General features: G+C 32.0%; 3 protein-coding genes across 3 annotated transcripts; 1 reads left to right on the top strand and 2 right to left on the bottom strand.

Moving 5' to 3' along the window:
- Positions 1-25,472: 25,472 nt before the first annotated feature.
- LOC132726251 (WSCD family member GA21586-like) lies at positions 25,473-27,576 on the bottom strand. Its single transcript, XM_060711531.1, has 3 exons — positions 27,028-27,576; positions 26,159-26,449; positions 25,473-25,863 (listed from the first exon to the last, which is right to left on the bottom strand). The coding sequence occupies exons 1-3, from the start codon at positions 27,326-27,328 to the stop codon at positions 25,493-25,495; spliced, it is 963 nt and encodes a 320-aa protein (XP_060567514.1). The 5' UTR covers positions 27,329-27,576; the 3' UTR covers positions 25,473-25,492.
- A 13,636-nt stretch (positions 27,577-41,212) lies between these two features.
- Positions 41,213-58,766, bottom strand: LOC132726252 (uncharacterized). The gene is made up of 3 exons (XM_060711532.1): positions 58,697-58,766; positions 58,175-58,313; positions 41,213-41,736 (listed from the first exon to the last, which is right to left on the bottom strand). The coding sequence occupies exons 2-3, from the start codon at positions 58,217-58,219 to the stop codon at positions 41,383-41,385; spliced, it is 399 nt and encodes a 132-aa protein (XP_060567515.1). The 5' UTR covers positions 58,220-58,313; positions 58,697-58,766; the 3' UTR covers positions 41,213-41,382.
- LOC132726254 (uncharacterized) lies at positions 47,812-55,325 on the top strand. The gene is made up of 4 exons (XM_060711533.1): positions 47,812-48,061; positions 53,241-53,408; positions 54,472-54,657; positions 54,936-55,325. Exons 1-4 carry the CDS (start codon positions 47,812-47,814, stop codon positions 55,196-55,198), a joined length of 867 nt encoding a protein of 288 aa, XP_060567516.1. The 3' UTR covers positions 55,199-55,325.
- Positions 58,767-72,089: the final 13,323 nt, after the last annotated feature.

Here is a 72,089-nt window from a genome sequence, read left to right as displayed (position 1 = left end):
ATATCAGTGCTGCTTTTTATAAATATGAATGATGAAGAAAAAAGTATGTGTGTGCTCTCAAATCTCGAAATTGCCAAATCAACTGCCAAAATCTGCTATAATACTTCTTACACGGTTTGATACTTTGTATCATTAATACGGTTACTTTTTATGGAGGCTATTCGTTGCCAAAAATCCAGCCTTGTTGATCTGAGTTGAACAGTTTGTTAATGGTAAAAATACAATTGTATTTCTTTGTATGTAAACTCCAATGTTGCATACTTGGATTGAGTTTGCCGATTTAACATTGTAAACATGCATTTCAACAAAATACATTTTGTTAAACGACATAACATTAACTGATAGTAGCAATACCAAGTGTTCGAATACTCAAAACAGAAGTTACATTCTTAGCTTTACATTGTCGAACCATCATGATTCAGATCAGCATAATCCAGCTTTACGCGTTTTTCAATAGGAGATAAAATAAGCTCCGCCCATTTTCCCCGCCCACTAAATCATCGTAAATAAACGTATTTTCCGCTCATTTTCGGTATTTACCGTCGGCGACAAGAAGCGGCGTAGTTTCCGTTTATCATACTTTTAGGTGTTTAGTTACTAAAACATATTCACTTGCATGATTGCCTACAATCAACATCAGCGGACTTTAAAGGAATATAGGCATATAAGTTTTAAAACGTTGTAGACACCACATTTCCTGGAAAAAAAAACACTTAAAAAAACCCCAAAAAAACCAGGTTACATACTGTCTGAGGTTAAATATTTTTTAAGGAAGTGAAAGCTATTGAAAAGACTATATTCAACTACAAAAAATTTTACTGATGGTATTCCAATTTGAATAGGAATGAGTAACATTTACAGTTAAGCTGCTACCTTACCACTTTCAAATTTTCAAGTCAACATCTGATAGAGATTTTGATACGACTAATTACTAATACAGACCAAATTCTGGCTGTTGTCTTTCCTAGTAGTACTATTATATTAGTAACCTTAATTCTAGCGTATGACTTGACAAGAAAAAAAACCCTTTAACAATAGTAAAATTATAACCAAAGTTGTATGTAATCTTTCGTACATAACTTTTTATTTTTACCATATATTTTCCCATTTTTCCCATTTTGTTTTTCAATAAGTAAAATTTAAATGAGTCCAAATGTATGTATGTTCATTATCAATTTATGTATCAATGGTAGGATACTACGTCATCGCGCACCTGCTGAATGCTCCCACTTGGACTATTTTTTCGTCGACTCGAAGGTAAAATACAATTTTATTATAAGAAAACGTAAGAGTATTAAAAAATCATGTAGCGCACCAAAGAATGGCTATAGTACTTGAGGTAATTGTAAAAAAAGTTTATAGATTCACTGCCTGGTTTAGGCCTGAAAACGGGATAAGTGTTTTTCTCTGAATGCTCCCACTCGGACCTCTCCCGAAACATATAAGAAATAAGGTTGAAAACCTTCTTTAAAGTTATTTTTAACGTACCGGATTATAAACCGAGTCATGTTTACACATTTTTCTATATTAGTTTCAAATATTTCTATTCAAAAGTCAGTTTTTTAAAGTTTTTTTAAAAAAAAATGGAAAATGCTCCCACTCGGACTCGATTTTAGAGATGCTCCCACTCGGACCCAAATATATACATTTTGAAATCACATTGCTGTGTTAAGCTTTTATGGATTATTCTCACAATTTTAACACCATTTTGTCTATAACTACTGTGTTTGGCAACATTAACGTTTCCTTCTTTTTACAGAGATCACTTCTTTGATTCTGTAGAATGACGTTGTTGGGCAGGAACAAGGTGCCATGGCAAAGTTTCAACTGACAGGATCACTATACAAAAAGGTGCACTTGGCTTGTGTTGGATCCGAAGGGATAATTCAAAATTATTGCCAACAACAAAGCTAGGACTATAAGACTTTAAATGGACAGTTTGGATCTCAAGAATAAAGTTTTGTTTAGATGTTAAAAAATTGTGGTGTATTATAAAGAAGTCATTATACATTGTTTAGTAGACATTTTCGGGAGTTTTCATATAGCCATATAGGCAAAACTGTTCTAAACTTGGCATAATGTTAGAATATTATAACAGAAACATTTTAAGCGAAAAAAATTTTGGGGTCACCGTTCTCGTTTTAGAGTTATCTGCCCCTGAATCAGAATTTTCTACTTACTTGAGATCAATTAGAGGGCAGATAACTTATACATACTTAAATGAATTCTTGTTTTTACTTCTGAATTATATTTTTCTTTTTACTGTTGAGTACGATACATAATAACATACAATTCCTTATATCATTTCTGTTATTTTTTTCAATGAAAATAGGGATACTTTAAATTCTTTAAAAAAGGCCATTTTTAAGAAAAATATGCACAGGTTTAAAGAAGAAGTGGAAAAAAAAATATCCACTCTAAATTCCTTCTTGAATTTTGCATATCGACTAAAACGAAGGTAAGCTTCATGAAAATAAGAAAAAATGTATTGTTATTTTTTTCATTGCAAATTATCTGCCCTTGAATTTAACGAAAAAGTCCAATTCAAGGGCAGATAACTCGAAAATAAGAACGGTGACCCCAATTTTTTTTTCGCTTAAAATGTTTCTGTTATCATATTCTAACAACATGCCAATTTTTAAGAAATTCTATTGAACAGTTTTAATTTTGTTTATGAACATAAAGAAGTCAATATCTATCGGTTGACTTGAATAGTTTATTAAAGAACAACATGTAAATCATTTTTGTCATGAACTGGTTACAAAGTCAATATACTGCCATACTATGGCACATAAAGCATGCGTCACAATTATTGACAACTTTTAAGTATGAAAGTTATCATGTGTACGTATTTTTACCTAAATTACAAAATTAAAGAAATAAAAAAACAAAGATCATAGTTATTTCTTTATCACAGTCTTTACCATATCTTGGTAATTAAAGATCATGTAAGTTATATTTTAGGTTGTTACCAATTGAAATTGTATATATATATATATATATATATATATATATATATATATATATATATATTTTATATGTATTAATAATTATGGTACTAAAACAATTTTCAAACATAAAGGAATATGTTAAATACGTACTGCAAATGCTTGTCCTTGTTATATGTAATCATTCAAATATACATGAATGCATAATGCATTCATTTCTTATTGAAGAATTCAACTTACTCTTAATAGAAAATATATTTCTAATTACCTCCCTTTATGAAATGTAAATATGGTATTATCTTTACAAATAATGCTTTTCGGAACATACACTATTGAAAAATCTTCATTTGAGCATTACGTTTATGATATAAAACCATAAAAATGATTTCAGGATATTTAAATGACGTTAAAATAATATTCTAACACTATCGGAAATTTTTCTATAGAAACAAAGAAGGCCCGAAGCGTGCATTTTTCTACAACAATGCACTCGCCGTTCTTATTATCTCCCTGTGTATTTTCACATTGAGGGCGCCATTTTGTTTGAAAAATCTGATAAATAAAAACAATTTTTTGTCGAATTTTGTTGTGAAAACTATCTAGAATGATAGAAAATGGTCTAACTAAGAAAATAAATCCGAACACCAATATCTTTAATTCGGTCATTAACGCTGTACAGACGTTTAAAGTGTTGTTTACGTGACGTCACAATGTAGCGCCAAACAGCACGTGCAAAACAATCAAAATCAAGTACGCTATTTTAACGTCGCAGACGAGTTAAACTTTACATTTATTTCACTTTTAATAATTTGTATTTCGCTTGGAAAATTATAGACTGAAATAAAATAAACAAACAAAGTTTTATCAACGTTTTCAAAATTCGTTTTTCTCAAAATGTTTCTAAACACGGTAGATTTAACGACAGTTTTTTTCAACCCACTGGAACGGCCTTTAAAGAACGTTTCTATTGGAAACTCTGAGGCGAAAACAAATTTAACCGCCAAACATAAAGTCCAACTTTATAATAATAATTATATTTTTTCTTGACGTGTTAGAATGGGATAAGATATCAATTCTGAGTGCATTGTTGTATAATAATGCACGTTTTTCGTTCAAATGCTTTGTAATTAATCACTCAGGCCTATCGGCCTTCGTGATTATATTACTACGCATTTGAACTCAAACCGTGCATTATTCTACAATGCACTCAGAATTGATATCTATTTCCTAAACAATTATACAAGAAGGAATCACAGAGCCGAAAAGGAGGAAGTACATTTCATAGGGGAAGTAACCCTTACATACGTGTAAAAATTCCAAAGAATGACACTTGTGAAAATTAATGAAAAGTTATAGCCTATACATAATAAATCATGACAAAAATAACACTCCCATGAAGAAGAAAAACAAAGAAAAAACAACAAAGAAGCATTAAGGTGAACACTTCTGGTCCTTCATGCTCTGCTATTCCTTCTATTAAACATGTTCAATATAAAAGCTTTCAAGTTTATTATCTCAAATACTTTAGAGGTCATGGTCCTTGCAAACTAACTGATAGTGAATACAAAAGAGCAAAAACTTTAAAAACTGGAGAGTTTGTCATTCTTTGTTTGCGGTATTTTACTTTATTGAAATCTATCCTGCCAGTGAAGTTTTCAGATGACATTGATCCTTTTAAGTCGACACATTGTCCAAAAATTAACGCAAAAAAAACTGAACCAAAGACAATTACTTCAAAAGAAACTATTATTCTTGTGTTTTCTAGAAAGTTTAATTCCTTCTCAATGAGATATTCCACAGTTGGTATTAAAATATTTGCTGCATCGTGGCTTCCTTACGTCGCATGTGGTTTATCCTTTTCCCAGTACTGGTCACAAAACACAAATACTTTCTGCAAAACAAAACGTTATTATTATTTTAAAATGTATAATCATTTGTTATCTTATGTAGCGACTCTTTTAAACGAGGAATTGTTTTTAACACAAACTTTTTTTCTTATTCTCAGGCCGATAACTAAGAAAGACATATTTACGCAGACTGTTTAGTGATTTAATTAAATATTAGTATCGTATTTTTAAAAATGCTGTTTTTATTTAATTCTTACTGTATATGAATATACTGAAACGTGAATATAAAGATATTTTGAAAAAATAATAATATCTTAACACAGCAATGTGTGCTTTCAAAATTTGTATATATTTTAGGTCCGAGTGGGAGCATCTCTGAGTTGAGTCCCGAGTGGGAGGCATTTTCCATTTTTATAAAAAAAACTTTAAAAAAACTGACTTTTGAATAGACTTTTGAAACTAATATAAGAATAATGGGTATACATGACTCGGTTTATATTCCGGTACGTTAAAAATTAACTTTAAAGAAGGTTTTCAACCTTATTTCAATATATGTTTCGGGAGAGGTTCGAGTGGGAGCATTCAGAGAAAAACAACTTATCCGTTTCAGGCCTAAACCAAGCAATAAATCTATAAAATTTTTTTACAATTTTCTAAGTACTATAGTCCATTCTTTGGTGCGCTACATGATTTTTTAATACTCTTACGTTTTCTTATAATAAAATTGTATTTTACCTTCGAGTCGACGAAAAAATGGTCCAAGTGGGAGCATTTAGCAGGTGCGCGATGACGTAGTATCCTACCATTGTGTATACCTTGTTTATTTTATCTCTCAGAAAGCCATCACTTACAAAACTTAATAAATATTCTGTGTAGTATTTCATGTACATAAAAGTAGTTCTCTGTTTTTGATCATATAGACAGCAAAATCTAGACAGCAAAGTCTAGGGTAACAGCTTAATGACAGCATGTATACAACATATTTTAGAGGTGCTATTGATTCTGCACAATGCATAAAAAGACCTTAACCTTCGCCAGCTTACATATATTTAACAATAAAAGGCTAAATCACATTCCTATGACTCAAAATACCTCCCCGAATGGAGGTAAACAGAGTTGCCAGGATACACTGAATATTTATTTCAACATTAAAAATGGACAAAATTCACAAGTTTTTGGTTATACAAACGGAAAATTATCGATAGTAAACTTTGCATTGTTTCGTGGTTATACACTTGGTCAAAAATATGAGTTTTTTCTACAGCAACCCAACATAGTCCTTTAAAGAAAGAAGGCACAGGCTTATTGTTCAGTTCTCTTTATTCGTGTTGCCAAAAGTGCCTTCCATGTAATTCCGCTTCTACTACTATTTGATGAAGGTAAAAAAAAAAAAGAGATGTGCTTAAGAGTATTGCCGTGGCTCACAAAACCCTATCATTGATAACAATGTTATAGTGGTGTGTTGTCATTATATATGGGAAACATTTCCTTATGTTATTTCACCAACTTTAGTTTTTGCATATTATTATGCTCATTATCAGTATATACGTTGTTACATTTTTACATTATAATCTTAACCAATTTTGCATTACTTGAACATCCTGTACTAGATACGTTTTAACAAATCCAGAGGATGTTCAAAGTCAAAGATTGATGCAACAGTTTCTATACCATTTGAAATATTTTTGTTACCAGCAAGAGTTACCTCTCTTTATATTCTGCTTTCGTGAAATTGGCTCCCGCCTATTAATTTTCGTCTATTTCGTGATAATTCCATATATGGAAGTTGCAAAATCGTTTACAAATGTCAATCGCGTTAGAATGTAAAGGAAAGTGTGGTGTTGTAAACCTGAGTGTGTCAAGTTGAAGCAGTACATTCTCAACGTCCATGATGCACAGCATTAAACGTATTGTGTTACGTTCTATCGTTTTACATTTCTACATGTCGCAAATTTGAAGTTATACATTTATAAATACAGTTTGCAATTTATCTAAGTTGCATGTTAACAGCTTTCATTTTATCAAATCGAGATAATCAAAATGCTTAATACCAGTGCAGTATGTAACTCTCGGATCGACAATTAGATTTTTACTAATCTGTTTAGTAGAACCGAAGTATGCATTGTCAAGTTTCAAAGGCTGGATTTTTGGCAACGAATAGCCTCTATAACTTTTAACTGTTTTATATTTAATAGCAATAGTATCACAGTAGCAAACACACCACGCTGACTTTCTGTTATGCATCGTTAAAAGATCCAGGTGTTAGTAAACAATTAAATAACGCCATAATTGAACTTTCGGCACTTTCAAAAGTCAACAGTCTTAATGAATATAAATCTGATAACGGTAATCCATTAATTTGTCGTTCATTAAATAAAGGAAATTGTAACAGCTAAATTTATAAAACGAGTTGAATGAAATATTATTATGCGAAACTCTAGTTTGATCTATTATCATTGATATGTCGGGTTTTTATACATAAAACGAATTTATTACACATCTGCACTTGAGTTTATGTGGTAAATGAAATTAAAATCACAGCAATATATTGAATTTAATTAGTTTAATCACAGCTCTCCATCCAAATTTGTTTTTATCTAATAACTTGCATTACAAATAAGAAATGTAATACAACTTTCTTTATATTTGCAACTGATTTGAAATCAACCTTAAAAACGTATATGTCAATTAAATGTCATCTGTAACAACAATGCTTATGATTAAGAACAGTGATTAACAAAGCTCGGCGATGTAAACTTACCACGTGCTTTGGTATAATTTCGGCTATGAAGCAGTGTTATATACGGCTCAAGGTATAGTATTTATTCTCTTTGTTGACGGTCAATGAAAGGATCGTATACATTAACGGTGAAAGATATAATTATAGATAGCATAATTGAAATTGTTAAGATATATAGTAAAATTAGTCATGTGTAGTAAAGGATACTTGAACATTGATTTCAGTGCGGTTAGTTCGGTGATACAATAATTGAGGAGGTAACTGATTGTAGGTTATAAAATTAAATTTCATTACAGCTTGTCATTCATTCCAAACATGATATAATATCATCCTGAATTTTAATAGAAATCAGGTAACGCATTGTCGTAATGACCACATTTAAACAAGTCAATAAGCTTTGTCAAGTAGATATAAAAAACTGAATTTAGGATATTAATATGATTAAAGATGTACGCAAAATATGGCAAAAGTTATTTTATAGTCTATTTTTATCTTTAATTCATTTAGGGTGCAATAAGCAAAAATAAATTTCGTTGTTGACATAAAAGTTGTACTTACTTTAGACCAAATCAAAATGGCAACAAAGTTTATAAACTAAATATAAAACAAACGTTCTTTTATTGATCCAATGGATTTAGGGTTAACCCAACCTGGAAATTAAATATCTATAAATTTTGATCTTATCTTTTAATTCCTTGAAAGCGACACAACTTTGGTAAAGGTTTAGCAGATAAAATTCTTTAAAAGTGTGCAGCTTTCTACACAATCGAATTTGCGTTTGTTTGTTTAATAGATATAGTGTTGAAACTGAATATAGCCGTTCATATTTTCACAAAATCTGTTATCGCATCATCAATTATGACAAATTGTTACAGGAACCATAGTGTTTTAGTGTTTTTTTTGTTGTTGTTTTTTTTTAATTATGGAGAAAAAAGAATGGTGGGTTACACTGATATTTACAGTGTATTTATCTCAAACGTATTTTTATTGACGTATAAATAGTATAAACTTACAATCAAAGTTACTATTTCAAATCACATCTAATAAAATAGTTTTGAAGAAATTGTATCACTATCAGAAACCAACCATTATTTCTTACTCGTTGGCTGTTTTCGTGTGAAACCTAAAAAAATAAAATCATTTAATTCTAGACATTACTGCATAGGGCTTTAAAATAGCAAGACTGATAACAATAATAATAATAATAATAATAATAATAATTTTAATCTGGAGACAAAAGAATGGTGGGTTACACTGATATTTACAGTGTATTTATCTCAAACGTATTTTTATTGACGTATAAATAGTATAAGTATTAAATAAGTATAAAAGTACTAAATATTTATTTATTTATTTATTTATTTTTTGGTTTGCGGTGTCCCTGGTCATGTAATTTCGTTGATTCGTTACGCATATTGAAAATGCAAGCAACGATTGATTTAATAATTATTAGTCTTACATATTTAAACGTCTGCAAGATAATGAAGACAATAGAGGGTGAAACAGTCCAAATCAATACAAAACACACATACGCATGCTTGAAATTGGGAGTACCCGTCCCGTTTTGACTCGCAGTAAATCTGGATACTCGGGGGGTTCAAATCCCGGCTGGTGAAGGTAATTTTCACTGTGATTGATCATGAAATCATTTCTTCAAAAGGGTATTCAATGGTCGGATTCGGGCATTTTTATTTTCGGATGACTCTATCATATTGAGAGAATCTAAGATTGGAAACATCATTTTAAACAATTTAATAAACATGAATCGAGACAGAGAGAGAATATGCTTCAGGTAGAGAAATAACGTTTCTGTTTTTCATGTATTGACTTACTGTTACAACAAAACATTGCTCCAAACAAGTCTAGACTAAAATCCTTTTGGGCTATTTTAATAAAATTTTCTATAGCTCAACTGAAATTTGAAAGCCCAAAAAAATGGTTGTGGTCATAATTCATAATAAACAAACGGATATATGTATTATTAACAAGAACAACATGATCATGAGGAGGCAGTTTCGGGATGCGTCGGGTATTTTTAGACAGAAAGAAGGGCATTTGGGACGCATTAACATTATAATACAAAACATAGAACACTAAATATCATTTTGCATAGTTCAATATTATTTAAAGTTTCTTTAACGAGTTAAATTAAATATACTATATTATGGTGCTTTCTTTAGAGTATGTGAGGTCAAATGGTCGAAATGTCATTCAATTTATCTTATCAATTCTATTACTGTAAGATGGTTAATGCCCCTTTTTGAATGCATTAACAGAGGCCGGAGCCTGCCCAGTGAGGTCTTGAGGGCGACTGCAGATGTTAATGCACGAAAATAGGTGCACTAACTATATATCGTATAAACTATAAGATTGACAGATTCTTTTCAAGAGTCGACTAGTCATATTTCAGATGTCATCTAGTGTGTAAATTTTGACACAAACTATGTATATTATTTAACAATGGTAACATAATTTTTCATTTATTTATTGGTGCTACTTTATGTGCGAGTGGTTTAGGCGACATAAGTATAGGGGTTACCTTTGTTGGGGTCGTTGTCGGCATTGGCAGGACCTGCGTCCCCTTAGGTTTTTCCGGAGCATGACTCAGTCACTATAAATCAGATTGACTCCAATCTTGGTATGCATGCTTGCAGGGTAATATTTTAGGAAAAGGTGAAGATGCTGGTAGGGAGGGGAAAATATATATGGGGAAAGACAATTTGGGGAAATTATGACGTTAAAAGAAACTTTATTTTATTCATACTAAATACTAAACTAGAGAGTCACTTTGTAGAGAGTCACAAAGTTATATCTGTTTTTCCCTTAAAAACTTTATCATCATGTAACACTTCCAATTTTGTATGATTTCAAGTATAGCTGTGGCACACATGCCTATATAAGTCATTTTGAAATAAAATGATCTTATTTCACTTAAAACAATAACCCAGATAATGACAACATTTTGATGGCATTTAATTTCAAGAAATAGAACCGTTCAATACGGGATATAGCCAAAAAAACAAAATGTCAGCCTCCATGTTGAGAAACTACTTGCAGTTTCCTGCAATGTTTTTGGTTATTTTGGACTTCAATTGGTGGGTTTTATTTGCTGAAATGGAAAACAAAAATATTTTAAATCACATTAAAATTTAATCTGATTCAGTTAAACCGGAAAATAATATTTTTGGGGAATAAACCGAGGCGGAGACGCCGACTACAGGTGTCAATTTGTTAGTAAAAAAACCCTGGCTTTTTCAATGACCCGAAGTGCAGTGCACAAGAATCGTTACTGTTACTCTGCACTTCTAGATATTTAAGGTATTATATGCCCTTTGTTAATTTTCATACAAGGCGACATATCCCTTTTGCGGAGTTATAGTTAGGAAATAGATATCAATTCTGAGTGCATTGTTGTAGAATAATGCACGGTTAGGCCTGAGTGATTAATTACAAAGCATTTGAACGAAAAACGTGCATTATTATACAATAATGCACTGAGAATTAATATCTATTTCCATTCTAACACGTCAAGAAAAATTAGAATTATTATTAGAAAGTTTGACTTTATGTTTGGCGGTTAAATTTGTTTTCGCCTGAGAGTTTCCCATAGAAACGTTCTTTAACGGCTGTTCCAGTGGGTTGAAAAAAAATGTCGTTAAATCTACCGTGTGTATACATTTATGTATAACATTTTGAGAATAACGAATTTTAAAAACGTTGGAAAAACTTTGTTGGTTTATTTTATTTCACTTTATAATTTTTCAAGCGAAATACAAATTATTAAAAGTGAAATAAATGTAAAACTTAACTCGTTTGCGACATTAAAATAGCGTACTTGATTTGATTGTTTTGCAAATTCTGTTTGGCGCTACAGTGTGACGTCACGTAAACAACACTTAAAACGTCTGTACAGCGTTAACGACTGAATTAAAGATATTGGTGTTCGGATTCATTTTCTTAGTTAGACCATTTTCTTTCATTCTAGATAGCTTTCACAACAAAATTCGACAAAAAATGTTTTTATTTATCAGACGTTTTAAACAAAACGGCGCCCTCAATGTGAAAATACACAGGGAGAGGTACTAAGAACGGCGAGTGCATTGTTGAATAATAATGCACGCTTCGGGCCTTCTTTGTTTATATAGAAAAAATAATCCGATAGTGTTAGAATGTGTATTTTAGCACTATGGAATTTTAACAATTGGCGATGAATGTTGGTAACTGACAATTACATACTTTAACAATTTTTAAAAAAACAATTGTGCAAATATCCACTGGAGACAAATGATGCATGTGTTATTTTTACAGACGCAGGTAAATATGTGTAATGACTTAAAAAATGGTCACCAGAGAGAGCGAAATGTCCCTGCAATATTTCAGTGATCCACAATGATGATAATTCCCAAAGCGCAAATTTCACCTGATCGGGTGATGAGCATAAAGTTTCAACTCTTGCAGGGATGTCACAGTGACAAACCACCAGTAGAAAAAGTGCGTGGATTGGCAGAATTTGGAAAGTACTGTATACAAAAGTTGTAAATAAACAAAAAACATTTTTTTCATTCCTTTTCAGTTGAAGGCAAGTTTGAAGCTCTCAGGATCTCTGCAGGTAATATTTTTCTGACTGTCAATTATATACATGCGTATTGAGATCCTTTATATTAACCAGACAATCAATTTACTGGATGAAATATATTCCTATCGAATAGGTGCTTGAACAATCTTGTTGAAGTCCACAAGAAAATGTTTCTTGTAAAGATATCTTAGTTCTAACCATTGTTGTTTTGAAGAATATTTTGTTATGCCCCGGGGCATATAGTAATTGAACCGTCTGTCCGTCCGTCGGTCTGTCCGTACGAGGTTAACCTAGAACGGCAAGTTGGATTTTTGTTAAGTTCTACCTTTACCAATGACTTCATAATTTACACACTTACTAATCCATACAAAGTATATGATCTGGGCATAGTTACATAACTATGGCATTCATTTGCACCAAGTTATGACCCTTTTCAGCACTTAGAAAACGAATAATGGTTAACCTAAACCGGGAAGTTTGAAACATCTTATGTTCTATCTGAACTAATGGCTTAATAATTTTCACACTTACTTATCAATACAATGTACATGATATTGTCATTTGCTCATACAACCATTATTTTTAAGTTAATGTCTTTCATGTTTATAATAGTCATACCAAGGGAGGCCCTCTTCGTTTTCCTTTAGTAATGGGTCATTTGGGTCAAGGTCACCAATGTCAAAAATAGATTTTTTACACTTTTACAGGTGTATTAACCTTATTCTATCGACATATGTCTTGTATATTTTATAGATGTACATAAAATTGAGGTATTCTTATTTGGATGGAGGTAGCGGTCAGTTGGGTCATGGTCACCAGTGCTAAAAATAGATTTTTACACCTTTGCTCATACAGCCTTTATTTATTGACAGATTTGTTTTATAATTGTCAGGAAGATAACTTACATGGTATTCTTCCTTCGGATCGAGTTAGGGGTCAATTGGGTCAAGGTCAACAGTGCTAAAAATAGATTTTTACTTTTTTGCCCATACAACTTTTATATATTGACAGATTTATTTCATATTTGGTAGGAAAATAAGTTGCATGAAATTCTTCCTTTGGATGTAGTTAGGGGTCAGTTGGTCAAGGTCAAGGGTGCCAAGTACAGATTTTTACACATGATTGGTTTTCTTCCATACAAATTAGCTACTTTACTCTCTAAAGTTTAATTATTTACAACAGTGAGCGCGGGGGCATTTGTGTTTATTGCAAGTGTATTCCTATGAGACTATGTAGAATAAATGCAGAATAAATGACCACTAGAGCAGGATTAATTTTGACTGGAAAATTTTTTATAACTTTTTTGAATGAAAACACAAAATGTCACATGCAAAACATGTAAGGTGTAGATGTTTGAAGTTTACAGTTTGGGACAACAAATTTTTTATACACTCTATATGGTAACATAACTGTACCTCAAAAGAAAGACAATAGGTCAAACATTGTAAAAAAAGTAGGCCAGTTGATATCAAAATTCAATTCAGCATCAGAAATTACACCACTAGTCCAAATGTCATAAAACACAAGAATGAAGGTCAAATTATATCAAAAATATCAAAAGTAGGTCAGTTGATATCAAAATTCATTTCCGCATCAGAATTTACAAACCTGGTCCAAATTTAAAATCTGAATGTCAAAATACAAGAAAGTAGGTCAAATGGTGTCAATAATACCTAAAGTAGGTTAGCTGGTATCAAAATTGAGTTCCACATCAAAAATTACACAAATTACACTCCTGGTCCAAATTTCAAGTCTGTACATAAAAGACAAAGAAAATAGGTAAAGCGATATCAATTCATGATCAGAAATTAAACCCCTTCAGTATTCAGTTGATATCTTCATTCGTTTCGCATTAGAAATTACATTCCTGGTCCAAATTTCAAGTCTCTATACATCATTCCAAATTGAAAGTCTCTGTACATCAAAAACAAGAAAGTATGTAACAATGGTTTCAAAAATATCAAGAACAGTTCCACTGATACCAAAATTCAATTATGCACATGAAAGTCAGGTTCAAGGGTCTGTCCCAAAATTTATTGAAATGTGTTTTTTCCAAGTTTAAATCCAATTCAACAAAAAAAAAAATAATTTTTTAACAAAATTCAATAAAAAAATGAGCATACAAACTAATCTTTGTTAAAAAGGTACGGGAGAAACAAATTTAAGGTTTCTTTAGGACTACTTTTGTTCCTGGTTAATGACCTACAACTGACCTTACAATGATGTCCTGCTGTGAGTTATTCACACATCATAAACAGGTCATGACATTAAGACTTTCTCCAAGCTATTGAAATTAAATAACATATGTACACATTCCAACATGAGTTGTTTCCCTTTCATTATGAACCCATCTTTGAGTCGTAGAAATTTATTGAAATTTATTAAATTCTTACTGAAAATGTCTAATTTGGATAAAAGATTGAATAAACTATGTATGGGAAGCTGCATATCCTATTATAGGCCAAGTAAAGTTGGTCTTTTCTAAAAAAAAAAAAAAAAAAAAAAATAACAGTTTCTTAATGACACTATCATTATATTGATACTTTGACAACCTATAGTGTGAAGAGTTTAAAACATAACATAACTTCTTTGTGTGAAGTCAAAACACGATTATTTAAAAATCCATTGTCAATATTTTTTAATATTAAATTTGAGCATAGAATATCTATAAACTACAAGTACAAATGTTGCTTCAATGCAGCAATTGAGAAGCTCCGCGCAAAAAAATGTGCTCATTACAGATACCTTACCAAATTATTCCTACACACAGGTCATGCTATATTCAGATTAAGTACTATTGTATATTTTTTCCGAATGTGTTGTAAACCATTGTTTGCATAATTATACTTATCTTATGCACTGTCCATAATTAAAAAGAGGGGTAAAATATTTAATGTAAAAATGCTTTCACTGATGCCTACTTGGTAAGGAAAGTAATTCAATTGAATACAAACAAGACTTAAAAGACTTGTAAATGTTATGTGACATGACTGTACTGTGTTCTGTTTCAGTAACAGAAGATAGATGGTAGAAATATCAAAGTCTGTTATAATTGTAACAAATATACAAAGAGTAACAAAAGTGACTACTATTATAATATAGTAATATTACATGCATATTTGTCATGTCAAATTAATAATGTTCTGTTTGTGTCACTACTGTAGTCAGTAACATAAGATGATGAAAATATCAAAGTCTGTTTTTATTATTATAATTTTAACAAATATACAAATAGTAACAAAAGGGACTAATATTATGATTTAGTGTCCAACTTTATTTGTCATCCAATGAAAACGCTGTATTTCCGTGGGTTAATTTTCATAGAAGAACAAAAACCGATACTATATCGAATTCGTCCATAGTGGACTCCTATATTTCATAGTACTTCATAGACCGCATAGTGACGTTTTAAAGTGAATGATAATGAGGCCAAATAAAGGTTGACACTAAATATGTTAGTATTCATCCGTGCTGTTCTACAGAAATTAGAAACATTCTCCTGTCGCTATCGCTCCCGTCGAAGTAGAACAGCACGGATGAACACTAACATACACATATTTATATTACATGCATTTTTTCATGACAAATTTTAAAAAATGGTTTATTTCAATACTGAAAGTAGAACACACTCTGTAATGAAAAAATTGGATGCATTTCAAAAAGACCAGAATTTTTTTGTTATACACGCGTTACATAGTGATACAGTATTTATCAATATAATAGAAGACTGTTACCTGTTAGGTAGGTATGAGGAAATTCACTAATATCATATTCGTGCGAGACAAAGATATGAAAGCTATTTGACATTGGTAATATATAAAAAAAACTATTGTTAATTAATTTTTAGGGAGATCAATATATTTTTTTTTGTTAAATTGCTTTAAAACCATTCATAAAAAACATTACACTTCATGTTTAAACTGCAGATCAAAGTTTCTGTTGTTGTCATGATTTCTATCTATAGCCTATGCTTAAGGTGATTCCGCTTTGTCAGCCATGTTTGTTTTAACTAAAGTCTGTCAAAAGTGAAAGTAGGCCATCATTCATATAACAACAAAGCTCTTATTGTAAAATGATAAACCATTTGAAAATACACTTCCAGGTTTATATTTTAAGGACAATCATAAACAAAAATAAAATTGATAACAATAAGAATATTTACATTGAATGTGCTACATTTCTGAAGACCAAAAACATTCTGTTGCAAAGTTTTATGCACATTTCATAAATGGCAAAATCCTTTTAAAAGACTGTTTTAGTGCCAACAAAAGCTATGTTTTTGCAGCAAATACAAAAATCTTTCAAAACTTAACTCCAAATAAATCAGTATCTCATGTCCTTCTAAGCACATGGCCTCCATTATTTTTTGTAAAAAAACAGTGCAAGAAAACAATCATCATTTATAGCCTTATGAACTACAATTAAAATGAAAACACAATCAAACTTTAAAATCTAACCTTTTTATGTGTAACAGTGAAGTGTGTATGTTTGTCAAGTACACAAGAAATAGGTAAATGATGTTTATTTCCATGGTATTACTTTTTTTCATATGTCATGGAGGCCATGTTTTTTCAAGGTCAGATAAACTACTTTCCTAAGATTTATGTTTTTTAAAGCGCAATGATGTCATGCCAGTGTTATAATATGTACGATCGTAATATACATATATAATAAATGGCTTTATTACACTCCCGGGCCGCAGATATATGTGATAAAAGTATAAAGTAAAAAAGTTTGTTTTATAAATATAGGATAAATTTTCATCTTGTGGTATAGAAATCATCAATCTCGTGGCTACCACCACAAATGCACTATTATTTTCAAACCACTTTAGGAAAAAAAATCCTATACTGGGACAAATAAAAAAACTCGAATGTCCTCCTGGCCTATATTTATGCAGAAAACCATTGTGTCTCAAACTATATAAAAAGGTATTCAATGTGAAATGTTAGAAATAATTACAGAAAAGAGGTTATTTCTTGCATATCAGACAGGATTGTCTACGTTTGGGTACTGCTAAAATACCCTGACTTACACATAGGACAAATCGCGTGCTTTTATTGACATTATTGTCACGCGCCTTTTATGAATGTAAAGCGTTCAAAGGATGACATCATTTTAACGTTATAAATGAAGTTTGTCAGTTCATACGCATTCATAATGAAATAAACAGAGAACTGAAAATATCAGTTTTTCGTAATTTCTGTTCCGAAATTAAATGGCATTTAATATGCAAGATAAAAGAAACAAAGTTACACTGGTTGTCGGTACTGAAAAGAAAATCTAGCTCTTGGGTAACTGTTTAAGGGAAACTCAACAAAGCATTGTTACAGCCGTAAACAGTTATCATCGAGCTAGATATTCCTGTCTGTACCGGCAGCCGGTGTAAGATTCTTATTATCTCCTATTTAGGGAGGATTTAGAACTTTAATTACAAGGAAAACTTGAAAATAGATTGACGTTGAAAATTTAATCAAATTATTTAGACTTCCTTATTGTTAATTGCAAATAATATGGCTATTGTGTACCCACAGAAAATCTGAAATAAGCATCACTTTCAGAGCTCATGTGTCAAAGTTATGCTGAACAAAATAAAAATATTCATGTATGTCAATACACAAGCATGAAGGAATGAAGTATAAACCAGGGATCATTCTGGTCAGGACTTTTAGTGAGATATTTTCTCTTATTTGAAACATTTTAATAAGAGAAATGAGATTTTCTTGAGAGATTTAATTTTCATATTTCTTAACTATCTTTGCATTATATTTCTGTTTTATGAGCTCGAGATTAAAAATATGGAAATTTCTTACTTTTTAAAATAACTGTACATATAAACATTGTATATTTAATGAGGATATAAGAAGATGTAGTGATTTTTTAACATAATAAAATTCTAATTGTGAAAAATAAATATAACACAACATAAATATTGCAGACAATGTTCCTAATGGACAACTCTGCACTGTACAGAAGTGATTGTTGAGATTTGAAGAATATTTTTATAACCTAACCTAACATATTGTTTTCTTTGTGATTCTCTTGGTATTTATTTTAATCACGACATCGCGAAAATATGTGACAAATGAATATTTGTCTGTTTTCCGCTGAAACATTCAAAATTCTAGCTGTTGCTGATTGCAATTATATAAAATTAAATATTTTTGGTCAATAAAAGAATATTTATTATCGGATATTTCATCAGGAATCGTAAAACAAATTTTTTACATTTGTTCTTTACGGCAAAATTTACCGTGGTTGATGTGACATTTAGAAGACAAATTTTACCGGTATTTATTTTGACATGTCCATTTCTATGTTAGTCTGTGTCTAACAATTTTTATATAAATCAATTAAAACTGTTTTGTGTAAATTCTCGGCTTGCAGATAGATAAAGGCTAGCTATCATTCTGTATTTCTGTACGGTGAATTTGCGGTCTCCGATCGGCAATTATTTAAGGCTAAATAACTCAAGGTTTACACCGATTTCTTTAATAAACAATTTGAAATTAAATTCTTGATGGGAATCGTGATTTTTTCATCATATTCTTGTGAAATCTTAGCATTCTTTAGATTGTAAAAAAAGACATATTCCGCCTCAAATTACCGTGCGAGATTTTCTCTCATTTCACAAATTTCTCTGAGATTTTGGTGATTGTTTTGCGAGAAATCGCCCCCAAGAATGATCCCTGATAAACATTTGATTTTTAAATAGGGGATTTTTTAAACATAAATATACAATAAATTTGTATGTTATTGCATTGAAAAGTAAATTATAATATTCTGTTGTCAACGCAGGTTTAAAATGAAAGTAGCAGGAAGTAAAGAAGGGAGGTTTTTGCCTTAGTTTAAGGAGCCGGTTACGTGTAACGTACGGATTTGGAAAATGGTTTGACTCAAATTTGGAATTTTATATAACATAAAATGCAAAAGAATTCATTGGGAATTTCTTTACATGCAACTTATGCATAATATAAACTTTAAAAAAAAACATGTATAATTAACTTTTATTATTTTTGCTACTTGAGGTTGAAACAATTGATTATCATAATTGTACATAACTAATGTTTAGGTGCAAAACACTAAAAGAACAAAATGAACTGGTTACAATTTCACTCACGTAGTTAAGCTTGGTTTTTATTCTAATATTTGAGGGGTAAAAAGTCATAAGCCAAAACATTACCCGGAGCTCTGTCAGACAAAATAATCTATATACTTTGTATTTATTTAATAAAACTTGAGATGTCTACTGGCATGCCAGCAGTTCCCATAACAAATCAGTACCCGTATTTTTCAGTGCCAGACAAAAAATTTTGTTGACATTTTAGTAAATATTGCCAATTTATTAATATAAAATGCTTTGATTTGAAAAAGCAGGGGTTGTAAAAGGAATAATTTTGCATTGTGTATCAAAATTTTTAAACTAGTTTGTTGACATTTTACCGTAAAAGAAATAATTTTGCATTGTGTATCAAAATTGTGAAACTAGTTTGTTGACATTGATTTTCCATGTGTACAATTAGATAAAATGTGTATCAAGTAAGCAAAAGGCGTTGCATTCATTGTGTTTATTTATAGTATATGGGGTATATTTGCCGTTATTTGCTTATATAAAATATTTTTTAATTATTGATGGAATGTCAATCTCCGGTGGCTTAGGCCAGCTCAGATCAGTAACTGCTACATTCTATTTTTATGAATGTACATTTCTATTTATATATATTATCATGGTCGAGTATGTATCAGATGCGGCTACTGGTGTATGCTCAAGCAGTATACTGAATTCTAGATGTAATATTCTGTGATATTTGCTTGTAGTGTGATATTTGCTTGTAGTGTGATATTTGCTTGCAGGGCTGCATATAACGTGCGTATTTGCTTTATTACGCAATTAAAATGTCAAAAAACGCAATAGAAATAATATCTAAAGGTAAGAAAATGTAAATAAATTCTTACTTATGCAAACTACATTTGAAGCAGAACTAGTGTGTAATGAGGTAAATTATACTTAAAGCCATACATCAGGCAGATCATACTGTTTCAACCTTTAAATTATATCAGGCAGCTTGGAAATCTCCTAAGCAAATAAACAATAAAGCATATTAGGAGGTAGCTTTTTTATTACCTACAACAGTCTACAATGCAAATTGGTCTACAATGAAGGTCAGAAATTTTGGGTAAAATACATGAACTCGTGCTTTATAACCCAAATTGGTTAAAGAAGGTATGGTGAAAAATACAGAAATAACTCTAAGAAAATATAAAAAAATACCAAAGAAATCACAAAACAAAGGGTAATAACCCAATATACACAAAATGTTATCTGCAGCCCAGCTTGTAGTGTGATATTTGCTTTTACTCAATTAATATTATCTCATCCTTACTACTGAATGTGTTATTATAAATAAGGGCTGCCATTGACAGACAATTTTGTATAGATATATCGAGAGACAAGTATCGACCATATATCGATATATCAACTTTAACAGTAGATACAATGAAATATATATATATATATGTTATAAATCGGGATCATGGAGTTATGCATGCTTGTATTAAGACTGCAAATACTACAAACTAACAGAAAGTTTCTTTTTTGTGTTGTTTTGTAAATGACATTTAAAAACAGGGTTTAAAGTTCAAGTTAGCCTATAAAACTGTAAAAAATGACTTCTCTTATTAGGCAAAATTTAGAGTAACATATTTACTAAAAGGAATAAATAAATTTAGCTTGTATCGATATCAGAAAATGTGTACCGATATCATATCGGATGATGAATATTGATGATACAATTTCCAATGGCAGCCCTATTATAAACATCTAATTTGTTTGACAGATTCACTCATAAATGTACATTTACCTTCTTAATCCTTTTATATAATTTTTCTTTTATATAGGTTGTTTGTTTGCATTGTTAAACTTATAAGGAGTCTGTTGTGTCAGAAAATAGCTTATTTAGCTAATGTTTATAATATTATGTTTTTAATAACCAACTATAAACAAAGACTGTCTTATCAAATGAAGTTATAAAGAAATGAATGTAATGTGATGCTAGCTTGCAAAGTAAATTAATCAGTGTTAATGTCTGTTGCATACTGATTATTTGCACTTTTCTTTGTTTATTATCGTTTGATAGTATTGAATTTATTACAGTTGAGTTTGTAACATTTTCTATCATTCTATATATAATTATGAACATTTTTACATCGAAAATTAAGAAAAGTTTGTTTTTATTTATCATCTTTTGGAGCAAATCAGATAGAACAATCTCCATCATGACAACAGCCATATATTCAATTTATCATGATTAACATGTCTAGGATTTCATGATATTTATGGACTGTCCGCAAATTTATAGACAGTGTAGAAACTTTAGGATTTGTCAATCCGTAAATTTACAGATATTCAATGTGGAATTTGCTGCTTTTAGTTTTATACTAAAATCCGCAGCTTATAACAAGATGTTTTATTGATTTATTTATTATATCTACAAAGGTAATGGAGTGAGTTACACCTTTGTTATGATGATTTTGAATTTTTTGTTAAATTTTGAAAATCATCAAATTATTGTTCTGAATCTTACCATACTGATACATTTAATCAAATAATACGCAGACTTATTTATTTTAACCTGCTGTTTTGAATTTTAATGCAACCTGTAATAATGTCTTATCTTATGTCTGTAAATTTACAAAAGTAAAGTTGTAAATGAAAAACTTTCATAATACAAATCAAACAAATTAAAAATCTATGTGAATATTAAACGATATATCATTGTGATCGGACATACACACACTTGATTTTAACAGTAAATAAAAACTACTTGTCAGGTGAGTTAATCATTTAAAGAACACTTATTCATTATCCCTCATGTACAGACTCAATCATACCGAGTCTGCACTTTTCATATTTTTGGGATTAATGCTTCCAAGGATCACCTTTTATGCAGATTTTTGTACAATATTTTCTTACCTGAAAGAAATGACTATTCCAAATTTTAACAAGAAAAGCAGTATTCAATATAAATATTATAAACAATGCCAAAATTAAAAATTTGCACATTTAAAATGAACTGTTTATCAAATTCAGGTACTAGTATCAATGCAAATAATTCCATTTTAAATGAAAATAAAACCTGCGTGAAATATAACCAAACTGCAATTGATATTTTTTGATACGTTTAAATATTTGTATCATTTAATAAGGTGTCAAATGGGGTACATATAAACAGATAACGGGACATGTCATCAGTAATTACTTGAGGTTACCATTGAGACAGCATCTGCAGAAAATAATGTTCCACAAACATTTGCACGGATATTCAGTGAGTCAAATGTAAAATGTAAAATTTGCTAATCTAATGCTATTACAAAATATATCCACTGTTTCACAATGTCAGCTAGTAATTCCACTTTAAAATGTCCATGACGCAAAATGTGTCCACACGCATGTTTGTGTCTATAAAAATGCACTCAGGCGCATGCGCACGGACGCACGCACACAACTTAATCTTATCTTAATCCCCCCACAAAGTTGAGGCATAATAATTTTGAAGAATTTAGTCATTTTTGTGTCTTGTGATGGAACAATTCTTAAATATGTGAGAGCTCAAACAGACATACATAAACTACTTTATCTCTGCATTAGATCATCATTTTCAACTAAATTAAGTTGACATAATATAGTTTAGAAAAGTTTTTGTTTTTAATAAACATTAATAATGAAAACACAAATTTCACAAAATTTGTTCAAGAACAAAAAAAATGTTATTATTTATAACCCACGTCATAATTTCAATGCGCGCGCAATTTCGCAATATTCTATTAAGAAATTACGCTTACGTTTAAACTTACGTTAATCGTAAGTATGTTTCACAAAACGATCGTATTTTTTTTTTTAAACTTACGTTAAATTAGTGTGTAACTCTTCAAAGAAGGTAAACAATTAGTCAATCAGGAAGCGTTTTGATAATATTTGATGACCACAAAACATTTTAAAAAAGGCTTTACTGGTATTTCGTAGAATTCTGCTGGGCATTTTGTGCCAACCGCCATCCATCACAATTGGGTTTCTCTCGATTTTAAATAAATGCATTTATAAAGTAGAAAAGAAAATCTATATGATTCATCATGGAAGATATTAAACTTTTTTTGTTTATTTTGAGAAGTGAAAAAAATCTGTAATGTCCGCAAGTGAAAATGTTGATTTTTTTCTCATTTTTATATGAAATATCTAGCTTATTCACTTAACCTACATTTTTTAAATTATTTTGTTTCTATTTATTTATTTTTACTTTATTTATCTAGTTAATACCTATCAAGTAAATAAAACACCTTGATTTGATTTTTAACCATTTTAAACTTAAACTTGCGAAAAACATGCGTAAAAATGACACAAAAACGCAACATACAAACAAACGATTTTAACCATTTAAGTCATCAATGCAATTCTTTAAGTAATGATATCTGAATATTTGCCTTGTAAAATAGTATTAAGTGAAACAGATAATTTTATGTACATTTGCAAGTCATACAATTTAAAGAACATATAAAGTTCATCATCATTTTGAAATACTCTCCTTTTCCGTCCTCATTTATTTGATACAGTATAAAACAAATGAGATTTACTGAGTTTCAGTTTGTATTATATATCATTTATAAAATTCTCAATAAATCAGCTTCAAAAGCTCGTGAAAGTGAAATAATATAGAACACTTAATAACTGATGTATAATACATTGGGTCGAGGTCAGTCACGACTAAGGCCGGTATGTTATACTAGTACATTTTTAGAGAAGAATTAAAATAATTTCTTCTTTAAGTTGATAGAATGACTTCCATATTCGTATTCGTTTACTAAATTTAACTTTTAACAAGTCTGTAAAGCCACATTATCCTTTTCTTACTTCGACTTTACTTTTCTAGAGCCGCTCTCACCATTAAGATATATTATCGATCTCATCCGTCTAAAAAATTCTAGCTTTCCTGCTCTGCCATTATTCATAAATGATGTCAGTCTTACTTACGTAAGTTTTAAGCAAACAAATTTTGAGCGTAACTTAACGTAAAAACTTACGAAATTCTTACTTACGCAAGTTTTTGGTAAAACGCTTTTTCAAAAGAAAAATCATACGTAAGTTATAACTGACGCAAATTTACGGCGTAAGTACGTTAGTAAAACGCTGCCCTGGTACTGAACAAAATGAATATGTAGCTATAGAAAAAACATAAATGCAGGTTAATGTTAACAGATTATGTTTTTTTCTTCTTAAAGTTTCGATATGTATTGTGTTATAACCATCTTCATATACGTTTATTGAGTTTTACAGATGCTTTGTGTACCTTCAACCTCGTAGTGTGAACTTGATCTTTAAGGTAATGACATCGACCTTAGATTATACACATTGTTTTGATTTGGTAGACATTTCTGACAAGTTAATTTATTTCCTTTAATATGTGACAAAGTAACAGTCAACAAATATGTGTACATTCAAACTCTTCTTGTGATATTAAGCACCTTCAAACTATATATGTTACATTGACCTGACCGCCTTGTAGATAGAAACATAGTTCTTGGGCCCGACAATTTGTCTTAATTAGGTAGATACATCTTAGTTATTTATAGTCCGTTCATGCATGATAACATTACCTTTCAGAACACATATAGCTGTACATGTAAACTTTAATTGTGAGATTATGAAGAAGTGACACACCATAGTAAAGTTCTGCAAAGTTATTCTAAAATCATTCAATGGATGACAAGGTTACAGTTTGACATGATTGTTCTGTCGATCGTGTACCTTCAACCTCTAATTGTGACTTTGACCTTTAAGGTAGCGCCCATAGGACTTAGGTTCGACATGTCCTTTTGATATTATCTCAATCCTAACTTATGTATGTTCAGGGATTAATTAAGTTTTTACTATATACATATGAGGAAAAAATTTCACCCATACCCCTGGTTTGGGCCAATTTAAAATTTGAACAGCTTAAGTAGCGGACTAATATAAGATATTTTATACCAAATGTCAACACTCTAAACCTTGGATCTTAAAACAAGCAAAATATCACACATAGATACACATTACATGTTGAACATTATTCTTGTAAATGGAATTATTTCTTATCGACTTGTATCAACCTATTTTGTTGAATTGTTTTCTTTATAATTATATACGTAATATTATGACTTCAATAACACTCAAGACCTACGTGTAAACCGTTTTGTTCTAAATTGTAGCTTACATGACATTTGCAAATATGTTTCAATAGTTTATGCAAATAATTGCATAACTTCTCAGAAAGTATTAAAATTTAAAGAAAACAAATGTTTTTAAAAACAACACACCCATTTGTCAGTATTCATGCATTTTTAACATTTATTATTTGCTTAATGGTAAAATATAACTATCTAGAGTGTCTGAAATATTATATTTTTTGAGTACCGTTGTCTTCACAATCTGTATCATCGTATTTAATTGTTTTTTCATTTTGTCATTGAACAGCCTTTCCTTTGAAAGCCATTTTGGCTTAATTCGTTTGAATGTTTTAGTAATATTACTTGAGAGGCATTGTGCGTTTGTATATAGTATTTCATAATTTAAAAAGTTGGCCAATTTTATCATTTCAAGAAAAACATTTTCCACTAATTTTTCATACACCAAAATATACACCTGAATGTCTCTTCTTCGCAACCAGTAAATTGTCATATCCTTCCAGCGTACTGCAGATGACCGAACAAACGTTCTCCACACTTAAGCAAAAGAAAACAAAGAAATTAAACAGTTTCAAAGATATGCTTCGAGTTATGCGACCAATTACACTGTTATCCTCATTCCAAAATGCAAAAAAACTTAAGGAATAAAATCACCGTTTCTTTATTTTTTTCTTTTTTCAGTTGCAGCCTGTTTAAAAGAGTATAATGATAATAATAATAATAATTATTATTATTATTAAAATAATAATAATCATAAAAATAATAATAATAATAATAATAATAATAATAACAATAATAATAATAACAATAATAATAAAAAAAGTTTTCTTACCATTAGTATTGAACATTTCTTTGGGCGCCAGATCTATTTGAGGATTTACTACATGTTTCCTCGTCTGAATTACCCGATTGAAATCAGCAAGAAGAGCATTGTATGGATTTCGAATGATATAGATAGCCTTCGAATAGTTAATTCGGGTTATGTTTAACCTCATGCAGTCCGTTTTTCTACCCACATAATCACGTCCGTGAGTTTTTACTACGAATATTTTCCCTCGTGCTGGACACATTTTTGAACCGTCGAAAGCACCTCTATCAGAGTACAAACTTCCAGTAAGAATTCCTGTACATGGTTAATTAAATATAATTAAGATATATAATGTGTATAACAAAGCACATAACGGCCTGGTTTTCATTTAGCTATATTGTTCATCTTTATTGTAAGTAACCCATTACAAAACTCTCTAAGAAGGATAGGTAATGTTTTAAACAGTGCATACGTGCATGAATTTTCTACGAAGAACCGTTGGGGGAATATTTTACTGATTACGCTCCCGAATTCATCTCTATAAGAAAGTGACCGATAGTGAAACATTCGATGATGCACATGAGAGTGGCATATCTGTATGAGAAATTAACATAATCTGATATTGTAGTAAAACCTATCATTAAGTGTATGTAACAATTTCAATTTTATTTTACATTTTTGCAAATACATCTCGAAAAGCTAAATTCAATACCAGCACTATTTATAATAAGTATGACCCGCAATTGTATTATTGTGTAAACTTTTCAATATCAGGCATTTACATTGAATAGGCGGTGCAGGGTTCAAAACAATTAAGATGAAGCTAAAACATGATTATTTGACGACAGTCTTGGGGGAAGCTTAATAGCTTTTTACTTGATTTTAAAAAATACCTGTTGCGGTTTCAAGTAATGTCCGTGTCCACGTGTTTCCTGAGCCTGGAAAACTGGCAAGAGCAACCAGTGGTTTAGCGACACTTAAATATCTAAGCGGTATTTGGCAATTTGATGTGTAAGAACCTTCTTTATTTTCTAAACACACTTCAACAACTTTTCTCAGAGCACTTTCGTCATTCACGTTAAGTTCCGTCCAGTCTTCATTGCAACTCCTCACGGAATCCGTATTGTAGGTAATAAAACAATAAATTATCGCACAAGCTCCAACAAACGGTAGTATTACTATGTTTCCTCTCATAGTTTCTGATATAAATCTCTTGAAATGAAAAAAAAAATACCGATACTTTACGACAGCTGAATGTTTTTAAAATGACAATTTTACACAATTAATATTTAACGCCTAATTAGATTTAAATGCATTTATATGAAATAGGGACAGTTGATCATTTCTAACATGCATCCGTGCTTGTTCGTATTCATGCTACTGTGATTTAAATGTGCTGTCGAAATTGCAATTATTGATATTCCATAAATACTGTTGACTTTCCATACCATTAACTTCCTTTCAAGAAACAAACTGTGGAATAAGATATCAATTGGCAAATTTTACCGTGTTTAAGGTGTCTGGCAACCATTTTATAATTGAAATATTCCCACTGAGGTTCAATAATAAACAAATCCGACTAAATGACAACAGTTTGGCATTTTGTATTTTCGGTTACTACAAAGGGCTCATAAAATATACATAATACATTGTTAACGTTAACATTCTAGAATTAACTTACATAAGGTGGACCTTTTCTTGGTATATTGGAAAAAAATCTTGTCAATAACTCCTTGCATTAAATTATCATGTGTTTACATGTTTTTTTTATCAGCGTACGTTAGACCGAAATACCGAGCCGTTCTGTGTATTCCTACTATTGTGTTCGAGGTCCTTATCCGAAGGCTGACAGAAAGGGCCGAGAAGTTTTGATTGAATAAAATCAAGTAAATAGCTATTAAGTCAAATAATCATGTTTTAGCTTCATCTTAATTGTTTTGAACCCTGCACCGCCTATTCAATGTAAATGCCTGATATTAAAAAGTTTACACAATAATACAATTGCGGGTCACACTAATTATCAATAGTGCTGGCATTGAATTTAGTTTTTCGAGATGTATTTGCAAAAATGTAAATAAAATTGAAATTGTTACATACACTAAATGATAGGTTTTACTACAATATCAGATTATGTTCATTTCTCATACAGATATGCCACTCTCATGTGCATCATCGAATGTTTCACTATCGGTCACTTTCTTATAGAGATGAATTCGGTAACGTAATCAGTAAAATATCCCCTAACGGTTTTTCGTAGAAAATTCATGCACGTATGCACGTATGCACTGTTTAAAACATAACCTATCCTTCTTAGTGACTGTTGTAATGGGTTACTTACAATAAAGATGAAAAATACATCTAAATGAAAACCAAGCCGTTATATGCTTTGTTATACACAAATCTTTATCTTAAATATATTTAATTAACCATGTACAGGAATTCTTACTGGAAGTTTGTACTCTGATAGAGCTTCTTTCGACGGTTGAATGTGTGTCCAGCACGAGGGAAAATATTCGTAGTAAAAACTCACGGACGTGATTATGTGGGTAGAAAAGCGGACTGCTTGAGGTTAAACATAACCCGAATTAACTATTCGAAGGCTATTTATGTAATTTCCAGGAATGTTACTTGGTCCAGACTTGTAAACATGAGTTATAGCCGACGACCTCGAATATTACCAGTTAAAAATATATGATTAAACAATGTTAAAAACATTGGAGCTATATCATCCATAGTAGTCTTAAAAATTTCAGCCGGAATACCATCGATGCCACTACATTTACCAACAGACAAGTTTGCTATAGATCTGAGCACATCATCTAAAGTAAATGGTTCATTAAGAACACTTGCAGAAGGGTCAATATAATTATCAGAAGGTTGATCAACAGCAACAGCATTTTCATCATAAAGAAGTCCTGCAAAGTATTGATACCACTCAGATGGGGAGATACTAATATCTAGAGCTCTTGAAGTTTTACCTCTCTTAAGAATTTTCCAAAAAGAACTTGGATCATTACTACTAGCAAGTAACATACTTCTATTTGAAAATTTGTATTGCAAAAGCATAATGCGACAATAATTCTTAAATTCATTGTGCTTATCTTTAAATATTCTGACATCCAACAGTGAATTAGATTCTCTAAATTTCCTAAGCGCTCGATATTTAATATATTTAAGATTGTCGCAAGTAGAATTCCACCATGGAGGTTGTGAAGAGAAGCGTCCGCACATATTTTTGACTAACATACACTGACCAGCTTCGTGGTATAATGAAGTTATTGCCTTAACACCTCTGTAAACATCATTACAAACCGTATTACTCAAAGAATGAGATGTATTTTGCAAAGTACTTTTAAAATTATCAATAAACTTTAGCATGTGAGACTGATTCCATTTATACCTTTTAATGGGAGTTAAAGTTTCAACGTCATTACCACGCATATTAGGCACAGGCTTTTTAATCAATGTTAATTCACATGATAGGGGGAAATGATCCGAATCATCTAAGACAAATAAATTTCTAATGTAAGGAAATAAATTCGTGGAGGTTATCATGTAGTCTACCAAACTAGCACCATCATTAGAAAAGCAGGTAAAATTGCCATCAATATCACCTTCAAACCTTCCATTCAATATATGAATATCGAATAAACAACATAGATTAACTAAAAACTTGCCATAGTTATTTCCTCGTATACTATCTTGACTGCGACGTGGAGTGTTAAAATAACTACCATCATAATCAACAGTACCAAAAATATGAAACAAATTATCATCAGGTATATAATCTAAAAAGTCTTTGCACCTACTATTTAAATCTCCAGCAATAAATAAAGACGTATTTGGGTGTTCAGTAAATATACATTCTATGTTTGACTGCATACCATTTTTTTGTTCTTTATCATCATAATAACATGAGCCTTCTGGTGATATATATGTTAAATACATAATAATATCTTCACAAGTAAACAATGTAGATAACTCAAAATATAATACTACACAATTGTCATATTCATCATATAAGCGACGAATGATATTTAGTTTTGCAAGATTACTTTAAATAAAAACGCTAACACCTCCACTATTCCTTATGGAGTTAAATTTCATATTACAAACAAAGTCAAAATGTACATAACAATTAATAAAATTGTCAAATTCACCCTTAAATTTACTCCATGTTTAACAAAGGACTATAATGTCATAATTACTTAAAAAAGACTTAACTTCTAAATTGTCAATAAATTTATAAAGACCGCACACATTCCATGTGATAATATTTACATCGGTTTTATTGTTTATTTGGCCTTGGCCGATTCCCTAGAGGTCACGGTCACTGTCGTCCGCTTCATGATCCTTGCCGTCGATTGGTTGAGTATATGCTTCACTAGCTAATAGTCTGTTACTCACACGTCCACGCGAAGATGTGTTACTACTGTTGTAGTTATTTTGACCTTGAGAGGCACGGGTATCTGCGTCATCATTCCCGCAACTAGCGTCCAATCGCTGCAATATGTTGTTCGCGCCAACACGACCACGTGATCTCGAACTACCAATCCGTTCGACTGTATTGTCTATGTCGTTATATTTGTACATGTCACCGTCAACAATGAGCTTATCGAAGCGAAGTGATGCATATTGCCCTGGTTTCTGGCCTCAACTAATGTTTTGGTCAGTTCTCGCCTGTGTAATTGTACACGCTCTGTGTAATCTTCACGCACTGAATACTGCGATTACGAGTTAAGACTTTGACGAGCCGCACGCAATACACATTCTCGGTCCTTGTATTTGCTAAACTTCGCTATAATGGGGCAACTGTCCGATCGTCTACTGCCTACTCTATGGGCCCTTTCAATGTCAACATTTGCCAATTCAGTTAGGTTAAGTGTATTAAAAATAAAGTTTCGTACCTTCCGTTCACTTTCATCCCAGCTCTGAGAAAAACGGCCTTCAATACCAAGAAATCGTAAATTATTTCTACGTGAATGTCCCTCGAGCCTGTCTAACTTCACAGACAGATTAGAAAGTTCCTGCTTCATACATACATTTTCTTGGCGTAACTTTACATTTGCACTTTTAAGCACGTTAACTTTTTATTTATATCATCAATTTTGCTGTTAATGCTCGATAAATCAGTCTTCATCTCAGATTTCATTTCACGTAAGAAAGCCATTACCTCATAATCATTTGCCCTGTTAGCACAGGCTCGTGTTGTACTTCGGGACGGGGGTGGTGGTGGCGTTTCTGCGGCGGAGACCTCTGGAAAAGATAATATCCGTTGTTTCTGTTGTTTGGGCGGTCCAGGGTTCAGCTCAACATCCCCACCCAGTATGGTTAGCACAGAGAGAAAGATAGCAAGTCTCAAACACACACTAACACTTTGCCGACTCACAAATAAAACACGCAGTTTACATCCTTTCTTAATCGGCATAAAAACAATCCAATTCGAATGCGATAAAGTCCTATATCAATTCCCATTTTGAAAATATTAGAGCAGAAAATTACACGTGCGCCATGTTCTAAGGGTGACAACTACCTATTTTGATATTGCAACGATAAAAAATAAATTTTAACTTACCTTGTTTTGCAATATTCTGAATTTTATTCACTATCCATTTCCAATCCCGAGTTTTCTTTTTTCATTTCGCCCGCGCTATTTCTGATTGGTTTATAGGATTCACGTGATACAAAACCAACGCTTTAAACTCATTGGCTGTTTTGAAAACGCGTGATATGCCTAGATACCGTTTGTGTAATAAAGCATTTAGCATTAACAATATTAAGGCTGGGACATAATAATAATAATAATACTTATGATGATGATGATAATAATAGTGATAATAATAATAATATTAGATGATGATGATAATAATAATAATAATAACTAGAACTGCCACTATCTTGGCGTGAATACCCCCGCATACCACTTTGTCAGAATCAACAGTGGCCATTTAGAGCTCAAGGACAACCTCCCTGCCAAATCTGAGGTTACTAAGCCAGTGCATTGCTAAGTTATGTATTCTACAAGCTTCAAATGTGAAAATGTCAAAATCAATACATTGCGGACAGGACATTCTTTAGCAATTGAGAAGAAAAAGCTTTTTTTTGTCAAGGTCCCTGTGACCTTGACCTTCGACCAGTGACCTCAAAGTCAATAGGGGTCACCTTATAGTCATGATCAACATCCATGCCAAATATGAAGACTGTGGGTCAAAGGAATCTTAAGTAAATGGGTGGACAAACTTTTTGAAGTCAAAGTCCCTGTGACCTTGACCTTTGACCTGGTGACCTCAAAATCAATAGGGGTCATCTACTAATCATGACTTACCTCCATGCCAAACATGAAGACTGTGGGTCAAAGGAATGTTAAGTTATAGAGCGGACAAGCTTTTTGAAGTCAAGGCCCCTGTGACCTTGACCTTTGACCTGGTGACCTCAAAGTCAATAGGGGTCATCTACTAATCATGTATAACCTCAATGCCAAATATGAAGACTATGGGTCATAGGAATCTTAAGTTATTGGGCGGACAAGCTTTTTGAAGTCAAGGCCCTTGTGACATTGACCTTTGACCTGGTGACCTCAAAATCAATAGGGGTCATCTACTAATCATGACTAACCTCCATGCCAAATATGAAGACTGTAGGTCAAAGGAATCTTAAGTTATTGGGCGGACAAGGTTTTTGAAGTCAAGGCCCCTGTGACCTTGACCTTTGACCTAGTGACCTCAAAATCAATAGGGGTCATCTACTAATTATGACTAACCTCCATGCCAAATATGAAGACTAAGGGTTAAAGATATCTCAAGTTATTGGGCGGACAAGAAAAAACCGACGGACGGCCGGACGGCCGGACAGCCGGACAGCCGGACGGCCGGACGAACAAGCTGATTCCAGTATACCCCCCTTACAACTTTGTTGTGCGGGGGTATAATAATAAAAGACGTTTGAGAAGCGCTAAGAAATATTTATAAATTACACACATTTTTGTGACAACAACAATAAGCGGGTAAAACAAAAGACCCACTTTAAATTTACACATAGGACAAAAGCCCCCCCCCCCCCCCCGTCCATCAAACAAAAGCCTCCCTAAGGTTTATACATCTGATGGCATTTAACGGAATATTCTACAAATAGGAAGGTTCTATAACATTTGTTCCAATGCATCTGCTATCATTTCCTTGTAAGGACTGTAATGTCCTTTCTTAGCAGTAGTTTATCATGCAGACTGCATTACGCAAGAAGAAACCGAAAACTAAAGAATGTACTTGTACACATATTTGTACATGATAATGATGTTTAAAAGATAGATATAGTTAACAAGTATAGTCTGTTTACTAGTATTATGTCATTATAAAATAGAGAAATATAGAATCCCTAGAGAAGTTTATTGGTATATACCGCTTTTCATGGAATGGCACGGAAGTGTCACATTGAAGGTTCCATGATTACCACCATATGAACACATCTGCAGATGTTTCAAAATTCCAAATCTTACCAGTTTATGTTAAATGTTGAATACTGCTTCAACCGGTGCTATGGGGCTTGGAAGGTAACTTGCACTTACCAGTACCGTCCATGAACAAACAGGTTCAATCAAACCGAGTCTGCAACATTTTCAGTTTCACTGTGTTGAGCTCCGGCCCGCAGGGTATTGGTACGCGTTTAATTTTTGATGCATGGAGGAGCACGTGACCTGTTTTCGGTACATGGAGGAGCATGTGATCTATTAACCGTACATGATTTGACCTTTTCGAAAACCTAGCTAAATACCGTTAGCCGGTACGTTACGGATTTACCTCGAGTTACATCTGATTAAGAACATAGAACCATATAGAGGATATTTGTTTGTTTTGCATGTAAGATTGAAATATAATTTCACTGAGTGAACACCAGATGCAATATTTTCACGAGTGGCGTAGCCACGAGTGAAAATATAATAGCTGGTGTTCACGAATGAAATATATTTCAATCTTATATGTAAAACAAATAAATTTTCTTTTTATTTTATGCTTTTCAGCGATTTTAAGTAATTTTTTACTGATTTTGCCGCGTAACGTCACGCATTCTCCTTTGTGACGTCATATATATCATGACGTCACATCATCAGTTTTGAAATCTAGTTCCGTTGAATTTCTCTAATTTTGTTAAATGTCTAACATGATCTATGATGACATTGACTTTCTTTTCCCAAAGAAGCAAAATTTACGTATGACGGCATTTATTTCTGCCTGTTATTCCATTTAGTTTTGATTTTCTGTTCATCCGCATTCAGATATAGTCCGGCTACAGTGAAAATTATATTTTATAAATTTCACTAGTGGTTTATCAGAATATAATCATCTGATATATTACAATAAAACACTGGAAAGCATGAAATAATACGTGATATTTCCAATTTTCTATAATTATTTTACCGTTTAAGGTGGACAATCTTGCATGATGTGTTTGAAAAAAAATATGATCAATGATCAATGTTTCTTTAATATCTATCTCAAATTTTACAAACAATAAATTGTTTATAGTGAAAATCTACAAAACATTCGTAGTGGCATCTGCCATAATAAATAGAGATATTTTCTGCGTGAATTTGTGTAAATTTTGCACGGAATTATTCATACAATGGAATTTAATCATTTTCTTAAAAAGAAATACCGTAATTGTTTTATGTTCGACATTCTCTCCGGCCTCCGGTCTTCAACGGTCATCAGTCTCCATAGACCTATTTCTATTGATCGATTATTTTCAACTATATTCCTGATACAAACGTTTATTTATTTTTCCCCAAACAATGTTGAAAATAGTTAAATGAAATATCTTAATATCATTAAAAATGTTTCCCGCAGGAAACCATTTTACTTGTTTCTATCTATTTTATTGCTACATCAGCGTTGTATGTGCAAAAGAATAAGATTTCATACTTATTGCTTTGTAGATCTGCTGGAAGGTTTCATTTGCAGATTTGAGAACGTGTCTTTATTTGATTTAATGTTAGTTTCATACTGTACACAATCAAATTAATATAAGTATTGTATAAACTAAACAAATTATCATGCATGTACACTAATGTATGAATCATGATTATCTGAATCAGAGACGTCCGCTCTTTAAATAATGCTGGGTAATCAGTCTTGATATTGAAGCATTAAAATTTTGGGTATGTATGGGCAAGAATATTGCTAAATTTGGTCGTTGCAGCTTTAAACCTCGTCCTGTAAAATAGGGAAAATAAGTATCCCAGGCTAAAGAAAGCCCAACACGACCTAATTGAAAATGTTGCAGGCTCGGTTTAATTGAGCCTTTCATGGACTGTACTGTAAAATATGATGAACAAGATCAACAAGGAATGCCGGCGCTCAATAAACGCAACCCCGTAAGCCATTTTAGTTTTGCTGATCTGTTGACGCACATACGTTATATATTATTAAAGGAACCCGTGTGCATTTGCATATAGAGACAATTATTTTAAATAGCATGAATATAATTCTCGAAAAGATTTAATCACTCAAAAAAAAAACAATATTTTGAATAATAATTACCTTTAATTTAAATTTATAGATACATAGATACCTTTTTATTATGCTCCCCGAAAAAATTTCGGGGGAGCATATAGTCGCCGCCTTGTCCGTCCGTCCGTCCGTCTTTCCGTCCGTCCGTCTGTCCGTCCCCTTTTCTTGTCCGGGACATAACTTTAAAACAACAAGAGGTATCAACATCAAACTTTGTAGGTAGATAGATCTCATTGAGTAGGTGCGCAGTGCACAAGGACCGTAACTCTGCCTTGCCTATTTTTTGAATTATCTCCCTTTGTTTATTTTTACACTTTGAACTTTGTCCGGGACTTTACTCTAAATGTATAAGAGGTATCAACATGAAACTTTGTAGGTAGATATATCTCATTGAGTAAGTTTGCAGTGCTCAAGAACTGTAACACTGTCTTGCCTACTTTTGGAGTTATTGCCCTTTGTTCATTTTGACACTTTGAACTTGGCCGGGACATTACTCTAAAATTATAAGAGATATCAACATGAAACTTTGTAGATAGATAGGTCTCATTGGGTGGAAGTGAAGTGCTTAAGAATCATTACTCTGCCATGCCTTATTTTGAAGTAACTGCCCTTTGTTTATTTTAACTTTTTGACTTTTGTCCGTGACATAACTTTAAAACTATACGAGATATCAACATGAAACTGTGTAGGTACCTAGATATAATTTGATAGAACTGCAATGCTTAAAGAACCTAAACAAAGCCTGGTCTAATTTTGGAGTTATTGCCATTTGTTCATTTTTACACTTTTAACTTTGTCCGGGACTGTTCTCTAAAAGTATAAGAGGTATCAAAATGAAACTTTGTAGGTAGATAGATCTCATTGAGTAAGTTTGCAGTGCTTAAGAACTTTAACACTGTCTTGCCTACTTTTGGAGTTATTGCCCTTTGTTCATTTTGACACTTTGAACTTTGTCCGGGACATTACTCTAAAATTATAAGAGATATCAACATGAAACTTTGTAGATAGATAGGTCTCATTGGGTGGAAGTGCAGTGCTTAAGAATAATTACTCTGCCTTGCCTTATTTTGAAGTAATTGCCCTTTGTTTATTTTAACTTTTTGACTTTTGTCCGTGACATAACTTTAAAAGTATAAGAGATATCAACATGAAACTGTGTAGGTAGCTAGATATAATTTGATAGAACTGCAATGCTTAAAGAACCTAAACAAAGCCTGGTCTAATTTTGGAGTTATTGCCCTTTGTTCATTTTTACACTTTGAATTTTACCCGGGACATAACTCTGATATCATCAGGAAACTTTATAGATAGATATATCTCATTGAATAGAAGTGCAGTGCAAAAAACATAACTCCGCTTTGCCTTATTTTGGAGTTTTTTGCCCTTTGTTCATTATTTTGATACTTTCCTGTGTCCAGAACCTTCTCGGGTAGCATCACCCGGTTTAACCGATTCTTGTTTACATTTTGTATCTATAGATGTCAGCATGCACTTGTAAAACCGACATATGAGAGAAAAGAGCGATATCGCAGCAATGGAAACTGCAACAATGCAAAAACAATAATGCGAAAACACGACAACACGACAACAATTATTATTAAGAACCAAAACGTTTGACGTGGTCGGTTCTTTCTGTTGTTGCGGGAAATTAGGAAATTTATCTCTTTTCAGTTTTTAAGAAAAGTTCACTTTCATTTTTCAAAATTATACCGAAAAAACGTAACATAAGATAAAATATTGTGTTTTAATGTAATAATATTGTCAGTATTTAAAAGATACTCCAAAATCTGAAATTGTCACAAAAATCATGTTATTTCGATGTATTATATGTTGATTTGATATAAATGCCTACCTAATGTCAATTATGCGTTTAAAAAGTTCCAATTGGATTAATTTCCACTTTTTTATAATTGGAATATATTCCGATAGGATTTATTTCCAATAAAATATATTGGAAACAATTCCAGTATGAAAAAATTCCGATTGGAAATAAGTCCAATCGGATTTTTTTCCAATAAAAATACTGGAAAAAAATCCGATTTGATTTTTCAAAAAATGGTTAATTCAACTTTGTTTCAACTGGAAAATACTAAACAATATATATTTAGCATATACTGATGCATTTCTTCCATTTCGAAATTTCAAAAAATCCGATTGGAAAAAAATATTTTGCTGGAATTTTCATTTTTCCGGCCGGACAGCATTTATCCGGTTGGAATAGGCTAAATTCCGCCCGGACAAATTTTTTAAAATGATATTTTCGATACGAAAAAAAGTTGAAATAGTGTAAATTTAATTTAAATTATTCATAATTTACTGCTAAACTAACAAATGAAATGAATTATAAGTGTTTAGCTTATTTATAAATGGTAGTGAAGTTTGCCACAATCCTGGTGGTGCAAAGATTTTCCGATGGCTGTTATCTGTTGATTTAATTACTTTGTCATAATCATTGAAAGTAAGTTCATATTCAAGTCTGTCAATGAGTCCTGCTTGGTAGAATGGCATATGCGTTTTTCTAATAGTTCAAAATCAAGTGGGATGCAAAATATGTTTTTGTATGCATTTGCTATATGCCTCGTCTTCTTTGTCTGAGGAAGCATTACCAGTGCCAACTCTGTGTTTCAACATGTTATCTTTGCCGATACCTTGATAGGCCATATTAGAACGTTCATGTTAAGACTTCCATAAATCAATATAACAATCATAGATGTCACTATTATCGATTGACATAACTTCATTTCCACTTATTTTGATTGTTGTTTTCTTAATTATTGCTCTTCCTATATTTGGAAATATAGTTGCATTTACATCCTTAGAATTTAGTTCAATTTCAAATGCTAATCTGACTGTTCCAGGAACAATGACATCATTACTACTTAGATTAGGAAATCTCACTAACAATTGTTGATTTTGGTCAATAGTTGAAGGATTATTGGTTATTACAACAGTTTGGCGAATTCCTCTCACACCACGTGGTTCTCTTATTCTTCTGTAGGGGTTTATTTTTTAGCCAAAAGCCGACATTTTAAAGGATATTTTTTAACGAATAAAAATGGCTGAAGGTGGAATGGATTTTGATAATTCTGCGTTTGATAAAGATGACTATGATGAGGATAAGGAATTATTGTAGATGAGGATGATGAATTTAATAGAACTATACAAAACCGAAGTGCTCATATTGAGGATATCAGTGATGATGTTGATACAATAACGCAATTAATATTAGAACAGAAACAATATGTAGTTAAAGAATATTACAAGTTGATAAAAGAAAAGTATGGGTTAGACCCAGTATATATTGATTATTCAAACTTTGAACTTGGTCCTGATAATAAAACACTATGTTTAAAGGTTGGTGTTAAAGATATTCAAATTACTGCCAAAAAAGGTGGTAGTTTTATAAACTTGGGTTCTTTGGCGAGTAGAATTGGTAGTGGTGGAGCAAATGCAATTAGAGACTTATTAAACTTACCTACTTATAGATCTACAACTAAAACATTAACAACACAAGCGGTTAAAAATTTGCAAAAGGTGAAAGATAATCTACCTAATGTTGATAATATAGAAATGATTGATTTACCTAATGCAGCTGAAACTGCAGTGAAAGTAATAGAAACATCATTTACTGACGAACAAGAAACACAAACAGATATGACAAAGAGAGAAATGGATGGTGTCCTCAAAGCGATGACTACTGTAAAAGAAGAGATTGCAAATGAATTAGTTAAGCTAACTGAAACAAATAAAGACATAGAAAAAGAAAAACATAAATTAGAACAAGCCAAATCAGACAATGATGAATTCCAATTAGAGAGGATAAGTAGTCGAATAAGAGATTTGGAGTCTGAGAAAAGTGCAAGACTGGAAGTAATTAATGTTAATAGGGATATATTACGTAGTCAAGTAAATAGAATCAAGGAAACAATTAGCAAAATATTAAAAGAAGACACTACATTAGCTGAGAGCATTAGAACATTATTTAAAGAACAAGGAATTACAATTATTAGCGTTTTAACTGCTTTTGGAATGATTATTGGTGTTATTGTTGAGACTTTTATTCCTACTACAGGTGGTGGAACTACAACTCCATTAAAACCTCCTCCAAAAGATGGTGTAGATGATTTGATTAAAAAACATTTAAGTAATCTTGGTAAACTATTAGCCAGTCTTGCAGGAAAAGCAGCAGAAGCATTGCCTGGTATTATCGGGCTATTGTTTCTTGGTTAATGTCTACTAAGGGAAAAGCAGTTAGTTGGTTAGGAAATAATTTATGGGCTTTAATTATTATTGTTTCTGGTTTATTGTATAATGCGGCATTGGGGTTAATTAAACGTTATTGAATTTTCCTTTTATCACCTAGTAATTTTTTTTCATTTTTTCATTTTTTTTTCAAGGGGCCCTTCGAGAAGTTGAGGGTAGAGGTTATTTTTTTTTATTTTTTTTTTTTTTTTGTGGGGGAGAAAAGTAATATATCTTATTACACATGTGTTGTTATTATATCCGATAATGGGACAAAATATGTCGGTTGTGTTAACAAACTAAACGGTCTGTACAATAAACTTGATCACAGTGCTATAGCCAAAGTGATGTAAATAGAAAAGTCGAATGGAAATTCATTCCACAGAATGCACCACAGATTTGTTTGCATAAATGAGTTACTAACAACTATTGCTTGTTTCTTCAACAAGAATTACGCGCAAAATTGGTCATCGAATACACTCCTCCCAACTTGAACATCTACTACACGAACTTAGGCCATGGAACACTTTTGTATATATATATATATATTAGACTAAAACTTAGGAATCACTATGTATAGGTATAAAGTCAAATGTTACTTTATTTTGTGTAATTAAGGTGACTAATGTCCTGAATTGAAAGAACTAGATGGATGGAAATTAAAAAGGTAATGTTTAAAAACAAAACTATTTATGAGATTTATTTAGTCTTATAGGAAATGCATAATATACATGTATTTTTTATTCACATGGCGTTTCAATTATGAGAAATATACAATTGTTTGTGGATAGTTAAGTATTAGTCTAGTGAGAGAAAATAGTCTAGAGAATAACTGATGTTGATCGACCATTGGAGTACATACGAGCGTATGTTTGGTACTCATCGTTATATAATTGCCAGAAAGAATGATAATTGATCTTTTCAATGTTTTCATTTTCGTTATTGATCGGTGAGACCGATCAATGTATCGGGGTATGTTCTGAAGAGTAAACTATAGTTGCACAATCGAAGAAGCCTTTGTTAAAAGAAGTATTGTTTCAGTGGTGTTAGACCTTTTCATGTTTTCTGATTAGATTAAACGTGGTGAAACAAGTACAATAAATAAGGAAATTCGAGGTATTATGTATATATATTTTTAACCATCACAAGTATCGACCCTCACGTCCAATATATCTTTAAAGAGTAAATATATATTGTTTTGTTTTCCTTTAACCTTGTAAATTATTAGGCTCAGTTAAAGTGATATATTATTTTACCATTATAAAAAACAATTATAAGTATCAATATCAATGATGATGTTACAATTTAAACAAAAATAATGATAAAAAATGTTCCACACTGAAGTATGAAGACCTTGCTTTTTAGTTAATGTATTTGTTTAAATATTTCTTTTGTCAGACAATCAAGAAAGTAAACAACGAAAATAAGAAGACATAAACACATGTGAAGCACAGCATTCTAAAAGTTTATATACGTAAAAAATGTTTGATTTTGTTATTTGTTTCAATTTAGTACATTGATATTTTTCAATGATATAATATGCATTGTAAAAACACTGCCTTTACTTGAATGTTGAAGTCGAAGTTTTGATCTTGGATTGATTGCCCATTTGAATATATTAAATCCATGGTGTTTTAACTGTTTTAGAACATTAATTTGTGTAAATGAATCAGTATCACCCCAATTATTCAAGTTGAAGCTCCTATAACCATCGTCCTGAAGCCTATTAGTATGTCTGCCGAAATGAACTTCAAGAACTATTTGCTTGATATATTTATTTGAAATTGTCGATAATATTTGCGGAATAGCTTTCCATTCATCTCCTTCAATATCGAGTTTAAGGATATCCAATGTTGTCTGCAAAGTAATAAAAAAATTATAATAGCACACGTTTAATTTATAACCAAGAAAAAATAATAAAGAACAAAGCTGACATTTGTAGCAAAAAAAAGATAGCTTAAACAATCGTATTTTCACTACGTTTATCTGCAAAGATATAATTTAAAAACCTTTCAGTTAACAATTTCCTGCATTTCAATTGACGCATTTTTACAAAAACTTATCCATTTTGTCATATTGTCAATGCTGGTTTCTACAAAAATCGCTTCCCAACAATTGATAGTTAGATGCAAATTTTTAATATTACAAACCTTGGTGCAACTTCATTGACGTTGCTGAGTGGTAATTTATTTTGACAAAATGAGATATTGTTATATATCCCTGAACGTAAATGATAAAGATAATTTAATGAAATTTAAATCTCATTTACTGTTTATGAAACACAAACGCCTAAGACGTAGCCACGACGCTTTCAAGATGAAGTATTCTATATGTTTCTATACTTCTACTTCTGATAATAAAAACATTAAAAACATTGAAACCTCATACACCCTTATATATAAAATTGATAGAGTAATGAAAATGATCGCTTTATTATTAATAATGTACGAGACATAGAAAAGATAATGTACGAGACCGAAAAACATGTCTGATCTTGATTGCTAATATGAGAGCATTTGACCTCCAAGGTGCGATATATTTTACCCTAGATGCATGATTCTGAAGACAATGATTTATGTAAGATTAAGATATATATTATTTATCCATACAAATATATATGCTGTAAGGGATAGACGAATTCTTACATGATTAATATATTATATATATTATCAGGTTAAGGCAAACCTAAATAATATTTAAAAAGTAGATAAATTAGAGAATCCCTAAAGAAAGCCCAACACGGCAAAATGAAAATGTTGCAGGCTCGGTTTGATTGAGCCTGTTCATGGACGGTACTGTCAAGTGCAAACTACCGTCCACGCCCCCTAGCACCGGCTTGAGCAGAATTCAACATTTAAACATGAAATGGTTTGAATCAGCATTAGGCAGACCATGAAACATAGGCAGACATTTTTAGGTCTGCCTAAGTTTTGGACCTCAACCATGCTCTGAATGTTATTTATTTACGGAATTTGTGTTATTCGACAGATTATTTCGGTACATTTGTTTGATAACAAATGTAATATTATTTTATTTGTTTATAGATAGAAATGTTTGTTTGTTAAAATCATCTCCATATATGTTTTGTCAAGGTACTTGTTTTACAAACAAGATCCAGACAGTATTATAGGGTATTGTACAGTGGTATACAAACTGTGTATAAATATTTGTATATGTCTTTGAGTGGACCCACTGGTAAATAAAGCAGAAATATATGTGAACCAATTCAAGCATTGGTTTTATGTCAACCCCCAATCTGCTAGACTAACAAAAACCCGACTTAGACAAACATTTTGTAATTCTTAAATTTACGAAAAATATAAAGTATGTTTTGTATTTGAAACGATTTTTATGTTTATTTATCATCAAAGATTGCATTATGTTGGTAATTGCCGAAAATATAACATAATCAAATTTCGATTTTTTCATGTTCATCTATGTCACAATTTTATGTTTTAACATATTTGTCTGCCGTATGCTGGTTCTAGTTAAAAGATTTCGTATCCGACCGATCATTATTACTTTAGTTGTTATATGTTAATATTTACAATTTCTACACGTATTTCTGTACTGTTTTGTGTTGAAAGTAAAGACGTACAGCATCTGTCATGTTAAATTCTGCTTAAGCCGGTGCTAGGGGGCGTGGACTGTCGTTTGCAATTGACAGTGCCTTCCATGAACAGGCTCAATTAAACCGAGCCTGCAACATTTTAAATTGTGCTGTGTTAGGCTTTCTTTTCTCTAATTCATATCCCATGAAAAACAGTTGGCACAATCTTGTGCAGAACCGTAGCTTCATGTAGAACTTTCTGCTGGAAAAAACAATATTTGCTTTACCTCATGCAATTTCTATAAATCCTATAGCTTATTTAAGGCTATATACCTCAAAACTTGAACAATAAAGTGCAAATGTCGGACAGGTTGTGTGCAACGGGGTGAAAGGGGGGGGGGGGGATAGATATAAGAAGTTATGCCTCGATTCCCAGAAAAAAATGGGTTAAATGCTGTATTCCTGTTGTGAGAATTATTTTAAGTATTAAAGTAAGGAGGCATTGATATTGTGTCAGGACACTTTAAGTGACTGTTAAGAAATTTTCTATTCTTTAAGCATTATCTTTTGATATATTCTTATTTCAGATTTAAACGCTATTTGTCCACGATGTCTCTAAATATATAACCTGAAGTATATATACTCTTTATTTCCACATTTAAGTGATTTACATAATAATACAATGTTATAAAGTGAAAGCTAACAATAAAACATATATACAATTTTGCATAACTATGAAACATTGGTGTTAATATCATGCATAACATATTGGTTTAGAACAGATCAAATTTTATATTTAAACTAAAAATAATTATCAAATAGATATAGATTATCTGAGTACATAAGTATTAACATTTTCATTATACATTTTTTTCTTATGATATACTTAAGATGCTTATACAGCTATCACTGATGCCAGTATCGTATTTTCTTTCTAGAAAACATAATTATGACAACGCATATTTAACATGGTACTTTTAAAGCAAAATCATCGTCTCTGCGAGATTTGCATACATCGTGCATTTTTAATGCAATAGTAAACATAAGCGATTGCTATTCTTAAAAAAATGTTTATGAACATTCCTGTTTTGTAATGATGATTAAGTAAATGTTTCCTCTCTAAATTCCATACCCGTTGGGACGTATCTTCAAAATTGTGTTAAACGTCAATTAAAACATTTTGTCAAGCACTTATACTTTTTGAATACATTTTCTCATTTATATTATTTATAATAAACGTTGAAGTGTAATTTAAACATCTACATAACTTTGGGTACTAAACAGGAAAGCCATTTTGACCCTTTATCCCTGTTTACTTAATTTTTAAAGTTGACTTAATTTTGAGCCCAGTGCTTTTATTTGAATAAACTTGGAAGACACTTACTAGAAGATGTTTCATGATAAATATCTAAGCTTTGGATATTTGGGCTATTTAAAAGAAGATTTTTTAAAAAATGTCTTTATACAAATAAGGAAAATCAATGATCCCGGGAACGGGACCCACTTTGACCCCACGTCTTTTATTTGAACAGACATGTAAGACACACACAAGAAGATGTTTCATGCTAAATATATAAGCGCTAGCTCTTTTGGCGTTTAAATTTTTTTTCCCTATATACATATTAGGAAAATCAATGATACCCTGGGGCGGGGCCAATTTTGACCCTATGGCTTTTATTTGAACAAACTTGGTAGACACTTTCTACAACATGTTTTATGCTTAATATTTTAGCTCTAGTTATTTGTGTTTTTTTTTAAACACGTTTTTTAAATTCATACTATATAGTGTACAAGACAAATCAATGACCGCTTAGGACGGGGTCATTTTTGACCCAAGAATTTTATTTGAATAATCTTTGTAGACACTGACTAGATGATGTTTCATGCCAAATATTTAAGCTCTAGCTATTTCGATTTTATAAGAAGAATTGTTAAGTTATTTTCTTTCGGTGCCATGGCAACTAGAGTTCTGCATGGAACTTAATTCTTAAAATAATTTTGAAATTGACTACCAAAGAAACTTTCTTGTGAAGTTTGAATCAAATTGGCTAAGGGGTTTATGCGAGGATGTCGTTTACAGAAAAGTTTATGGACGGACCGACAATGGGCGGAAGGTCCGACGGACGCCGGACGAAAAGCGATCACAAATGCTCACCATGCCGCTTTTGTGACAGTTACGCTTAAACAAAAAGCTATATATATATATATAGCACAGCAGCCATTACTTAAAATAATAGTCTGCATCTTTAACTAGGACATTATATATAAACTTCATAGCTGTATAAACAATTATAAAAAAACACAAACTATACAATAAAGGGATATCAGACAAACAACAATTTTGAAAACTTATCCTGTGAAGCAGTAATATTTTATTCTACAACATTTACTGGCCAATTTGTTATGTAATCTTATTATATTATCAGTACGTTGCATGTTAATCATCTGATTGGTGCGAGATAGGTGACAACGTGCGAGTGAGAAATAGTTCATATTTGTTATTCTCTTTTGGTCTCATTAATTAGATTGTTTTCAATTTAATAGAACTTACTATGAAGTGATTTTGTTTAAAAATCGGAAAGTGCGTGTATTTAACACGGCTCAAACTTACAACCCTTCCTCCATATTCTAAGCCTCAAAAGATCTCAAAATACTTTAATTGGATTTTCGAAACATTAAGATTATTTTCCATGTAAAATATATTTTGAAAAAGTTATATCAGCCTGCTTATATACATTTTCAGTTTTCCCTCAAGTATTCAAAATACAGAGCAATAAGCTCACAGGAAATAAGCGTCACAAGCAAAATAAACAGGTCAAATTTTTAACTTGATTTTGTATTCAACAAAGTTATGTTTTCTTAAGCATTTAAAGGAACATTATGATTATCCATTTGCTTTCATGTTGAGCTGCCTTAGTTTTATTATTACTAAAATACATAAAAGCTGCATGCCTCAAGATTAATTCAGATTTTCATGATTTTTTAAGTAAGGTGCCAAGTGAACATAGAAAGTAATTTACATTTTGCAAATAACACAAATAACCCACGTACATTTCTAGGTAACAATGTGAAAAAACGTACTTATATTGCGTTAAACACACAGTATAAATACTGTGATAAATATTGCGAAAAAAATTAATTAGTACCTATACAGTAATATGCAAATTATTACTTGCAATGAGATTATTGTACTTTTCGTAAGCTCTAAGACTATTTTATTCATGGTTGTTTTGATGATACAACTTTGCTCATTTGAAAACTTACAACTTTAAGACAGACAAAAATCTAAACAGATGTCTCCACTTTTTCAATGGACATTATGAATGCATTGTATATATTATATTTTAAGATTGTTTTTTTATATGTTTTGGTTTTTGATTCCTGCAAAAATAATATAAAACTAAAAACAATCATGGCGGAATCAGAGTTGTTTTGACTTGTTACACCACTACTTATTTACTTAGAGATACAAATGAAGTGATTCTAACATCTGATTCATCTTCAGAGCGCCTTGCAAAGAAATTCAGTGACTTCTTTATTAGAAAGATTGAAACAATAAGGAATAACATACGTTCTCAAACACGATCGGTACCTAAACAATGTATATATTGAATCTGAATAAACAGGTGTCAAATATACTGAGTTTGCTTCAACCACAGAAGAAGAAGTGAAAGCATTGATTAAAAAGTCAGCAACCAAATTATGTGAGTTAGATCCCATTTAAACATGGCTTTTGTTTGTTTTGGGTTTTACGTCACATTGACACAGTATAGGTCATATCGCGACGTTCCAGCTTTACTGGTGGATGAAGACCTCAGGTGCTCTTCCATGCATTATTTCAGGCACGAACGGGCACCCGAGTAGAACCACCGACGTTCCGTAAGCTAGCTTGATAGCTTCCTCACATGAAAGAATCCAAAGTCCCTGTCGGGATTCGAACCCAAAGCGTTGAGGGGCAAGTGGTTTGAAGTCAACGACCTTAACCACTCGGCCTCGGGCGCCAAAAATATGGCTTTAAAAGAATGCCTAGATGAACTATTATCAGTGATAACCAGTTTCATAAGCGTGTCCTTGGACGCCGCTTATGTACCAAAAATGTTCAAACACTCACGAATAAGTCCACTTCAAAAGAAACCAAATCTAGACAAATCTAGATCCTCACGAACTGAAAAAACTTTAGGCCTGTGTCTAACTTGCCATTCCTGTCTAAAATCTTCGAAAAGGTCGTTGACGCACGAATTGAGAGCAATCCGAAGACAAACGATCTACACGAGGTCAACCAATCTGCTTATCGCGAGTTCCATTCGCCAGAGTCTGCATTGTTAAAAGTTCAAAATGACATCCTACAGTCTTTGGATAATAACAATTTGACTATTATCATGATGCTTGATTTGTCTGCTGCCTTTGATACAATTGTTAACGAAACGCTCCTTCGCCGCCTTGAACGACATTTTGGAATTACAGGCAAGCCACTCGCGTGGATAACGTCATACATGACCGACCGATACCAGACTGTATGCATAAACAACAAGCTCTCACAGTCAGTCCACATGGAGTACAGTGTACCTAAAGTGTCTGCCCTGGGACCCAAGAGCTATGTGGTGTATACAAAACCTGTTGGAGAAATCTGCCGTAAAAATGAACTATTTCTTCGCAGATGACTCTCAACTCTATTTCCCTTCATACCAGTTACTAGTATTAACGATAATATAAACCGTATTGAAAAACGTCTCGATGTAGTGTAAGATGCATGAATGTCAACATGCTGAAGCTAAACGACGACAAAACAGAGTTGATCATATTCTCATCGGAACATAACGCACAACCTGTTTTAGGTGTTTCAATGACTGCCGACGTTTCGAAAATCAGTCAATCATCTAGTGTACGCAATCTCGGTGCATTTCTTGACTCGAACATGAAGATTGAACAACATGTAAATAATGTCTGTAAGACAAATTGGTCATACCAGACCCTATCTTACTGTTAAAGCAACACAATCGCTAGTAAATTCACTTTTAACTCTAGGTTAAACTACTGTAGTGCACTGCTATATGGAGTCTCTAAGTGTAACCATACTGACTTTAGACGGACTTTAGCTATACCGAAAGTTATATACACGAAGTTGAGAATAATCATTATTTGGATTGTGTGTTCATTACGTTCAGTTGTCTATCCCAGAAGCTTTGCTTTCATTGGTTGAACATAGTTTGTGTATTGTTGTAAATGATTATTTTTTACTGTTGAGATACCTCAGTTTGGTCACGGTTGTTCTGAGGGTGAACATCATTGTTATGGTATAGCAGGTTGTTTCGTTGTATTGTGGATCTCAATGGAACTCTATGATAGTTTGTATTTTTTTTGTTTTATTCTATTTTATATTTACTTAGTTGAACTGTGCATTAATTACTCTTTTTTGCCATTTTGATAAATTATTTGTTTCAATAATTTATTGTAAATTTTGGTATTTACTTATGTGGAGTTTTGTAAAATTAGAATGGCGACAATGGGTAATATTCATTAACTCTTTATTTAATTAACTTGAAACAATATGCACATTATTTCTGTCTTTATTGATATCTTAACTTTGCAGCAATTTAGACTAATATCGCATGTGTGAAAGGAGGTTTATTGTAATGTGAGGGAAACAGTCATACCATATTTTGGTAGGTTTATATTCTATTGTATTGATTTATGTTTGTCATTAGATGGTCATTATTTTAAGATGTCGCTGAATTTGCTGTCATGTGAATTTATTGCATATCTGAATGCTGGAATTAGACTGGAATGATGTATAAAATGCATTGTAATGTAATTCACTTGTTTGAATGTTTTTCTTATTGATATAATATGTTTTAGGTTGTCATTACATTACTACTGATGTATCTAAAGTTTGATTAAATGGAGATGAACCTACACAACCTTGGTTTTCTTTGTCACATGCAAAACAAGGTCCAAGTTTACATTAGCAGTCAATAACCAAGTTACAACATGTTCAAAATACAACAGCAAGAATTGTGAGCAGAAACACTCAAATATCTTACGTGAACTTCACTGGCTTCCGGTAGATTATCGGGTCGAATATAAAATTTTGACTGGTACGTATAAATCCCAGTCAGAAGCTTATATAAAATACATGATAGACGTCTACACTCCAGCAATAAATCTGAGGTCCTAGAATAACTCAGTGACATTAGTTTTGCCTAAATCTCGGACAGTGGGATATGCTGACAGGCGCTTCTAGACAGCCGCAACGACATTATGGAATGCTATACAACCTGGCATTAGAGATTGTAATACCTTGCGAAGTTTTAAGAGAGCTCTCAAAACACATTATAATAATTCTATGACGTTAGTTTCATAAAACAACATACATGAACAACTTTGGCTACATAACCAGTGTTAATTGTGTATTCCATTTTGTGTGTAAGGGTTTGACTTTATAGTTTATTTTTTTTTTTACTTTTGATTGTTCCTTTAAACAATCTTATTTCGTTCAAATATTTTATAGGATTTATTTTTTTGTTAAAATGAGCCTTGATTTTAAACCAAATGTGTCTGTATTCCTAACCATCCTTTACTGGTTTTAGATTATTGTTTAATAGGTTCATTAAATTATTAGTGTACCTTATGTCATATAAATGATTGTGTTTTATCAGATTTATGTAAATCACTCTTGAACATATATTATTTATGAAAACAGTGCAATAGAAATGTGGTTTATAATAATATGAAGTAAAAACAGTAGACCTTAAACGAGTTTTAAAAAAATGGGCATAACCCTGACTAAATGTCATAGAAGAGTTGTAGAACTTTGCCTCATGCGCTTGCTTGCTAGAATCCATATACATTTTAAATTTCAAGCAAACACCTGTTTTGTTTCTTATAACAATCCAAGTATTAGTGGTTTTACAAGTCAAAACGACTTCGATTCTGTCTCTATTGTTTTCAGTTTTATATTATTTTTGCAGGAATCAAAAAACCCACATATATAATAAACAATTTCAGAAATATAATAAATGCAATGCGTTCATGATGTTCATTAAACAAGTGGATACATATTTTAGATTTTAGTCTGTTTTAAAGCTGCAAGCCTTCAGATGAGCAAAAATGTTTTACAAAAAGAACAAGGAAAAAGATGTTCTTAGAGTTTACGAAAAGTAGAATAATCTAAATGCGAGTTCTAATTTGCAAATTACCAGCGGGTCAACGTATAGCGGTGCGATGTTTCTATAAGCGAGGTGTGATCATACGATACGGAATAATAGGTGATTAATTATTGTAAACAAACGTAAGACTGAGCGTATTTTATTGATTATGTCATAAATATTCGATAACAATTGCATATTTTGTATCGAAGATGTGAAGATATGACCGACAAACATGTCATCAAAACTACAGAGGCCTAAATCTGAAATTTGAAAAAAAAAATATATATATGGAAGGTAAACTGACGGCAACTGGTTTTGTGTCGGTGAATAACATCGCTTAAAACAAGCTTATATTAATATAGATAATTTCGTTTCCTTCATAATTCTTCTTAATTCTACAAGGATTATCATTACTGAGTTGCATAGCATGTACCTTTTTGCTTCGATATACATAGACGCTTACAGATCAAAATACGCTGGGTTTTTGGTGCGATTAAATAACTATTTGCAGTAAAGGTTCAATTGTTTTCATTACCACATCTGTTGTACAAATTTACCTATGAGAAGAGAGAGCTGTCGTATACAAAATAAGTGTGTATCTATATTAATGTTCCTATTTGAACTTAATTTTAATAATTATATATTTACAATTAGGAGTTGGACATAGTTATTGTATCTTCATTCCAAAAAGCGATCGTCTTTTCAACAACATCTGTTTTTTGTATCTTGTTTATGATTTGTTTTTTCTATTATTTTTTTTTTAATTTTTCATCTGAAATTTCATACAGCGCACATCTTTCACATAAAAGGCAACATACAAGTTCAACATTTTTAACTCCAACTTGCCACTTCAGTTCATATACAATAAGAAAAGCACTAGCTTTCATAAGAGGTCACTCACAGAAGCATGTTAAAATACTCCTTAGGAACCTTAACAATAGTTGACTTCTCAAGGTATGGAATGAACGTAAAAACGGATAGAAAGCGTTTTTTTTTTCGACCAGTGCATGTAATACAATAGAAGATTCACTTCTCGTATGTTGCTGTTTTAAGGTAAGATCCCTGTAATAGAATCGGGTTTTTCCGTGCCATGTCGGCATTCTACGTAACTTATCGGCACATCCGTTACCTCTCGCCCGTTTCCGTAAACATATTTATTTTTTATTTCTAAATTAATAAATTATCCGTATATTTATATCCAGTACAAATAGAATTTTAGTTTTTGATAAAATGAAAATTAAATTATCAAAAAAAAAAATATTTTGTTTGTAAACGGATAATTCGTAAAGACCCCGTTGCTGTGAAACCAGGTTGGGAAACCCCTATATGACGTCACGATTTCAGAAAATAGAACGCAAAAGTGAAAATGAAAGTAAGAGACAGAAAAGGCCGTTACAAGGCCAAAAACAAACGCAAATTGTGAAAAGAACCTAATATTCTTGTGAATCATAATTACCCTAACGTATTGAGCATTTGTAAGTGCAAAATTGCTAATTTTCCAATTTATAAACACCGACTGAAAGGATCGGCAGGTGGGTGGAAAAAAGGTAGACGGGTGATTGACATTGATTGAGTTCGACGTTTTAGTTAGAAATTTAGCTCACTGCAAGGAATTTCGTCTTGGACCTTTATTCTCACAAGCGACAACATTGTGTTTGAGCTGCAAAAGGGCTTGGATGGCTATCTGTATGTTATGTGTTCGAATTTTGAGTGAGGAGCTGTAAATTTGCTTTCATATGGAACAACACACCATGACAACAATTTGAACAAAACGAAGGGGATGCCCTGCTTTGAAATAAACACAAAGGTTGGATTTGGTAATTATTATTTTTTTATTTGAAACAAATTTAGATATTTTAGAATGTTAGTCAGCCAGGCCCCGAGGCACTAGATAATGACAAAGTATTTTTAATAATTGTAACTTGTAAATATCACAGAATTTACACCGGCTCACAAAAACTGTTTATTATATACTCAACATCACTAATTCCGCGTCATCACTTATTTCACGGTAATGGCATATTTTTATGTGACCAGTGTTAAAATTGTTACATGTTATTCTGCCGATATCTCGCCATAATATAAATTGCCGAACATCATCATTAAAATCAATTAATAGAAATATGTATGTTCATTATTTGTAAAAATGTATCGATAATAAGAAGTGCAATTAAGTAACATGTCATAAGAAATGTGAGTAACTGGCTGAAAATTTAATAAGAAGTGCAAGTAACTGGCTTCATCATTGCATTTATTTTTCATTGAAAAAATGCTGTACGGCTAGCCCATATGCTAGTCATCTGTGACTCACAGCTAGAAACTTTGACTAGCAGTACGAGCCTGTACGACTTGCTACTTCCAATGTAAAAATACAATATACGTAACCTTCTCTCTCAATTTTAATTTTCTCGTCAGCTAAACTTGAGATATGCAGCTTGAATGTCTTAGAATACTCTACTTCACACATCACAGTAGGCTCATGTTAGTGAACTCAGTGATTTTAATCTTTATAAAATCTTATTCATGTGCTAGAAAATAAAAAAATCAAGCATTACTCAACAGTTAAAAGGTTATTAAGTATTTAAAAAATTATCATTTAAGGTTTATGCACAAACACCATCTAATTTGATTGAGACTGCTATTTGTTTCTGTCATATTTACAGCAATGATTGTCAAAGTTTACAATTTCCTTGCCACTCTTGATCTTAAGCTGATAAGCCTAGAAAATCTTAAGGAAATGGAGAGAAGGGCTGGTGAAGTGATAGAAGCTGTCTCAACAGAATCACAGAGACGGTCAGCTGAAGAGGCTTACAAAAAAAGAAATGGAGTATGTAATTAACTTGTTACCACAATAACATTTTTACATCTCTTTATTTGAGAATTCAGTATCTAAAAAAATGTTTATGCCATTTAAATAACAAGCCATTGTAGACTATTGTCAATTGTTTTTTACTGCTTCATACGAAAAATAATTTACCACTTCTCAGTTAAATACATTAAATGTGTAAAATATATTTATAGTTTTTTCAATACATTGTGCCATCATTCATGTTAAACATTTTCCACCACAGGGGCTGCTGAGGTTTAAACTTTTTCTATGTTAATGTTATATACAGTGTCCGCTCTGTAACTTCCATATACATTAAAGTTTCAATTTTTATTTAAAAATATAAAATCACCGTAGATGGACAATGTGTTGTGAACAAGACACAGGTTTTTTTGTCTCACTTAAAGGTCACTGCTTAGGTTCGAACTTTGTCTATTTTTATCACCACACTTAATATGTAATATATGGTTTATAACTAGAATCTTTCGGGGGCATTTGTCACATTCTGTGACAGCTCTTGTTTTTATATGCCCGAAAGAATTTCGGACATATTATGTTATACCCCCTGGCGTCCGTCTGCCCGTCCGTCCGTTAGCAATTTGGTTTCCGGAGCATAAATTAAGTTCCATTTAGCCCACAGTATTCAAACTTCATATGATAATTGTCCATATTGGGTAGAAGACCCCTATTGATTTTGGGGTCACATGGTCATAGATCAAGGTTACTATCACCTTTAAACTGGAAACAGTTTTCGCTCAATAACTCAAGCATTAATCAACCTACAGCTAAAGTAATTTCGGGCATATAATGCCCCGCCTAGCGGTGCTTTTGTTTTATGTTTGAAGGTGTGTTTATCATTTATTTGCATGCAGCACTAGATTCAGAAGCACTTTTCTTCTGCAGAAAAAAATAAAATAACACTGTCATTGTGATCATTACAATAAGCCTAAGTAATACATATGCTATACTTTACTTTGTATGGTAATAACTGTAAGATACAAGGTGCTTGATGTTTAAGTCATGGATAAGGATCTTAAAACCCTTCAGAACCTTATATTATTTGCAAGTTTTTCCTTTCACTTCCAAGCACTGTGTTGAAAGCTATCTATATGATGTGACAATTTTAGGTATTGGTCATACATCAGACCCAGATATACAGACCTTACCAGATGCAGTTCCTAAGGGAACGTTCAAGCCAGTAAAGACAGAAAATCCTACATTTATAACATTTGATTTGGAAACTACAGATCTAAGTGAGTTGACATTTGCTTTCCTAAAACCAGATTTTGAATATAGAAAAGAGATAAAAGTCATATGTCACATTTTTAAACTGTGTAAAGTATTGAAATAATCATTATTCCAATTTCATACTAAATTTCTGGAGAGTAACAGTATGTAATCCTATAATTTATTTTCTAATGCATAAAGTAATTGTACAGACAGGGTAACAGTTTTCACCATTACAATATGCTAGCCTATATGGGTACATCTTTTGTCACTTTACAGTACAATAATAATATATTTATTGCAGTTCGAGGTTCACAGATGCCACATATAACACAGATTGCAGCTAAAGAAATAAAGACTGCTGCTACATTTAATCAATATGTAACTCCTGCAATGCCAATAGCAGCAGAAGCTCAACAAATAACTGGCATAAAAGTCACTGATGATGGTTATATGACTGTCCGTGGTGCACATGTTAATAACTTAAATGTACATGAATCTTTAGATAATTTCTGTAAGTGGCTTGCTAAGTTCCAAAACCCTGTTCTGATTGCTCATAATGGATGACACTTTGATTTCCCAATACTTTTATCAACTTTCCTTTCTGTTGGAAAGTGGCAACAATTTTTCGGTATTGTTCAAGCAGTCATTGATTCTGTTTATTCTGTGACTCTGTGACTGTTTAGTCATTTTATTGCTTTTTACATGATGAGGTCATTTAAAAACATTGTGAAATGGAAATTGTGTCCGTATGAGCAACCAGAACTGGATCGGGAACTTCCTGATGTCATCAATCATGACATCATAATGTTCATGTTGCAATATTCGTGTTAAAAGTAAATCTATAACGGTATCAAGATTGTGTGAATGTCATATATGCAAATTTATAATATACTAGTGCTAATGTTGTGACTTCACAAATGTGGTATTGTACGACTGTGCATATATTTAGATCTGATGTCATTTCCGTTATACAAACATAAAGACGCCATAAATGTTAGAGTTATAATAAAGGCGTATCAATGAAGAATTATTAAATTTTACTTTAAACAGTCTTTACTTTGTGCATGTGAAACATAGAATATTATATTTATGTAGGTTCGTTACTGCATTGATTTAATTCGTTGAATGTAATAATAATTTGCTCGCCAGTACTAAATTCAGTATTGAACATTGAACACTCATTCAATATCCTCTATATATCAGCTTTTGTGTTATTATGTTCTGAAATTTTGGAAGTGAAATTATTTAAATATTATTTCAATATTTTACTGAGAGGGTGCAATGCATTCAAGTAGTTTCTTGTGATGAAATAGTTATTCTTGTAATAAATTTCAATAATTTTCCAGTTAGATTTTGAAAGTTTAGCAATGAAATTTTTGAGAATGTGAACATGACAAATATAATAAAACAATATTTGAATATTTCATTTAAATGACTGTATAGCCTCTGTTTAGACAAACACATATATAATCATATTTTACAAACTATACTGTTTTCCTAGAGATAAGCAAGACAGGTAACAGCTTTGTTGTACATTTTTGTTTCGGGAAATGTTTTATATCATTTTGTAAAACACATTTTTGTCACAAAAGTAATGTGGAAAGAGGTCATGAAAATTCCATATTTTGATTGCTATGGAAGAGTATTAAAAGTAATAGAAGTAATTTGCTTGCCCCAATCCAAATATTAAAAAAATAAAATATGTTATATCTATTTTTATGAGTTTTTTTTGAAGTTTCAGAAATCTTGGATAAGGTTTTAGTCATTTGGCTGAAATTAATACATTATGTCGAACAGTTTATTGTTATTTTGTTATCAGAATATATGTCTTGAAACATTATAAACACTCACATTGTAAGTAAAAGCTGCAAATTGTTTTTTCATATATATTCCTTACCCCTACCCCCACTTTTTTGGGGGCAATTTAGTGGGAGGGGGGTATTCACATAAAAATGCTTATAATTTGAAAACTTGATGGTAAATGTCTTTGAAAAGTTGCAATTGGATAAGTAAAATATAGTACTTTGATAAAATATTAAGCTTGATCAGGTTCCTAAATATACCCATTACAGGTATCTTACCTTAATAAAGTTATTGTTTTCTGTTAACACAAATATGTACTAAATAATAGGAAAAAAAACAACAACATTTTATTAAATGATAAAACCTTTACTTTAGCAGATGAATAATCATAATGTTCCTTTAAATGCTTAATGTGTCAATCAGAGTTAATTAAATGATTAGCATGTAGTTTACTGATTAAACAATAAATTGTCATGTACAAATAAAACCATGTACAACTTAAAAAAGTTGCTACTAGTAATATCTTGAAACAATAAACAACACTGGCAAGCGGCATGATTCGGAAGATGTTGTGTTCAATGCATATCTTTCGAATAAATTTGATATTAGGATAACTTTAATAAATTGTTTTGTATTATATCAGCGTAATTAGAGATATCGTGGATAAAATGCGTTTAAATTTGAAGTAAGAATTAATCAATAAATTATGCATACGGGATAGAAAATTTCTTAACAGTCAATCGAAATGTTTGACACACTATCAGTGCCTCCCTACTTATAATAACTTTCATGTAAATACTACTTGAATTATTACACACAATAAAAAATACAGCTTTAAACCCATTTTTTCTTGGAATTCAGCCATAATACCAATTCAACCCCCAAACCCCTCCCATCTTACCCCGTTGCACACACCCCCTCCGACATATGCAGTTATTCTTTTTCAAGTTTTCACGTATTTAGCCTAAGATATAGAGGTTTTAAACATTACAATAAGTAAAGAAGACTAAAGCTACGTTTCTGCACGATATTGTGTCAGTTGAGTTTCACAGGGCATGGGAGTTGCTCTACTTTTTTACTTTTTATACAAAATAGTACAAAAACACATGTAGCAATTGTGAATTTTAATTTATAACAACATAAGTATTAGCAATAAGTCGGATAGATAACTTTTAACTAGAACCAATCTTAGGCAGACAAATATTTTTAAACGTAAACATGTGACATAGATGGATATGAAAAAAAAAACATCGATTTTTTTATTATATTATTTTTTCGACAATTACCAACATAATATAAATCTAAAGTGATGGATAAACAATTAAAAAATAAATACAAAGAAATACAAACTGAAATCATTCATTAATTATTCCTTTTGGTCGAAACAAAATTGTATTTGAAATAGAAATATAGTTTTTTTTTATATTTATTTATATAATATATGATTATTATCAGTTTCGATATTATATATAGAAAATAATGAATGATTCAATTTTGACAAATCAAATATAACACAGCTAGTAAATCGTAATAAATAATAATTCTTATGTTTTAGAAATGTGGTCATGTCCCTTTCTTGGCTATTGTTTATTTATTTATTTATTTTGATACGATTGTACGTCGATTCTTGATTATTGAATTAGTATATTATCAGTATAATATAAAATGTAAACTGATAAACACTGGAAGTGATGTTAGGGTCAAATTAACAAATACTCCAAAGAAAAAAAAACTTACAAATGAATGGTTAAGATATCTCCTTATGGAAGCAAGTGTTTTCATTTCCCATCCAAATATGGTGTGATGGTCATAGTTAGATAGTCCAATAAGATGGAATTCGACATGTTTTGGAACGAAATGTCCAGCTAAAGGGATACTGAAAACAATAATTTCACAATTATTATTCATGCTTGTCACGAGGTTGACGTAAACCGTTATGATGTTTTCAGTTGCATAGCTTAATTATTACCTTTAGTAAAATCATTTAAAACGGAATCAAACTTTTATTTAAAAGTTCATTGCAAGAAGGAATGCCTTTGTTTCTATTTGTAAATAGTAACGCATCTGTTACTTTTTGTTTAACGAAAGAACTTCCAATGCATTTAAATGGACTGTGCGCCCAAAGTAACATTTGAGTAAGCTGGGTGACATTTTATTTCCAAATGAAAATTATATCCATGAATCATTCTATTCTCATTCTACCGAATAAGTTTCTATAATTTGAAAATCAATATCAGTTTTTTGTCTCTATCAGCGTACCTTGGATCAAATGTGTGAATTTCACAGTTGAACGTCTTGTGAACGCCATCTTCAAATTGAAAATGATAATGTGATCTATGAAAGAAATTATAAAATGGTGAATTTTGTATTACAGAAGGAATCATTTAAGATATTGATTGCTATTTATTATCATGATGGTTTATAGAACAGAAAGATATGCATTTATCCGATTAAGTAAAACACAATAGCCTCATAAATGTTTTAACATAGAATGTATTTGTGATTTAAAACAATATCATATATAGTGTAGATAGTGTGTGTAGAAATAATAAAATATTTTGGAACAAAATGTCATTATGCTATTTTCTGTAGAATATTATCTGTTTAGCATTGGTTTTCTGCATTTTTAAAGATAGTTTATATATATATATATATATATATATATATATATATATATATATATATATATATATATATATATATATATATATATATATATGTGTGTGTTTGTGTGTGTGTGTGTGTGTGTGTGTGTATATACCTACCCAAAAGAATAAACGAGACAGGGTCGTTTTGGTTTATATAAGGGATCAACACAAATATCATAGCCCGTATCACCTTTAGGTCCACATCTTGAAATGTTGTTACAATTCGTTTGCAGCGTAGTTACATACCTAAAGGTTGTGAGTTAACAAATAGTAAAAAGCTGACTTCATATTGAATAAGACACTGCACTGTAAATATCGTTTGAAATATATATATTCTTGATATACTGGAAAATAACAAATTCACCAAAAGTTTGGAATAGTTTTGTTTTTATTAATTTCATAATTTAAATATTTTAATTGCTAATAAATAACTGGTATAAGATAGTTCTATGAACAAAACGATTGATTTACATACCGTTCATACTCTAAGTACAGATTTTCTTCCAAAATGTTGTCATAGGCGGTCTCTTTATTATACTCTTCCTATGAAAAGAATGTTACATAAAAATGATGACAGTTTTAATAATTAAATTACTCACTGATTTCTTTATTTGGTATTTACGGAAATGCTGGAAATTATTTTTTTGTTATTTTAAAATATGTAAAGTAGATACTAATTACACTATAGGGCAATTCAAACATGTCCTTACCTTAATGAATAATAAACAAACTTAAACGTATAAAGAAATACAAAATATTCTTCATTGTTTTATTGCTGAGGTATCTGTGATTACTATTTGTTTGTCCATGGACCCATTTTATATCAATTAATTAAATAACAGACCTACCTTAATCCCATAGCATTAGTAATTAATAAATTTATGTGAAAATGAACATTACCAACTTACAGTAAAGAGTACTTAGTAAGCAATTGCCTTGCACCTAATATTATGTTTATCTATTATAATGTCAGCGAATTCGTTGTCATAAATATTAATATCATTAACTCTCGTTCTAAGTACATAAGCTAAAAAAAAAAGAACACAATATTTTTGGTGTTACTTGCAAAAGATTGTCCCGCCAAACATTTGTGTTTGGTACAAAACTATTTTCACTGAAATAGTATGAGCAGTTTGTGTAAGTGAAAAAGTCTTGTGAATCTATGCTCCATCGGGAGGAAATCTTTGAACATGTCAAAATAATAACTACTGATAAAATGCTACATATAATTCAGAAAAGTAGACACATGGTTTAAAAAGGACGAATTAAGTTTTAGTACTCACTTTATTTAAATAGATATAATGATCCAGTTAAAAATGAAAAAAGTTGTTAAAACCAAAAACTTGATTCCTATTACGAAACAGTGAATTTCAATTTATGTCTGTATGAGTTCGCCTCGTTTTTTTAAAAGTAATTACTATTTTATTATCAAACGAAAATATAATAGTGTGTAAATAGTGCGTTTTATAAACTTACTTTTTTCTCGACAAAAAGCGTGTTCTCTGTGTTCACCTTCATAATTATATATAGCATTGATAATACTAAAATGGTAGATGCAATGAACATATATATATAAACTTTATCCTTCCGCATTTTGTTGTATTCTCCTTACAATATCTAAAGATAAAAAACTATACAGAGCCTTGCAATTGAACGCTTATACTATACAAAGGTGAAAGATAAACAGTCGCAATGAAAAATGGGTAGCGCTTAAAACAGTTAACGCTTGGTTCACATGAAGCTGTTTATGAACCGAAACGCAAAGAGCAGCTAAATTCATAAATGAAATGCAAGTAATGTAAAGATTGTTACAAATATTGCAAGTTATATGAGTAATTTAACAACCGGAATTATTTTCATAAGTTTGCACATAATTCCGTTTCTGATAACCTCAAATATCTCTCTATTATATTGAAACTTGTTTTGGACGTGTTTTGAATTCCTCCAATATCAAATCATGCCATTTACGGTAATTATATCTTGTTTATGGGATTTTTTTCTCGATACAAAATTAAATAGATATGCCAAACTTGTTTTGTAATAGTGTTTTAAATAGCGGCCGGTTTCTTTTTGCCGCGCCAGTTTTTGGCAAATTCAACCCCTATTTTTACGTGCTTTAATCTTCAGAACATATCAAAGGCCCAGTCTACAGAAAATCTAGAGGTCATGCTGAGTACCCAGACTACAGACAATGTAGAGGTCATGCTGAAGACACAAACTACAGACAATATACAGGACATATCAGAGGCCCAGACTTCACACAGTCTATGGAATATGCTTGAGACATTGACTACAGACAATCTACAGGACATATTAGAGGCCCAGACTACAGACAATGTAGAGGTCATGCTGAAGACCCAAACTACAGACAATCTTCAGGACATATCAGAGGCCCAGGCTACAGAAAATCTAGAGGTCATGCTGAGGACCCAAACTACAGACAATCTACAGGACATATCAGAGGCCCAGACTGCAGAAAGTCTAGCGGTCATGCTGAGGACCCAAACTACAGACAATCTACAGGACGTATCATAGGCCCAGTCTACAGAAAATCTAGAGGTCTTGCTGAAGACACAAACTACAGACAATATACAGGACATATCAGAGGCCCAGACTTCACACAGTCTCGGGAATATGCTTGAGACATTGACTACAGACACTCTAGAAAACAGGTAAGAGGCCGAGATTTTATTCAGTCTGGAGGATATGATGGAGGCCAAGACTACAGACAATCTAGAGAAAAGGCTAGTGACAAAGACTAAAGACAGTCTGGAGAAAATGCTAGAGAACCAGGCTACAGACACTCCTGAAAACATGTTAGAGACCATGACTACAGACAATCTAAAGAATATGATGGAGGCTGATACTAAAGATGTAAGTATGCTTCAAATTGCATTACAAAAGTACATTTTGAAATCTATAAACAACATTTATATATGTCTACATACATAAAGTCTACTAAACGCTTTCTTGGAAGAGCTTATGATCTTTTTTTCAACATCATTTGTGTGACAGCGACTTTGGTTTAACCAAAGTGTTCCCTTGGACATTTTCTCTCAAAACAGCATTTACAGTCTACATCTTGGTAACTGTGGTAATGCTGGGTCAGTGAAAACTTGACTAGAAAATCCCCATACTTTTTTAGCTCACCTGAGCACTATGTGCTCAGAGGTGAGCTTTAGTTATGGTACTTTATGGGTTGTGGCTAGTAGTTTACTATTTCTTTGAATAAGATCTCCTTATTAACCACATGATCTGTTTTTACAAAACTTAGCAAGATTGTTCCTCATGTCATATTTTACAAGATTAATATAAAAAGTTCCAGTCTGATGTTTAAGTAGGTCACAAGAGCTAAAATAGGCTAAAAAATGCAATCTTAAAAAAATCCTTTTCTCATAAACAACAACGTCCAGAGCTTAGCTATTTACCATGTAGCATCACCTTGAGGTCCTGTAATAAATTTATATAAATCATGTCCATGGGGGTCAAATTTGTCCCCCCCCCCCTCTGTGTGTCACATAGTTGATGTAGAGTTCTATAGGAAAACACATTTAAATCTTGTGGAAAACTTGAATGTTTTTATCTTAGATATTTGTCATGTAGCATCGCCTAGTAACCTTCTACAAAATTTACATAAATTGTTCCAGTCTGATGTATAAGTAACAAGACCTAAAAATAGTCTGTTCTGTTTATCAACTTAAAATTGCAGTTCAGACATTTTCTGAAAATGAAGTTTAAATTCATGTTTTGTTTGGGTGAAAGCCTGCTGTCCGTGTTGGGGGACTGGATGTCATTTTGAGGTAGGGACTTAATCTGTAAATATGAAACAGAAGGTTAAATTATTCAACAGGCTGGCCCTGATTAGCTTATATGTGACAAGTGTTTCATTATATTTAGGAAGCCTTTGTTGCTTTTGTGCTGTTGTGATGATAAAAGAAAGCACATGTAGTAAAATTGTTATCTTTTTATTGATATATATTGGAATTAAAACTGCATGATATAATCGTATACTCAGCGCACTGAAAAGTGCTTCTGTTCAAGTGAAAATTCATTATTTATCACACCTGTATTCAAATATTTATTAATTCAATTTGTTAAAATTACAATTAAACAAAGGTAAGTACTGAAAAAGCCTGAAGCAACAAAAAAATCCTTTGTACACATCCAGACATTACTCGTTAGAACAACTAGTTGTTCCTTTTCATTGCATAAGGTTCAGTGTGTACGGAAGTTTACATTCAGGATAATTTGTAATAACTTCATCTGATCTGCAAATTCAATTCATACATACTAATTGTAAGCCCAATATTCTCTTGTTATATATATTAATTTTAGTTTTAAATTGGCATAAACTTTTTTTATGACATATACCCACAATGAAATGTTTTGGTCTTTTAAGGAAAATGACAATGATTGTTAATTCGCTGGCAAAATATATATCACTTCAGTTTTCCACATATAAGGGAGAATGAATAAATTACTAAGAAAATGTGACGATTTGCAAATTATGAGTAAAATAATGCTATATTGGTTAACAAAAAAATTTGTCTTGAAACATTTCGTACGTAAACATTTTCCTCCCCTTAAATATATTCCTTGTTGATGATGATTATTTCTATGGAATAAATAAAGTATTTCATTTAGATATTAAAAGTTATAGCTTTGATTTTTGTGTGGGATCACTTCTCCGTCGTCTGTCCGTCTGTCACAAAACTTGTCCGGACTACTCCTCATACACTGCTGGTGCAATTTCATCCAAACTTTACAGGAATGATAAGTACCAAGTCTAGTTGTGCATATTGTCAGCATTTTCCGGTTCAATGATTTTTGTCAGAGTTATGGCCATTTAATAATTTTTATTTTTAAAGTTTGTCCGGACTACTTCTCTTATACCACTAATGCAATTTCAATGAAACTATACAGGATTTATCTGTAGCTCAAGTCCTAGGGCATATTGCACGGGTTTTCCGGTTGAATGATTTTTGGCCGAGTTATGGCCCTTTGATAAAAAGGTGTTTTTGTAGCTCACCTGTCACAAAGTGACAGGGTGAGCTTTTGTGATCGCTTTTCGTCCGGCGTCCGTCCGGCGTCCGCCCGTCCGGCGTCCGTCCGTCCGTCCGTAAACTTTTGCTTTAAATGACATCTCCTCATAAACCACTGAGCCAATTTCATCCAAACTTCACAGGAATGTTCCTCTGGTGGTCACCTTTAAAAATTGTTCAAAGAATTTAATTCCATGCAGAACTCTGGTTGCCATGGCAACCGAAAAAAAAATTTAAATATCTTCTTTTAAACAACCCTAAGAGCTAGAGCTTAGATATTTGGCATGAAACATCTTCTAGTGAGTGTCTACCAAGTTTGTTCAAATAAAAGCCCTGGGGTAAAAATTGGCCCCGCCCCAGGGGGTCACTGATTTTCCCTATATGCATATAGTAAAAATTTAAAAAATCTTCTTTTTAAGAACCCAAAGAGCTAGAGCTAAGATATTTGGCATGAAACATCTTCTAGTGAGTTTCTTCCAAGTTTGTTCAAATAAAAGCCCTGGGGTCTTTATTGGCTCCGCCCCGGGGATTGATTTTCCCTATATGCATATAGTAAAAACTTAAACAATTTTCTTTTAAAGAAACGTAAGAGCTAGAGCTAAGATATTTGGCATGAAACATCTTCTAGTGATTTTCTACCAAGTTTGTTCAAATAAAAGCCCTGGGTTCAAAATTGGTTCCGCCCCAGGGGGTCATTGATTTTCCCTATATGCATATAGTAAAAACTTAAAAAATTCTCTTTTAAAGAACCATAAGAGCTAGAGCTTAGATATTTGGCATGAAACATCTTCTTGTGAATGTCTACCAAGTTTGTTCAAATAAAAGCCCTGGGGTCAAAATTGACTCCGCCCCAGGGGGTCATAGATTTTCCCTATATGCATATAGTAAAAACTTAACAAGAACCTAAAGAGCTAGAGCTAAGATATTTAGCATGAAACATTTTCTAATGAGTGTCTACCAAGTTTGTTCAAATAAAAGCCCTGGGTTAAAATTGGCCCCGCCCCAGGGGGTCATTGATTTTCCCTATATGCATATAGTAAAAACTTTAAAAATCTTCTTTTAACGAACTCAAAGAGCTAGAGCTAAGATATTTAGCATGAAACATGTTGTAATGGGTGTCTACCAAGTATGTTCAAATAAAAGCCCTGGGGTCAAAACTGGCCCCAACCGGGGGGGGGGGGGTCATTGACTTTCCTTATAATAATATAATAATAGATACCACATTTATATAGCGCCCTTTTCATTAAAATGTTCAAAGGCGCTTTACATCAATCATATATGTCTAAAACAATATAAATGAACAGGATTATGAACATTTAAAAATATTTGCATTAACTAATTAAAAGTATAAATTATGGAATTATTTTTACATATTAATACAATATAACTTAAAGATCCTTAAAACTCACTTTACAATATTATTGTCATACATTAAAATTGTCTTCAATATATAAATGTGTAAGAAATAATGTGCCTTTTAACATAAACTCATAAATAAATATTAAAAGCTACTTTAAATGCATATTGATGATTTTCATTGTTTTGTTGTCATACTTTACAACAGAAAATATATGAACGATTGATAAAAGAATGAATACAGCGACATCAGACTAAAAGAATATTGAACCTAACGAACCTGGATAGCATGAGTACTGCTACACCAAGGTCCAGTACCGAGGGAGTCAGATACCTCCCCACAGCGCATGCAGACCCCCAGGATGACATCACTACTATCACCACAGGAGGAAAGGGCCACGCCCACACCTTAACACTAAATATTCTTGAAATCTGACCCCTCTGCATTCACGAGCCATATATTATATAACACATGTAAATTATTATGATAAATCAATGTTAGTTTTTTTTATATGTGTATAGCAAAAACTTAAAAATCTTCTTTGAAAAAAACCCAAATAGCTAGAGTTTAGATATTAAGCATAAAACATCTTTAAGTAAATATCTACAAAGTTTGTTCAAATAAAAGCCCGGGGGTCAAAACTGGCCCTGCCCCAGGGGTGTCATTGTTTTTAACTATATGTGTATAGTAAAAACTTTAAAAATCTTCTTTTAAAAAAAACCCAATGAGCTAGAACTTAGATGTTTAGCATGAAACATCTTCTTGTGGGTGTCTACCAAGTCTGTTCAAATAAACAAATAAAAGCCCTTGGGTAAAAATTGGCCCGGGGGTGGGGGGCTTATATACAGGTGAGCGACCTCAGGGCCATCATGGCCCTCTTGTTCTGTGTGTTGCCAGATACACAAAAGCTTGTCCGGACTATTCCTCATAAACTTCTGGTGCAATTTTATCCAAACTTTACCTAAATGATCAGTACCAAGTCTAGTTGTGCACTGTCCGTCTGTCACAAAACTTGTCCCAACATAAAATTGGCCATCATGAGGCGACACATGTGATCACTGATCGCTCTTGTTTTAATATAATGAAGTAATAATATCACATTTGAATGCTATTTAAAAGTTAAGTAGCTCTGTTTGACATTGTTTTCTTATTTGCTTTCATTGCAAAAGTAAATTTGTTTCTGTTTTGTTTTTTTATATTCATATTTGTGAATATTTATTAATATATGTTACTACATATCATGACTGCTCATTGTAGGATGGCAGTGCAACCTTCCAGTCTGAAGTCTATACAGGCTGCTGCAGAGGGGCTGATCAAACAAACCAATGATCTGCAGGATTTTTGTGTGAAAGGTTAGTGCTAGGCATTCATTAAACTTAATCAGTCAGAAATATCTGCAAATTGATATGATCGCACACAAAAACTAACATTGTTGACAATGAAATCAATATGTTTCAGTTTTTGTAGCTTCACTGTTTGATCAGAGTCAGCATTTTGTCATTATTAGGTCATTGCTGACTTTCAGTATTTCAGAGAACAATGTTGGTCCTTATAAGTTATCAAACTGTACATAAGTCAGACATAGTCCTTAAGCATTGTTTGTTTTATCACGACTGACTAATATAAATATTAAGATATCAACTGCTTTTATGACATTGCAGATCACAGTCATTTGACTAATTCTAATTCCAGATTGTTCTCAAGGCACCAACAAGTTTTTGAATGACCTACAGCATTTGTCATGTGAGCTGAAGCACCTGTCCAACAGGCTAGTCAATCAAAAGTCAGGGATGATGTCAAGCCTTGCTCCTGAAAAGCGAGAAAACCTAGATGTGAGTGTCCAGTACTAGAACTGTAGACTCATTAAATTTTTGGCTTTATTTACACACTCTGACAATTGTAAAAAATCTAAAACCAGGGCTAAGATTCAAACTAGGATTTGTATTTTTATTTGCCACTGAATGCAGAGGAAATGGTAATTATAAGTATGTTTGTATCATAACTGTATGTATGCATCTTGTTAAGTTTGTCCAGAGGATAACCTGATTTACACAGATCATGAAAAATAAGTAAGTTACTAGATGAGTGTCTTGCCTTTCATATTTAAGTAAAGAAATCCTTTAACATGGTGAATGTCTGTCTTGGACAGCTTTGGGAAAAAGGCATCTGTGACATGTAATGTGATTTGTCTCTTACTCCTCAATTCTGAGGTACAAGCCTGTCTGATGATAAAAGAACAGCATTATACAGACTATACATTGACAGATATTGTCTTAAGCTTAATGTCTAATTTGCTGAATACTGATCATTATAAGGCCTAAAGCTAGAGAGTGCTTTCATCTACATTAGTACAGATCTCATCATTGGTAATAAAGGTTGTTTTGAAGAAGCAAATCCTCTAGGAATCCATTTTAATGAAAGACATTTCCAATGCCAACTTCAGTAGTGAAATTCCTTGATTGGTGATGGGCTGTTGAAGAATAAAATTGATCTTTCCAACTTAAGTTATATATTTAAAAGGTAAAAAAGTTATTGGTTTGTGGTGTTTTACAGGAACTTTGAATTACAGAACTTGAACATGAACCCACTCAACCAGCCAATAGATTCTTCTGCTGAATTGATGCAGATAGAAGACAAGCCCTTCCTGTCCAATGCCACCAGCTTGCACATCAGACAGGACAATACGGATTCTGGACTTGGTAAGACAATGACTTCAGTTTAATTTTCTCAAGTACTTTAAAGTGTCCTTCATTACTCTATATGTTGTGTCTCTGTTTGTCAAGTTAAAAAGTCACACCTAAGAGGCAGGCAGCAAAAATTTAGTATATTCTTCTATTTCATTCTGCAGTCCATAAGTTGGTCTTTCCTTAATGGATATTTTAAATAGCTGCAAAAATTGTTATATTATCATCAGACAGTGTGTCAAATTGAATTAAAGACAGAAGTCAGAGCTCCAAGGTCAGGGTTACACTGAAGTGGTCAACAGTAAAAAAAAATGTTTATTTCACAGGTCCAGTTCATACCATTGTCATTTCTTGATGTACTTTAAAAATATTTGCAAGTTTCAAAACACACCTTTTTTAATGGCATGCACATGGATTTTAGATTTATATTATTATTTGTATTATTCACCACACGTGATAGTTGTTCTTCCAGTTAAAATATAAATTATTATCTTTGTTTATGTCCAGATGTTGAGATGGGTGAGAGTGAAGAGTATATGCCTCAAGGTGACCAATGATAGTGTTGTTAAACATCTCCAGCAAGAGTTTCCAGAGTAAGTAGCACACTTGCATCTGTGTTTGGGAATACAATTCTACCTGGATTTAAAGTATTAATATAAGTTAATTAATATACCCTTAAACATATACAATTGATTATTTATATGGCATTGGGCCTCATTAGCTTTGTTTTGTTCTATTGTCATGGACATACATACTAAAACACCATGGGTATGAAATTCACCAGTCCATATAAGCTCACAATCCAGGAGTCAAGAGTGAGAGTCACAGACCTGCCACATAATTTATGATATTTCTTATTATCACTCAACATTTTTGAAAAGGTTAAATACTCTAATAAGTCTATTTCCAGAATTATGTCCCCCTTGAACTTAGATTTTTTTCGAGAAATTAGTATTTTTTACTCCAACTTCTTCATTCCTTATAGGATTTACTTTAAAATCCCAGATCGTAATAATATGACAAGGTTGTAAAAACATAATTTCCTTACTAGGCTGGGAAACTTAACACATTACAGTGATATAGATAAAGTTAGAACTCAAAAGATTTAAGTTCATTCATGCCATTCATTCATTCATTCATTCAATGGTATAATTAAATGGCCAATGGCCCATCAGAATGTTGCTGGGGTTCTAACCGGTAGGGGACTTATAGTATTTTTTACTCCAACTTCTTCATTCCTTATAGGATTTACTTTAAAATCCCAGATCGTAATAATATGACAAGGTTGTATAAACATAATTTCCTTACTAGGCAGGGAAACTTAACACATTACAGTGATATAGATAAAGTTAGAACTCAAAAGATTTAAGTTCATTCATGCCATTCATTCATTCATTCATTCATTCAATGGTATAATTAAATGGCCAATGGCCCATCAGAATGTTGCTGGGGTTCTAACCGGTAGGGGACTTATCGATTGCTTGCAATACTATGATAATTGCTTGTTTTTCATTGGAGCTCCACCAGGAGATGCTTTGGTAGTTTAGCGCGGAGGAATGTAGTCTAGTACTGGTGTAACTCTCCAGGAACGATGGTTAGGAAACTACCCGCCTATATGACTGAAATACTGTTGGGAAAAGGCGTAAAATGAAACAAACAAACCAAACATTGGAGCTCACTTATAACGAACATGCTTATAACGAAAAAAATGGTTATAACAAACTAAAATATGTTTCCTTACCTTTTACCCTTCTTTATTTATATGTCTTTTGACATGCTTATAACAAATTTGGATACAGCGAAAAAACTGATATCACAAAGGATTGTGAAAGTCCTGTGATGCATATTTTAATGCAAATCTGCACGGATTTAGTATTTAGATTTTATGTATATAGTAAAAACTGAAAAAATGTTCTGTTAAAAAGCCCAAAGAGATAGAGTTTAGATATTAAGCATGAATTATCTTCTAGTGAGTGTTTACCATGTTTGTTCAAATAAAAGCCCTGGGGACAAAATTGGCCCGCACAGAGGGGGTGGGTCATTGTTTTTCCCTATATGTGTTTCGTAAAAACTTAAAAATTTTCTTAGAGCTAGAGCTTAGATATTTATCATGAAACATCCTCTAATGGGTGTCTACCAAGTTTGTTCAAATAAAAGCCCCTGGGTTAAAATTAGCCCCGCCCCAAGGGCCTATATACAGGTGAGCGATTTCAGGGCCATCATGGCCCTCTTGTTTTATGACTTGTCTGAATGAACCATATCACATAGACTAATGTAAACACATTTGAATATTCTTCTTTAAATGTGGAGGCCTATGGCCTAGTGTTTTATATGTAGAACAACAAAATGGACTCTGATAATGTTATGTAAGATCTTTCCAAAGGAGTCAAAGATAATCCCGCCCTAGGGGTCACTTCCTTTCACTTCACTTATGTATTAGAAAATTTCAAAAGTCTTGTCATAAACTTTAGGACCCAGAGCTTAGATATTTGGTATTAAGCATTGCCTGGTGGGTCTATCTACTTAAGTTGTATAAATTGTGTCCCTGGTGCCAAGGTTAGCCCATCCAGGGGCTCATTTGTTTTACATAGACTTATAGGACAACACATTGGGATCTTGAGGCTTAGAAAGTCTAGTGAATTTTATTCAAATATCCTAAAAAATTGTCAGAAAGGTTGATTCAATGATTTATAGCTTAAGTTTGAATAAAGGTCATCTCTGGTCAAAAACAAATCCATTATTGCATTCAAAATTGGTTTCAAATTTTGTCATCTAGGGTCAATAACTAGGTCACAGCACTCGTTTATTAAAGATTCCTCGTACATTTTTAGTCCAATTATCATGGAAATATATCAGAAAGGTTGATTAATGATTTCTAGCACAAATAAGAATATAGGTCATCTTGGTTCAAAAACTAGGTCACAGCGCTTAAATATGGAAAATCTTTGTTTCCTCTCTATAGAGGTTACATTCTTAGCCCAAATGTCCTGAAAAATTGTCAGAAAATTTTAATTTGATAATGTTTAGACCTAGCTCATATTTTGGTCATCTTGAGAAGAAAATTATGGTCACAAATTGCAGTGTTACTCATATGAGCAATAATCATTGCCCTCATGGCTCTCTTTTTGTGTATTTTAACAGGTTCTTCAGAAAGGAGAGGGAAATTTGATTGCCTACAGAAGACCTTCTGGCCAATCCAAGGCTTATGACTATGTACACTGCCGTTATTCCAGAGGTTTCTACCATCATAAACTTCTGTGGAGTCATGTTAAAACTTGTTGTTCAAAACCAAACGGGACTGAAAATGACACTGAGGGAAACTTAATTAGAGAAGCTAGATGTGAAATAGCCCCATTTCTTCAACAACAGGATGAAGACATTGAAATGTTAGAGGAAGTTGTTGATAAAATGAAAGAGACAAAAGAAAATCCTGGTCTAAAGAAAATTTGTCAGGAAGATGAGTTAATTAGGCAGTTTGGGTTTTATCTTCTGGGAAGATTGGGACCAACAGAAGAGCAAAGACTTAAAGACCTAGATAATGTCAGAACAAAGATGAGAGCTTTAGCTAGACTCCTGGTAAGATTAAATGAAGAGGAACTGTTCAGCTATCCTTTAAGCCATTTCATATGTCCTCAAAAATTTGATTTAGTGGCAAAAACTGTGAAGGAATTTTACCAAGATACTGGTTCATCACAGCTGGGAATAAGCTTAGGACATTACATTAAACAGGTTAGCCTGCTGAAATCAAGTATGTGCCTTCGCAGAAAAGACTATGGACGAAAACAGGATGCGAAGGAGTTCACAGAAATGTTTGATGCAGAGTGGAAAGGGAAGGTTTCGTCAGTCGCCAACAGAAGTAAGCGTCTGAAGGCGATGAACAAAAGAAATGATCTGCCTTCAACGGAAAATTTAGTTACACTA

This window comes from Ruditapes philippinarum, unplaced genomic scaffold (genome assembly GCF_026571515.1).
Source record: "Ruditapes philippinarum isolate M1 unplaced genomic scaffold, ASM2657151v2 ctg3431_1_1_1_1, whole genome shotgun sequence".
Lineage (NCBI taxonomy): Eukaryota > Metazoa > Mollusca > Bivalvia > Venerida > Veneridae > Ruditapes > Ruditapes philippinarum.
This window is presented reverse-complemented; position numbering and strand designations above follow the sequence as displayed.

Bases quoted from the DNA above. Each gene is read 5' to 3' on its own strand.
- LOC132726251 (XM_060711531.1), bottom strand. From the start codon at position 27,328: ATGAGAGGAAACATAGTAATACTACCGTTTGTTGGAGCTTGTGCGATA. The intron at 26,450-27,027 runs GTATTTTTTAAA...AACCATGTACAG, and splicing joins ATTACTTGAAACCGCAACAG to GAATTCTTACTGGAAGTTTG. The intron at 25,864-26,158 runs GTAAGAAAACTT...CTTTTGCTTAAG, and splicing joins AGAAATGTTCAATACTAATG to TGTGGAGAACGTTTGTTCGG.
- LOC132726254 (XM_060711533.1), top strand. From the start codon at position 47,812: ATGCTTGATTTGTCTGCTGCCTTTGATACAATTGTTAACGAAACGCTC. The intron at 53,409-54,471 runs GTAATTAACTTG...ATTATTTGCAAG, and splicing joins CAAAAAAAGAAATGGAGTAT to TTTTTCCTTTCACTTCCAAG. The intron at 54,658-54,935 runs GTGAGTTGACAT...TATTTATTGCAG, and splicing joins TTTGGAAACTACAGATCTAA to TTCGAGGTTCACAGATGCCA.
- LOC132726252 (XM_060711532.1), bottom strand. From the start codon at position 58,219: ATGAAAACACTTGCTTCCATAAGGAGATATCTTAACCATTCATTT. The intron at 41,737-58,174 runs GTAAGTTTTTTT...ATTACTTTGCAG, and splicing joins GATATCTTAACCATTCATTT to ACAACATTGGATATCCTTAA.